General features: G+C 46.4%; 1 protein-coding gene across 1 annotated transcript; it reads left to right on the top strand.

The window, feature by feature from the left end:
• The first annotated feature begins 14,431 nt into the window (after positions 1-14,431).
• Positions 14,432-54,149, top strand: LOC142796386 (uncharacterized). Its single transcript, XM_075886858.1, has 2 exons — positions 14,432-14,624; positions 49,972-54,149. The coding sequence occupies exons 1-2, from the start codon at positions 14,461-14,463 to the stop codon at positions 50,342-50,344; spliced, it is 537 nt and encodes a 178-aa protein (XP_075742973.1). The 5' UTR covers positions 14,432-14,460; the 3' UTR covers positions 50,345-54,149.
• The last annotated feature ends 17,940 nt before the right edge of the window (positions 54,150-72,089 follow it).

The raw sequence follows: 72,089 nt of genomic DNA, 5'->3' as shown, positions 1-72,089 counted from the left end.
GACAACACCTAAATGCAGAACATTTCATTTTGAGCGTATCTATCTATCTATCTATCTATATATCTATCTATCTATCTATCTATCTATCTATCTATCTATCTATCTATCTATCTATCTATCTATCTATCTATCTATCTATCTATCTATCTATCTATCTATCTATCTATCTATCTATCTATCTATCTATCTATCTATCTATCTATCTATCTATCTATCTATCTATCTATCTATCTATCTATCTATCTATCTATCTATCTATCTATCTATCTATCTATCTATCTATCTATCTATCTATCTATCTATCTATCTATCTATCTATCTATCTATCTATCTATCTATCTATCCGCCTACGACTTTTAGCTCTCCTGGTCGTTTGCATAATGGTAGCGATACCAAACTTAATATGATATTACATGACTGTATGCGAACATAACTGACTTGTCATAACATGAAAATCATGACATGCATGCCATAAATGTCATGATTTACATATCATAGTCTTGCTGCTCTTGCGGTGGTTTCATTCACATGATATGTCACAAAACTGGTATGGTATGACATGACTGCATGGCGAACACAGGCGACAGGCCATAACATCAAATTCATGACATGCGTGTCATGTAACAACATGAATACATGCCACACTAATGACGCACTCGTGGCCGTTTCGCTACCTTCACATTGCCAAAATTTGGTATCACGTCACGTGAATAGATGACGAAGGTATGTGACTGGTGCAAACATTATAATCATGGGATGCGTGCCATGTAAAAACATGACTGTCTACATGCTACGCTCATGATGCGCTCGCGGCCGTTTCGCTAGCTTCACATGTACCGAATTCGGTATAACACGACGCGAATGGAGGATATAGGTAAATGACACGTCCAAACATGATGATCATGATATGTCTGTCATGTAACATGACTACGTCCGCACTCATGATGCGCTCGCGGCCATTTCGCTACCTTCACATATGCCGAAATTTGGTATCAAGTGACGTGATTGGATGAAGAAGGTATGTGACTGGTGCAAACATGATAATCATGAGATGCGTGTCATGTGAGAACATGACTACATGCCGCAGTCTAGGCACTAATACATATCGACGTGACGCGGTGCCCGTGCCCGCCGGCGTTCATTTCGTCTGCGTTCAGCTTTCGAATTTTCGCCGGCGTTCAGCTTCGTATGCTTGAAAGGGCGTTGCACACCTGCGGTTCAGCCGCGTCGACTGCTAGCTGGTCGGTATGGCCTAAATATGAAAACCTGAACTCCGGTGCTGGGTCTTTCTCAGAGAGGCTAAGATTGGCTGAAATGCGGTCAATTATTACTCTATCCGATCGTATCAACAGCTCATCCATGGTGCGGCATGGTTGTTTAGGATGAAGGATGACGGTGCGCTGAAAAAAAAAAAACGCAGGGCCCCGGAGCTCCGCGCCACCGTGACCACCGCACGGTTCTGTTGTTTTTGGTGATAGCCGACTGGTATCCAACCATCTTCTTCGTTTTGGTAATGAACGGAAGGAAGCAGCGTGTGACATGCACTCCTCACGTGGGCATGCTAGTGTGCTGTCGTTCGGGCGTCGGTGAAAGTGAAACTGCCTCACGTTTCTCTCCATTCAGTGCGGTAGAAATTATGCGAGCTTGATGAAAAGCATTGCCAGACTTGCTTTCAATGATACTCTGTTCCTCGAGCTTCCGAAGTGGGGTGAAAACGTTAGTGTCTGGAAGCAGTTGCACCCTTGAAGGAATGATAACGGCAGCCGAATCATTTATTGAAGTCGGAGGGATCACCGAGGCAGCCAGGTCGTGTGAAGCCTGTAGGTTCATAACCTCAGGTAGTGAAACGTCGGTTAGTAGCACGCAGGCCTTCGAAGAAGCCTTAAAGGCTCAAAACCTTGACCAGGGTGATACTAGCAGCAATGGCCGCCGGCAGCTAGCCGGGCGGTGGTGCCACCGACAAGCTCAGAAAACAGCTTGCCAGTATGAGCTGCAGCCGGTAGATGACGAGCGAACAAGCAGCAAGCGCAGCAACAGCTGCCGCTGTGGTTTGACAGCGAAGCGCCGGCCAAGTGTAAATTATCGTCGAAGCACGCTCGAAACACGCCCGCTCACATCGGACGCTGGCCACGAAAACCCGAGGCGGGCAAGGCAAGCCTGACTGCGTGCGGAAGTTCGAGTTACAGCCGCTTCGACGTCACCAAGCTGAAGGCGGCAGCCCCCCATTTCGGTAAGAACGAATTGAAAACTATAAAGACATATATTTAACTTCTTTTTTAAACTACCATTTCTAGCACTCTCAAATTTATCCAGTTTCACTTGGACGTACCGCAAGGAGCAAACGAGCAACATTTAAATAGCACACGAAAAAAATTGTTATTATAGAACTATTACCTGTTAGTACTCAAGCACAATGCTTCGGTTTCGTTGAGCACGATACCCGAAAAGGGCATACTTCTATAATATCCCACCGATAGCGCAGCTCGAAAACTAAAAACAAACAGCAAAAAACACGAGTACTTTACACACCAAGGAAGCGTTTTTGACGGCCAGACATTTCGTGCGGAATGCTGCATGCGAACTGTCTGGAACGGTATGCCCAGAAAACTGTCCATTAATTGCCAGTCGTCACCGTCGAGATAACACCAACACACCGCGCTCTATTATCTGTGCACTGAGGTGAACGACAGTCTCAGGGTTTGTGCACCCGTTTATTTTACCTATATTTTATGTAGAGATACGTCACTGCATACGTCTATATGGTGACTTTCGAATTCTTTAAGGTCAGTACGTCACGTGGTGTTGTTAAAGCGAACTAAACCACTGGTATCCATAAGTGATGATAATGAGTGGTGTTTTGTGGCGCAAGGGCCATTTGACGGCCAAAGAGCGCTAGGTCATGAGACGAGATGTGAACAATGAATGTGTTGGGTGGCTGTATAAGGTCCTTAAAATTTCTCGAGCTAAGGCGGGTAAAATATAGAAGTAATAAAATCATGACAGTTACGTGAAATATATAGTGAGAATGAATGCCAAAAGGTTCTGTAATAAAGCACGGTGGAGGTATTTGGCACTAGAACAAGTACCTCATCAGCGCCCTTGTGTCCAAGGGCCGCGAGGCAAGTGCTTTTCAATGTAGCCACCGCAGCAGCTACTTCTCTTGAGAGGTCGCGCTACGTGATGCCTTGGCATATTACATTAAAAGTGCGGACATCTCTTCAAGAAGTCAACAGAGATTTATGAGTGAAAAGTGGTTCCCTAAAGACGAACATTGCAGGGTGTCATGGTATATGTTGTCGGTAAGGTAATGGAAAGTGTTGTAGTCTTAAAAGCCCCGTGTACATGGACGCGACGGGGGCGGGCTGAGTTGAGTGGCGGGTTCAGCTTACCTCGACGCGCCCGAGTTTATATGAACTCGCACGGACGAGTTGAGGTGAGCGGTGATCGCAGCGACGCTTTGCGTCGAGGCGAGCCGAAAGCCCGTCTTCCGGCACCGGTTTCCGCTCCTCCAAGCCTGCGCTCTCGCCGCTGTGGGCTGCGGTTGTTTACGCAGTTGTCGCTCCGCCACCGCGATGGCTGTCTTGGTATTTTTTCTCAGTTTGCACCAGCTGTACTTTATGGTTGTGTTGGTGTCTTGGCTCATTTTGTCAAACCACTTCCACTTTGACGGCTCCCCGCCACTTTTGCATAGGAGCAGGTAGGTGTTCCTGCGAATGCCAAAAAAGTCTTCAGAAATTAAAGCGCCTGAAAACTTTTCGAATCAAAGTGAACAGGGAGGTACTTACAGCCGTGAAGCGTTTCTTCAAATTCTTCCAACAGGTCCTTATTTGCTCCCACGTCCACGTCAGACCCTGTTCCTTCAAACATCTTTCCAGGTCCATGAATATGTCCTTATTTTTTTTGCCGCTTGCTATCGAGCTATTCACTCAGTTTTTTCTGTTTGACTAAAGCTTGATTGATTGATTGATTGATTTGTGGGGTTTAACGTCCCAAAACCACCATATGATTATGAGAGACGCCGTAGTGAAGGGCTCCGGAAATTTTGACCACCTGGGGTTCTTTAACGTGCACCCAAATCTGAGCACATGGGCCTCGACATTTCCGCCTCCATCGGAAATGCAGCCACCGCAGCCGGGATTTGAACCCGCGACCTGCGGGTCAGCAGCCGAGTACCTTAGCCACTAGACCACCGCGGCGGGGCTCGTTGACTAAAGCTAGCAACGTCGTTATTTCATCATCTGTCCACATGGTGCGTGGAGCCTACGAGGATGTCATCGTGCCTAGCGCGCGCGTACCGGCCGACAGAGAAAGAGCAACGTCGGAGTGATGGGGACAGGGGAAGGGGAGACCGCGACGGGCGGGAGAGGTCACGAGCCGTCAACTCAGCGCGACCGGTTATACATGCCCTTTCTGAGCGCGGCGAGTTCGGTGAACCTACCCCCTGTCTCCGGGTCGACGGGACTCGCCGCGACGACTCTCCACCCCGACTCGTCCGCTTATACATGGGGAGGGCGAGTCCAGAAAACCTGTTTATTTTGACTCAACGCGCCCTCGTCGGGTCAATGTAAACGGGCCTAAAGTGTTTAGTTGTTCACACTCAATTAAAATATGAAGAACTGTTAGTGCTTCACCTTTTCTGTCACACCATGGTGCATCGCCACCAGACAAAAGAAATGAGTGTGTTGTGTATGTGTGTCCTATCCTGAGCCTTGTTAGTGTTACCTCTGTGCGACGTGATTTTGATACTGGCGGGCAATGATCAAGGCAAGGTGTGGCTTAATAACGTGTAGTTAGTTTTGTGTGTGTCTATCCCACTTGCTCTGCCAGTAGTCCCTGAGCTTTCGTTTGAGAGACGGTTTTAAATCAAGGGTGGGAATTGATACGGGTGTAGTGGCAGTGCTTTCGTGGACGGATGCAGCAAGCAGATCCGCCATCACGTTTCCTTGGATATCATGGTTCCCTGGTACCCAGCACACTACAACATGTTGTTTGAATGTGTTGAGTGTGCATAAAATATAGTAAAGTGAGATACACGTTTTTTTGTTTTTTAAGAGTTTGCAGAGCTGTTACCACACTAGGGGAGTCCGTAGAAACTACTGCTTTTTGTAGTTATAATTGTTTGATGTGTTTAGCGGCCACAAGTATCGCGTAAGCTTCCGCTGTGAAGATACTTGTGTCATCATGTAGAGGGCCAGCATCCGAAAAGGATGGGATGACAGCAGCGTAGGACACAGAGGAGTTAGACTTAGAGACATCTGTAAAGAACTCAGAACGTGTGTCACATCACACTCTATAGTCTGCCACTGCCACGGTGGCGGGTATTCTGCAGGAGCCATTAAACTGTGTTGACACAAAAGTGACACAATAGTTTCCTCAGCTAGACCCTTCAGGTGATCTGAGTAGGGCTGCCTCATCGAAGGCATGTTTTGAAACAGAATAGAGCTCAACAAATCATCAATAGTGAAGCATGAGGGGTGTACATTGCCTGCTTTCACTTAAAGGAAATATACAAAGGACATGTAAGTTCTCTTCAAATGAAGCGACCATTCATTTGACTCAACGTAGAGGCTTTCTACGGGGCTAGTGGGAAAAGCACCCGCCTTTCTACGGATGCTTTTCTCACCAGCCCCGTAGAAAGCCTGATGCCCAAATTGTGCGCGGTGTCCAGCATCTTCAAAGCACTTTGAGTCGCAGACTGATAAACAATGGTCCCATAATCTAAGCGGGTGCTAGTGAGGCTTCTATACAAATTCATGAGACATTGCCTGTCACTAACTCACGTAGTACGCGACAACACATTTAGAAACATTCATGGCTTTTAGACATTTTGTTTTTAAATACTTGATGTGCGGTATGAAGTTTAGCTTGTGGTCCTAGATTAGGCCTAAGAATCTATGCTCCGCATTAACAGACAGACGTTGACCATTCAGTTGAACGTTAGGTTTTGAGTGCATGCCTCGCTTTGGGGAGAACAAGACACATGTGCTTTATTGTGGGTCCAGCCGGAATCCGTTTTCCTCTGCCCATTCGGAGACCTTGTTTAAACATATCTGAACCTGCCGCTCACATATTTCCAGGTTGCATGGCTTAAAGCCAAGCTGGACGTCATCGACATATCTACAATAGAACATATTGCGGGGGATGTACAGATGCAAGGAATTCATTTTGATAATAAAAAGTGTATAACTAAGTACACCGCCTTGCGGTACTTCCGTTTCTTGGACAAATGTTTGGAAGAGAACACTGCCCACACGGACACAGAATGTCCAACTGGACAAGTACCGCTCGATTATGGAAAGCATCACCACACACATCCATGTGAGACAAGTCTCTCAATATGCCAAAACGCTATGTTGTGTCGTAAGCCTTCTCGATATCGAGGAACACAGAGAAAAAGTATTGTTTGTGGACGAAAACGTCTCGGATCTCTGCCTCGATACGCACCAGATGGTCGGTGGTGAATCTACCCTCTCGAAACCCACACTGGAGTCGGTCGGATAGATTCTTTGTTTCAAGTAAATGTAAAAGTCGGTGGTTTATCACCTTTTCAAAAAGTTTACAAAGGAAGCTTGTAAGTGCAATGGGCCTATAACTCGGAACTGAGGAAGGGTCCTTGCCCTGTTTCAAAATAGGGATAACAATGCCTCTTTCCAGGAAGCAGGGATGGTACCAGAAAGCCACATAGCATTGTATAGGGAAAGTAAACGTTTTCGCGTTTTGAGCGGCAGGTTTTTCAACATTTCATTCATGACACGGTCGTAGCCTGGGGCAGCATGACTGCAGGAGTGTAGTGATGTTTGTAGCTCACCTAAGTTGAAAGGTTGGTTGTATGCCTCGTATTTTGTACACTTGTGTTCTAGTTTCTGCTTCTCTATTCTTGCTTTATATCTTTGAAAAGCTTCAGTATAGTGTGACGAGCTAGATACCTGCTCGTAGTGTGTACCGAGTAGTTCGCTTGATCTTCCAGGCTGTCACCTTGTGTGTTTACGAGTGGGAATGAATGTACTTGTCGTCCTGCTACACTACCAACCATGTTACAGACTTTAGCCTCTTGTGTATATGAATTTATTCCTGATAAAAACTTGTGCGAGCTTTCTCTTCTGGCCTACCGATGCGTTCTGCTGCCTTGACACTTTACATTCTTAAAGCTGTCAAGATGCCCCGCCGCGGTGGTCTAGTGGCTAAGGTACTCGGCTGCTGACCCGCAGGTCGCGGGATCGAATCACGGCTGCGGTGGCTGCATTTCCGATGGAGGCGGAAATGTTGTAGGCCCGTGTGCTCAGATTTAGGCGCATGTTAAAGAACACCAGGTGGTCGAAATTTTCGGAGCCCTCCACTACGGCGTCTCTCATAATCATATCGTGGTTTTGGGACGTTAAACGCCACATATCAATCAATTAAAGCTGTCAAGATTTTCGGCTGTCCGTGAGTTTCGAAGGAACATCAATGCCTTGTTCTGCTCCTTTCGCGCATTACGACACTCAGTGTTCCACCATGGGACGTGTCGCTTACCGGGCAGTCCAGATGTTTGCGGGATGCACTTGGCTGCTGCATCAATATGGAAAGCGGTGAAGTACTGCACAGCTTCATCTATGCTTAACCCACATATGTCAGTCCAACTTAAATAAGTAATGTTATGAAACTTTTCGCAATCGGCTTTTATGTCAGCCATTCGGGAACTCGTGAAGGACATTCGTGTGATGTTGGTGTAGTCAAAACGACAGGAAAATGGTCACTTCCGTAGGGATTATTTATAACTTTCTATTGGAGTAATGGTACAAGTGAAGGACATGCGATACTGAGGTCTATGGAGGAGTAAGTTTTGTTGCCAAGGTTATATTATGTTGCCCCTTTCCTATTTAACAGACAGGCACCGGAAGAGAAAATAAACTGTTCAATAAGACGACTTCGTGCATCACAGCCAGAATCACCCCACAGACTGCTATGAGCATTCAGGTCACCAAGGACCACTTAAGGCTCAGGTAGTTCATTAAAGACTGGAATTCTCATTTTTCAAGACGGTGGTGTGGGGATATGTACAGAGAGCAAGCAGATGGTGACAAGTTTGTTGAAAAAAGCTGCTCGAACAGCCACTGCCTCTAGAGTTGTTTGTAGTAGTAAATGTGTGCATGCTACTGTTTGATTAACAATAATGGCTACACCACCAGAAGATGCCGCACCATCATCTCTGTCCTTTCACAATAGTTATGGGCAGAAACAGCGCACAAACTCACGGGACGAAGAGAAGAGACACAAACAAGCGCTGACTCTCAACTGAAGAATTTATTGAAATGTACAAGTTATCTGAACACATAAGTTGAAAACGCACAGAACATGCGCAGAGGACCGGTGAAGGATCATGTCAACGTCATTAAGAATTTTGTGCTACGGGCAACTGCGCAGGCGCGGCATGTTCCATTCAAACAAACATGCTACTGATTAGATTTCTTCTTTTTCATGTAAAGATATTGATGTCTGACTGACACAGGACTCTCCTTCTTTTTTGATGAAGAATGCTTCCACTAGTTCCCTTGTGATCTGATCGCCATGTTTGAAGAGCATTGTCACTTCATTGAACAGGGGCCTGCATCCACACGTGTGGCAGTGCGAAGGTAAATTCGCGTACGTGATGATCTTGAAGGTTCCGGAGTGTTCTTTTAATCGTACATAGAGACAACGCCCTGTTTGCCGAATATAAACCTTTCCGCATGTTAAGGGAATTCTGTACACCACCCCTAATACACAGAGTAGTGAGGCGTCGCTGTGTTTAACACCGCATTTATATTGGCTAGAGCTCTTTTTATCACGCTTTTTGTTCACCATAGGGCACAATTTTCCTAGTTTGGTTTTTGCTGAACCCGTTACATGGATGATTACTTAATAGCAGTGCCCAAAAAGGAGGAGCAAAAAAGTTTTTGCAGATCTTTCAAGAAACAGGGATGGGGCTGAAATTCACCAGCGAAATGCCTTCACAGCATGCCTTACAGTTCCTAGACATAAAGATGACTTTTGTCAACCACCACCCTAGTTGGGCGTATAACCCAAAATCTGTGAAACCTTTGCTTAATTACAAGTCCGGTCATTCAAAATTAGTGAAGAAGGGCATCGCTACGTCTAGCCTCGGGGCTGCGATCCTGAAGTCGTGTTGGCACCAGGCGGAACAAAGCTTCCACGAACAGGTGTGTCGCCTTCAGGTAGCCGGCTTCGCGACGTCCGTTATTACTTTTGTTTGCAGTGGTCTGATACGTCAGATAAAGAAGGGTGAAAGAAGTGTTAAAGAACAAGAGAGGTCAAAGAATTGTGCCACCATGCCCTACAAGCATAGATTAGCCCAAGGACTAAAAAATGTGGCATCGCGATACGATGTACACGTTCTATTCTCAGCAAAATCCAAACTAAAATAATTGTGCCCTATGTTGAACAAAAAGCATGATAAAAGAGCTATAGCCAATATAAATGCGGTGTTAAACACAGGGACGCCTCACTACTCTGTGCACTAGGGGTGGTGCACAGAATTCCCTTAACATGCGGAAGGGTTTATATTGGGCAAAGTGGGCGTTGTCTCTATGTATGATTAAAAGAACACTCCGGAACCTTCAAGACCATCACGTACGTGAATTTACCTTCGCACTGCCACACGTGTGGATGCAGGCCCTTGTTCAATGAAACGACAGTGCTCTTCAAACATGGCGATCATATCACAAGGGAACTAGTGGAAGCATTCTTCATCAAAAAAGGAGAGTCCTATGTCAGTCAGACATCAATATCTTTACATGAAAAAGAAGAAATCTAATCAGAAGCATGTTTGTTTGAATGGAACATGCCGCGCCTGCGCAGTTACCCGTAGCACAAAATTGTTAATGACGTCGACACGATCCTTCGCCGGCCCTCTGCGCATGTTCTGTGCGTTTTTATCTTATGTGTTCAGATAACTTGTACATTTCAATAAATTCTTCAGTTGAGAGTCAGCGCTTGTTTGTGTCTCTTCTGTTTGTCCCGTGAGTTTGTGCGCTGTTTGTGCCTATAACGTGTCACCAACTAGCCCAACTTTCAGTCTGGCTTCATTTCCTTTCAGAATAGAACATACTGATGCAATAAATTGGTGTTTTTGAATTTTAAATGTGTTCCCTGTACACACAGCAGTTTTGGTGAATGATTGTATAAGAGCTCTTGCACATCGTCGAGGTTTCTAAGCGGTCCTCTGACGTTCCAATGTATTATTTGCGTTGCCTTATTAGGGGTAATTTAGTGCTGTGTGTGCGAAATGGGCGTGTCTACTCTGTAAGCTGGACGCTAAGACTCAAGTAACAGGGCAGTCATTGGGCCCCGTTATCGGCTTTTTGTTGCTCTTGGCCCGCTCCAGGGAGCTACGCCGATCTTATGGCACAAGGGGTACTATGGTGTCCGTAGCCTCCTCAGAGGCACTGCGTGCCGGCATTTGCGAACTGGTGTTTCGAGCTTGGGGCCTCGCCTGGTGAGACGAGGCCTTTATATCGGCCGACCCTGGGGTCTCCTTCACCTTGGGAGGCAAAACCTTTGGTCCTGTCGGGCTGGAGGTCGAGGGGACCTCCTTTGCTACTGGGTTACCCTGGTTGCTGCAAGAGCTTGCAGCGGCCGCGGGTGTGGCCGTGGGGACGAGTGGCAGGGCAGCCTTGGCTTTCCCACCGTGGGTAAGGGCTCCGCCTGGGCACACTGTGCCTGACATGGGCAGTTGCCGCAGGCCGTTGTAGTGCTGCCCCGTTTCACTACATTGGCAAACGATGGTTTCTTTGTGAATCTAGATATATGTTGTCGGGCTTCTCGGAAAGTTAGGTTTTGTGTAATTTTGATTATGATTTCCTTTTCTTTTTTCCATGTTGGACACGTTCGGGCGTATGCGGAGTGGGCACCACGGCAGTTTGCGCAGTAGGCCCCAGCCTCCACCTTGCAATTATCTGTGGTGTGTCCTGTAGTGGCGCACTTTGCAAAGGTGAGGTGGCTGCAGCAACTCTGATACCTGGCGTTTACCAAAACACCGGAAGTTAAAGTAACGTCGTGGATTGGGGATGTAGGGTCGCGCATTCAACTTCATGTATCCTGTTTTGAGATGTTCAGGAAGGATACTGGTGCGAAACGTCACAATTATATGTTTTGTTGGGACTTCCTTCTTATCCCGCCTGATTTTCATTCTTTGTACTTGTGTCACCTGCTGGTCCTTCTAACCCTCAAGGAGCTCACCTTCAGTCAGGCTAAGCAAGTATTGATCGGACACAATGCCTCGAGAAATGTTGAGGGAACGGTGTGGTGTGATTGAGATAAGGATATTTCCAAACGATTCTAGTTTCGAGAGGTTCACATACTGTGCCTGACTTTTTACTTCGAAAAGGAGATCCCCACTGGCCATCCTTGTAGCCTGGTAACCTGTACCAAGTGCAGTGGTGAGACATTTGGAGACAAAAAAAGGCGGGATCGTTCTGGCGTTCTCTTCTGCAGTTTCGCAGTGAATTACATGGTAGTGGGGAAACGTTTCTTTTGATTTTTTGAAATAATTGGAAATGTCTTCGGGGCGCCCTCTCTTCGAGAGAGGACAATCGTGCAGTGAAGGAAAAGAAGTAATATTGATAAAATAGGTGTATATTCGGCAGCCATGCCAGCCGCCCACCATGGAGCTTAACACAGGGACGTGACCGGCCCTAAAATTGTGAGGCATGTCACCGTCAGCTGTACACAGCCGCTATAACCAAATATATTGTGCCCAAGACAGACAACATACACAAGGTTAACCCTTGCCATCAGGAAAGATCGGAAGTAAATAGAAGAGAGAAGGTGACAGGACAGATAAAATGTGAGAGATAAAGACGAAGATGTAGGGAGGGAGAGATAGGAAAAGGCGACTGCCAATTTTCCCTGGGTGGGTGAGCCCAGGGGTGCAGTCTACGAGAAGCCGGGGTCAAAGGGGTGTGTTGCCGCCTCTGGGGGGCCTTAAAGGTCCAATCACCAAGCGTTGGCTCAACCCCTAGGATCCCATTTTCCCCGGACACGCCAAAGCCACGCACGGCTAAGTGTGGGAAAAAGTCAACCCCCCCCCCCCCCCCGTTAGCTCGGGTCCATGGTATCGCCACACACCAAACGCCTGCTTGTGCAGACGCCCCTCCGGGGTGGTATCCAGAAGAAACTGGCTATAAGTTGTTGATTGATTAATATGTGTGGTTTAACGTCCCAAAACCACCATATGATTATGAGAGACGCCGTACTGGAGGGCTCCGATAATTTCGACCACCTGGGGTTCTTTAACGTGCTCCAAAATCTGAGCACACGGCATACAACATTTCCGCCTCCATTGGAAATTTAGCCACCGCAGCCGGGATTTGATCCCGTGGCCTGCGGGTCAGCAGCCGAGTACCTTAGTCACTAGACCACCGCGGCGGGGCTGGCTATAAGTTGTGTGATCATAATTGTTTAGTGGGGAGCATCTGTTATCCACTATATATGCTATTATTGCTCACTGTTTGGAGATGCGTGGTACGTGTTACACACTTGTAAAACAATATGTGCCCATTCTTGATGCCGTGGCTGACGACGACGAAGAATCATTCCCGAGGCTTTTGTAATGGTTTAAAGCAGTCAAGACCTAGTTTATAGGCTATTCGCATTATGTGACGCATGGTCCTTAAATCGCTGTTGTACAGCGCTGTTGCATGCTATATTACACTTGTTAGAGCGATTCCTTATTTTATATGAAGTCTGCATCGAGTCAGTATGTAACGGAGTTTCAAGCAACAGCTCAATGGTGCACAATGAGGGCCCTGTGCGCCACCCTTTGGCTGTGTCACTCCACCACGATGTGACGTCACGGTATGTGGAGCCATGGTAATATTGTAGATTTGGACTCTCTGTGACATCGTGATGACATTATTTACCGACTTCATTCTCATGATGGGGATTTTACCGTGAAGGCTGTCTGAGATCCTGTGGCGCAAATGCAGAAAAATCACAACGATGCATCAGACAATGGCGGCCATTTTGTTTTTTACATACGGGTTAATATTTTTATTTGCATAACAAGTAGACCACCCTCAAAAATAATAAAGAAAACCTAAAACGAACATGGGGTCCCACGTCATGCATTCAGAATGTTCAAGTGAGTCTTCTTTGAACCGGTTGAGTGGTTTTGCGATTTTTATAGTCTGATACAGATGAAAGGTATCAAACACAGGTACACATAAAAAAATCAGCCTTTAAAAAAAACTTCAGTGCGCTTTATTGAAGTCTACTATATGTTATAAAGCTAAATCACAAGTATGGAGGGGGGAGGGGCATTTGCCTCCGAACCTTAGTACAAGGGGGGTGAGCACCTCCTTCTGATCCCCTCCCCCTTTCCAATCGATCACGACAATGATGAGATGACGTCAAGCGCACCGTAATTGTCAGCCACCGGAGACCGCTATTGCTATCATGGAAAATTACAAAAAAATGAAATGAGAAAAAAATCTGCGATAGAACTGCGTTTGAACTTTTGTTGTGGAAGCCCAGTGTCCTTCCACAGAGCCCAGCTGATGCTCAAAAATACTGCGCACAGGAAACTTATGCAAGCGCTATGTCGGGAAACAGCCGCGTTAACATGCATAGCCTAAGCGTGATAGAAGAGTGAAATAGCCCCGCCGTGGTGGTCTAGTGGCTAAGGTACTCGGCTGCCGACCCACAGGTCGCGGGATCGAATCCCGGCTGTGGCGGCTGCATTTACGACGAAGGCGGAAATGTAGGCCCGTGTGCTCAGATTTGTGTGCACGTTAAGAAATGACGTAATATTCCGGATATTATTCCTTTCCCAATGATTTAGCTGAACGTCATCCGCCTCTACAACAGCCGGCCATGAGGGAATGCACACGCACGTGATGCTCACCCAAGTTAGACGTCGTGAAGAAATTGTGCGGAACGTAAACGCGACGACCCGACACTTTTGTTGCTTCGCGACCGAGATGACGGCGTTCCTTTCGGCGATGGACGTCGCCAACGAAAGACGTAATTGCTCTGTACACGGTGCCTCAACGCGTGAACTTGGAGTTGCGTGAAGCGAGAAGAGGACGTTCTAAACTGTGACTTCATCCCGTCGTGAATCCAGACAGAGGTGAGACCGTTTCGTTGTGTCTGCACCGTTCATTGCCCACAACGCTTAATCCTTCCTCCCCGTTCTGCGAGAGGCCGTATAACCTCTTTTGTCCGAAATTTTGGTCCGGCGCACTTTTCGAGGACGCCGCGACTGCGGGCGGGCACGCGTGCCAGCGTGTACTCGGCGACCGTTTAATGTCGCCAAAGGCTCTCGAATGAGGAAAAGTCGCAGGAGGAGGGTCTTCGTTTCTCCCGTTGGACGGCCGACCGCCGCTGCTGTTTTTGAGTTTGTTGCATCGTGTGATAGCCGCAGTGCGGTGGGGAGGGTGTGTGGAGAAAAAAAGTACGCCAAAAGTGGGTTAGGGCCGAGAGATGAAAGGCAAGCGGAGCGTTGGCCGAGCATTGCGTGCCTCGACAGCGAGAGTGGCTGGCTGCCCGGGTATACGATCGCAAACCGGCGGCCGAGGGGGCAACGACTCGGACCTCGCGGGAAACCGCGTCGCGGACCAGCAGAGAGACCCTTCACCTTTCTTCAAGTAAGTGGTCCCGGTCCTCATCGCCATGTAAACTCGGAACGCGCAGTCTTGTGCATCAGTGAAAAGCTAGAGTAGATAGATGTCTCACACCTAGTCATAACGGCTTGGAGCCAATAGTTCGTGGCCGCTTCATGCCCTGGGTTTATGCATAGACCATAATTATACACTTTCGCGGCAGTTGTAGCACCGAAATACGTAACCTTGACCGGTCTAAGCGGCCGGCACAGGAAGTGTGGGTTCGGTTGCATCACAGCTGATTACGACCGAAGGCTGGCTCCAAGCACGAGGCAAAGACAGATGGTATCGTATTCGCACGTTTCGCACTACCAGCAGTGCCTGGCAAAAGATGGCTGCTTCGTACAAGCAATGGAAATTACGGCACATAAACATCGAAGAATATTCCTAGTTATTGGTGAATTACAGCTTGCCCATAGTCTGCCGCGGTGGTATAGGGGCTATGGTGCTCGGTTACTTACGTGAAATTCCCCGGTTCGACCCGGGCCGCGGTGGTCGCATTTCAATAAGGTGGAACGACAGAGGTCAGCGGCGTACTTTGATATATCAGTGTACTGTAAAGAATACCCGATGGTCGTAGATTTCTGGAACCCTCTAGTGAGATGTGCCTCATAGTCATATCGTGGTTTAGGCACGTGGAACTGCAGAAAGTATTATTCATATTTAAAATGTGTCCGTGAACGCTATCAGCGGATCAAAAGAGCACTAGCCATCACAAAGTAAACGCCGCTTTTCGCTCGTTCGCTCGATGTCATTTGAGCTCATTATCACCTCCAAAGCCAGTCCTGAAACAGAATACTGCTAATGAAACATCGCAAGCGAATTGATAAAAAAGATGGATAATATTGAGAAAGGGGTAGATGATAGAGCGAGCGAAAAAGGCAGAAATGTAGTATCAGGGTCTTGTTTCCAAATACGCTTTTGTGCCGAATCATGGTTACAGTTTTCTGCTTCATTAAACTTCACCTTCTCCATCTCCGCGGTACTTACACTTTCTAACTGGACCATCACTGGACGAAAAGAGTTACCCAGAAACCAATGTCCCTTCCTCATCCCCCCCCCCCCTACCCCCAAAAGAACCTTTTGAGCACCATACAGCATGATCAACTCCTTAATGTACTATACACCGAGAGAACTCCACTCCACGGTCGACCGGAAATGAACTCGTCCCGTCTTATACGTTAGAAATGCGAGTTAGATTACGCTTGTCAAGCTTAAAAATCATGTGTCAGATCATAACGTTTAATCTAACGCACCTTTATTGTGTGAATAGACCCGTGCTATAAAAAAATAATAAAAAACGGTGCATGGGAAGACCCCGACGCTTCACGCAGGGCAACCTCAAGCCACACCACTCAAATTTCTAGTCCTCGATCAATAAAGATTATTCCTCCTTCTAGTGCTCCAGCAGCAATGACGACGTTACATAAATTTTTTACATGGTAATATTATAGAAAACAAATAACCGGAGAAATATTAAAAAGTTCATACTCTCCCGCAGGCCATATTTCCAGAGGGATAGAAAAGCTAATCGTATCCTTTGTAGTGGAGAACGCTGTTAAACTCGTTGCCATCAATAATGCATAGAATTGAACGTTTCCAGCGGTTCGTGAAAGTTGCATTTTGTTCGCATTGTGTGACACGACAGTGTCCAAAACTCCTATCGGCTGTTCTAGATTTTTTTTTTTCAAGAAACACCGGACTAAATACTAAGCTGTAGAGCAAACGCTGTGTTAAGTGGATTCTGCACATACTCACCACTTGTCCCCATCATCATGCTTCATCCCTCTTTCTTTTTTCCATTTCACTTAACCCCTCTGTAGCGTAGCAGGATAGAGCGCATTAGCTGAGGCTCACCTCTGCTTTCTAACAAATTTACTCTCTATTTGAAAGTTTCGAGGAACGTGTTGTGGCAGCGACGTACGTAACCACCTTGATTTTAACAGCGTAATGGGGAACGGGGACTAGAAGAAAAGTAAGGTCACAACGTGGGTGCTAACTCACAACTAATTTTTATTAGTAAAGAGCATGCCATTATAATGGTAACGAAACATTGAACAGAAAACAGATGATCATTGATATCAACATGTGCAGGTATCAACATGTGCTTAGGTATTAGAATTCCGCATGAGTTGGTGCGATGGAAAGTACACTGATACAATTATCCTCTTTCCTCAGGATGTGGAACGCTTCGATAATTTCTCTTGCTAACTGTTGATTATGACATGACACCATTTTAGGGTCGGTAAAGAATGGAATGCAATCGCACTGTTTACAATGGGCGGCGAGAGAAAATGGTTTGGTGTCTGTTAGTGATCGTTCATGCTCCCTAAGATGAATATTGATTCATCTCCCGCTCTGTTCAATGTATGATTTACCGCATGAAAGCGGGATCAGATAGCTGATGGTGATCGTGCATTTAATATACTGATAAGCGGGCTTGATGCTGCAAATGCGGTAAACGTTCCCATTTCTTCTGATTTGTGTGTCAATGCTTTTCTTCACTTCCGCGCACACAATGCAGCTTTTGTGGGGAGGAAAAAAACTAACTTTTCTTTTAGTCCGTATTTCGGAGTGCACTGTTAAAATCAAAATGAATCCGTACCAACTCGCTCAAGTTGCTATTCTCATGCACCTAACTTTCGCGCTTCACAAAAGAAAACTGTTTGCAAGAAAAGTATCAAGAAATGATATAATATCTGGGGCTTTATGCATGCCAGAACCACGATTTGATTACGTGGCATGACTTAGTGTAGGGCTCCAGAAACTAGACCATCTGATGTTATTTAGCATGCAGTGACATTGCACAGGACACGGGCCTCTCACATTTCACTCGAACCCGCTGCCTTTGGGTCAGCAGTCGAGCACTGTGACCACTGTCCAATGGAGGCGGATAAGAAGTGTGAACGAATGGTACGTGCACATAAACGTGGACCACCTCGAAGCTTGTGTACACTACAGCTGATATCAAAACACGTGTACTGTGCGATACCAGATTAGATGGTTTAAGAGTTCTGCAGCCCAACGGTACGGAGTAGTATTTCCACTAGCTAATTTTGGATAACTATGCCACATGTCTAAGCGCCCACACGGGAATCCGAGTGGTGCCGTTTATTGCTCGTACATAGGTAACCATACACTTGATGCGTTAAAAGCACCCCGCACGTGGCTGCGTATTATCAAGACGTTTCCTTGAGCGCACCCGAGTGCAGGTATACCACTATTGGGTACGCGAGGACATCACGCAATGCCTATAGCAGTGAGACGCACTGGAGTATACGACCGCACCTGCCTCGGGGGCCATCACCGAACAGTGGCCGAAAGTGGGGCGAGCTTATTCCCGAGCGTGCATTTTATCGAGCAATCCAAGCACTCGCGAACCACAGCTTCTTCTGCACTTACAAGTAGACTCAGATTCAGGAGCTGTGCCCGCGATGCCAGCGATTCCAGCATGATACATGATCACGCAGCCTCGGATTCGCTGGACGCACGAGCAGTCAACGATGCGAGATGAAGTTTGCGTCACGCAGCCGTATCGGCGCTCGCGTGGAAGAGGGGCTCCGGTGCCGTGGGTAAAGGCAGAAGCCACTCCGTCGATCTGGTTTCCCGTAATGCATTCACCGCGAAGGTGCGACGAAGCACGACGCATCCCTGGCCGCCTTCGAGCCTGTGAAACTGCGTACACCTGTTCAGGGCTGCGTGCTCTCGCACTTCGCGGAAGCGACCTGCATCTGACCTCTTCCGCCTGCAAAGCCATTTGCAGATTGTGACGCTTGCTCAAACGGGCTGCTGGGGAAACTGTTGCGTAAGAGGCTTTTAAAGATTTAGGAAAGCAACAGAAATAACGATGGCTATGTGAGAAGTAGGAAGGCTGATTCATTGAGACCAGTCTTGTGTCTGCGTTATAAGGGGGTGCCAACTCCCTATGCCTCCCATGTATTCGCCAGCGGCAGTGCCGCTTTTGCGGCTGGTGGTTACCGGGCGTCCTTGTAGAAATAAATCACGAACAGAAAATTTCTCTGTTTCATAATGCCACTGGTGACTTCCTGACATGGAGCTAATAGGCAAAAAATTGAGAAGAGAAGGGTAGCCGCGAAAGCCCTCCTTTCTCACTTCGCATGCAAGCGCAAATCGCTCGTGCCTTCTTTGAGGTCCGCTGGTCGCTTGGGCGATGCGGCCATTCGTAAAATTTATTATTATTTTTTCCTGAAAATTTATTCTAGTTTTCTGAAGAGGCAGAAATTAAGCTGACTGATTTCACAGTAAGACATAACTGGTTCGGCCCAAACAAAAACAACGCTTTCAAAGCAAGTTTTGTATAAAAAGAACATGCAAGTAGTGCTAAAGTGTCAATCTATAAAAGCAATTTTACCTTACAACTGAAATACGGACACAATGAGAAAAATTTGAACCCAGAATATGCAAACCAATGCAATAATTATCAAGAATCACGACTAGGACTCGTTCTTCACTCAATAATGTTTGTTATGACGGCGGGCAGACTTTTCCTTCATATATTTTGTGCCAAACAAGACTGAAGGTCAGAGGCACGGAGCGGCTTGAAGCGACCAGTATTTTTTCGACAAAGAAGGTCATTGGAAACAGTGTTCCAGCAAGTTGACTTGTCTTCGTCAGGACAACAGCGTTGCCTTGACGAAGAAAAATTCACTTGTCAAAATTTTTCCTCCGTCGGCATTCTCTGTAATAATTTTTAGAAGCATTTAGTCCATCACGTGTACCTAAGTGACATCATTAGAAGTGAAGACTGACAAATTTTAAATCATGGCTACAGAAATTTTATGAGCCGGAAGCAGCCTATAATTAATTGACATCATTTGAACTATGCGCTGAAAGTTAAAGAAAATAAAAGTATGTAGCCGAGCTCGAATAAGAGCCTTTCAATAAATGCATTTTCTGGACAGCAGCCTGGCTGCCGTCTTCAGCAATTAGTCAAACGGCACTGCACTTCTACCTGTTCAGTCAGGCTTTAGAGAACTGCGTTTACTCTTATGTATTCATACAAAACCAAAACATGCTAAAATGATTGGTCCAAATTTTTGTGCTACCCATTGCCTTTAGAAAACCGTAAAGAACCTTCGCAAAACTAGGAACCCCTGGGTTAGCACACCGCAGAGTCGCGGAAAATATGTGTTGCCCAATTAGGACATCTTCGACGAAAGCATGGTTGCCTTCTTCAGAGTATCTCACTGCGGCTTCCGTTCTCTGCCCACCACAACTTGCGTTTTTTTTTCTTTCCCGTAGTTGACACGCCAACCGAGCGAGATAACTGAGCGCGATCCAAGTTCTGATATCGCTGAGCGAGAGGCGAGAAGGAGCGGAGGCAACATCTACGAACGCAGGTGAAACTTCCCGCGCTTCGCCTGATTCAAAATTCACAAAATAAGAAATAAGCAAAGGTATATAAACAAAATAGATGTTCTTTGCAGGACTATTGAAGTTTTCGTATTGGTAAAAACGTGTGAAAGCCAATAAATGCGAGCATTCACATCAAGCTCACTCCGTTCAACCGGATCTCAGAATGCCGGGCTACCACTACGAGCGCGCACAATCCTTGAAACCGAAACCAGCATTGAATTTCTGGGGCCTGTCTGCGTGGCTGAGCGAGATGAAGTGGCCAAGACGTTATAGGCATGCCTGGACGAATCCGAGCAGTACGTTTATCTGTCAGGTGCTGAGCGACCGTCATAGCGGACACGTTGCTTTATCAGGTGATATATGCGCACCAAATCCCCCTGAAAAATAGATTCTCGCACTGTCGCATGTTTTGCAGAAAATCTTCGTACAGCCACGTTCTGGTGGATTGCGTCCGTGTACAGAGTGCGCGTAGAACATCAATTCTTGGCGAACCAATTGACTCGACCGACCGAGCGTTCCTGCGTCGGAAAAAAGGACACGGCATAAAGGCAAACCTAAAGGTGTAATATTTACCGACTGGATTTCTAGAGAAGGCAAGCGTGTGAGGGAGAGAAAGGAAGTTACGTGGGCAGATCAGATTAAGAAGTTTGCAGGAGTAATGAGGCAGCAGCAAGCAAAGAGTGGAATTGTCTTGCAGAGGGAGTATAGCCTGGCTGATGGTGATGACTATGTTGATTATTACGATTTAGCCTACATAACAGAATGATGAAAACAATCCTACCATATTGACAACAGTCCCTGTTAAAAAAGAAAATCAGGCAGTTTTCGCACTTTTGAACAACGTGGTACTACAACTTTATTTCAAGGCCACCTTTAGCAATGTTGATGAGACAGTATGCGTCATGCGTAAGAAGACCTTTGAGTGAATATTTCTTCATTCGTTGAGTATATTCATTACTGATAATACCTACATTCACAATACCACGCCGACCATTGTCACAGCTTTACTGGCTTCCATCTTTGCAGTAGCAGGAGTGCTTCAAGTTTTTTGTATGAAACATCGAGAATACTTGATGTCACAAGGTGCTCCTCCAGGTATCTGACGCCTAAAACTGCCGGCACAATATTCTAATCTAATATTCGACTTGAAGGTCTTTCCTCCACTCCACAAAGAGATGAAAAAATGAAAACGAGGCCCTATTGTCTTTAGAAGAACTTTTTTTGGTACATGCCTACGCAGTGACCACGCACCTCGGTTATTGTGAGGCGCGTTCATCCACATTATCGAGACGAGTCGAAATTGAATACTGAATGCAGAAGTGCTATAAGATAGGAGAGTTCATTTTCCGAGGATAAGACAATTTATACGACAAGGAGATTTAAAGATGAGAACAACGAATGATTGTGGATAGTAGTGGCGTATAACTTAGCAAGTGGTCGCCGAGCGTTTCCCTTTCACCGGTGTGTGTCACCAGACGTACGGCAAGCCGGTGCCTTGTAGAAATTGTAGAAGATGCGCTATATCCATGACTGTCAACAAAATGAGGGGGTCAGCTTTCTTATATAGTCACTAATTTCACAAATATATGTGTCCTCATCAGGACGTCCTACTTTGCAAAACTTTGTTCTGTGGTTATAAGGTAATAACTATACGCTATTGTGGCATCAGAAAATGTAATGTCAGATGGTCACGTCACTACGCGACATCACCGCCTGCTCCAAAGCAAGATGATCCCAGAGGCAATACCTACCCACATATGCGCAGAAAGCTTCCAACGCCTCCGATTTCAGAGGCAGTGCAAAATACGGAACCTCGATAGGTATATAGAGAGCTTTCGGAACGGGGAGAGGGATGAATAAAATCGACCGAGAAGATAAAAGGACAGCAAGAAGAAGACGACTTTCACCTTTGCGTCTTTTTAGGTGGATGCATGACGGACCGTGCAATTTTTTATCGCGTCATTACAGATTGATTTCGAGTAGACCTATCCCTGAGCGCGCACATGACGTGCCACTATCTCCATGTCGCTTAGAAAGCCCTTCTTGCCAAAGAGGCCCATCTCAGAGTGGCGAGGACACGCCTGAAGAATCCATGATGCGTGTAGAAGTGCGTCGTGCCTCTTATCATTTCTTTTGCCAATACACGTGATCAGATGCTCTAGTTACATTCCCAAACTTCGCGATAACCCTCCAATTGTGAATTTACAGGGCAAAAACTTCTTTTCATCCACCGATGCTCGAGTGTGCTTAGGAAGGACCGCAATGCTGACGACACTAAAACGAGGCTTGATTCTATCTACCGGGTCATCAAGGAACCTCTGTACTATTTGTTTGTCCCAGAAGTGTGCTGCTTATTTTTGGCATATTTCTGTTGTATAACAACGTAAACGTAGCGCGAAAAATACGAAGAAAGGGTACACCACAAGCGCTTACTCACAACTGAAAGCTTTAAAGCTTGAACCGAAAATATATAACACTTACTCTTGGTGCTCAACAAAATCCCGCGCATGCGCATCGCGGGCAAAACAAAATGCACTAATACAAACCAAGAACACACCTCCTGCAACCGCTCCCCACCGGTCCATTTCCTTTCCATGAGTAGCGTGACTTCCTTTTCCGATAAGGCCAAAGAAGGATTGCTAACGCACATGGAAGCCCTGGTGTAGTGGTTAAGGGACGTTCGTCACTATGTTTGTTGATAGCGGACGAGAAAGCATCAACATGAACTTTTTATTTTATGGCATGGGTGGAATGGCTGACGGCGCACGGATACGCTACCGTGTGCAGCGCCGTTGAGTCGAACGTCGCGGCCAACCCAGCAGTCAGGGTCGCAACTCCGGAGGTCCAGGATCAGGCCATGGCTCCCGAGGACCACGCCCAGTAGGCTTCGCCCACGAACCTGCTCCCGGCCACTGCACCCAGGCAGGAGCCGTTCAGCAGGCCCTGTCCTTGGACCTTGTACAGGCCGACGGACTCGACCTCGACCGGACACACCAGAGCTCGACCTGGCCGACACGTACGGGTCCCACGTCCGGCTCAGGAACGCTCCCAGGAACTCGTCCTCTCGAGCGGCGCACTGCTTCGTCTGCCTTCGTGGCCTCAGCTCTCGAGCAGCGGTGGCGGAGATGCCTGGACCAGCGTGACCTCGGACCTCGTTTCCAAGCTTTTGATCACCTTCCGGGCGTAGCGGTTCCACGTGCGGGTTCTGGCCAGCACAGCACCGTCTGTGCCGTGCTGAAATGCTGCTCGCTACAGCTGCGGTGCGGCAGCTCACTCACCGGCGTTCGTCGCCTTGGCCAGGGCACAGCCAGGTACCCTCGGGTGCGCACCTCGTGAGCTCGCGGCCCACTTCCGAGGCTGGTGCGTCGCTCGGTACGGCTCGGCGCCACTCGGCGATCCTTGATTCAGGCAGCAACTCCCCTGGCATCTGAATCCTCGGCCACCCTGAACCTCGCCCGGCTCCATGGTCCTCCGTACACACGCCCGCGTCTCGCCCGGCAGAAGATCTCGCTCGTCCCTTGCCGAAGTGCGACGCTCTGGTGACACTGGCGCTTGATGGCATGGGTGCGGCTACGGAGCAGTTAACCCGCATCGGAGACGCGATGCTCCATGCGGGGAATGGCCAGCCCGTCCAGCGAACAGCTTGCGTCGAGACGCGATGCTCGGCGCAACCGCGACCATTAGCCAGGCCACGTTCATCGCTGTGCCGAACGGCTGACTGTGGAGACGCCTCGCCGAGATCCGCGATGCCCTCGGCAAGGAAGAGAACAGCAGGCCAGGCCGCGCCTCGAGATGCAGTACTCGTGCCGGCAATGTCGCCTCAGCTGGTAGTTGGACGGCAGCAGCGTGGACGGCCGCGTTCCCTGGCCGGAACCTGGATCGCCTGCGTCCGACGCTTCGGCCCGCTGTCTTCCGTCTCTCACTTTCAATGCTTTAACTTTCACTCACTTTCGGCACAGCACTGTCTGTGCCATGCTGAAATGCTGCTCGCCACAGCTGCGGTGCGGCAGCTCAGTCACCGGCGTTCCTCGCCTTGGCCAGGGCACCGCCAGGTACCCTCGGGTGCACAGCTCATGAGCTCGCGGCCCACGTCCGAGTCTGGCGCATCACTCGGAACCGCTCGGCGATCCTAGATTCAGCCAGCAACTTCCCTGGCACCTGGATCCTCGGCCACCCTGGACCTCGCCCGGTTCCGTGCTCCTCTGTGCGCACTCCCGCGTCTCGCCCGGCAGAACATCTCGCTCGTCTCTTGCCGAAGTGCGACGCTCTGGTGACACCGGCGCTTGATGGCGTGGCTGCGGCCACGGAGCAGTCAACCCGCATCGGAGACGCGATGCTCCATGCGGGGCATGGCCAGCCCGTCCAGCGAAGAGCGTGCGCCGAGACGCGATGCTCGACGCAACCGTGACCGTTAGCCAGGCCACGTTCATCGCTGTGTTGAACGGCTGACCGTGGAGACGCCTCGCCGAGATCCGCGATGCCCTCGGCAAGGAAGAGAACAGCAGGCCAGGCCGCGCCCCGAGATGCAGTACTCGTGCCGGCAATGCCGCCCCAGCTGGTAGTTGGATGGCAGCAGCGTGGACGGCCGCGTTCCCTGGCCGGAACCTGGATTGCCTGCGTCCGACGCTTCGGCCCGCTGTCTCCCGTCTGCCGCTGCTCCGGCTCGTCCCCAGCCACAAAGCCTACTGCCACGTAATGGTCGCACGTGGCCCAATCGTGGCACGCCACCTCTATGGGCCACCACTGGTCATGAGCTGATTGGCGCACAGTTGACTCGTAATCGCACGTGCCTTCTTCTCTTCTTCATTTCTTGTTGTCGCCTTCGTGCCACCTGCTCACCGCTCGTCTTCTTCAGTTCTGGTTTGATGCTCCTCGGCGTCTTCAAGTCCTTTCCTTACAATATCCCCCTGCTCAAGAAAGTTGTTTAGGGGGAAAACAACTTTTCTCACACAACAATGAACAGACGTCGCTCTTCGAGGAGGAGCCTTTCAGCCTCCATGCGAGCTATTTCACGCTCATGCTCCGCCTGTGCTGCTAGACGTGCCTCCTCTCGATCTTTCGCTATCTGGTTCCTCATTTCTTTTGTTCTCAGCGCTCACCCATGCCAGTAAAGCCTCTCCACTCAGTTCCATCTCCTTCCCTAGCTCAACTAGCTTTCTCTTGTCGTCCATTCTCGTCCACCACACACAAACAACGTGAGGCTCTCAGAGGTAACGCGAGAGCTTGATCCTGGCAGGCTCGCCATTTATTGTAGTGGTTAAGGGACGTTCGTCACTATGTTTGTTGATAGCGGACGAGAAAGCATTAACATGAACTTTTTATTTTATGGCATGGGTGGAATGGCTGACGGCGCACGGATACGCTACCGTGTGCAGCGCCGTTGAGTCGGACGTCGCGGCCAACCCAGCAGTCAGGGTCGCAACTCCGGAGGTCCAGGATCAGGCCACGGCTCCCGAGGACCACGCCCAGTAGGCTTCGCCCACGAACCTGCTCCCGGCCACTGCACCCAGGCAGGAGCCGTTCAGCAGGCCCTGTCCTTGGACCTTGTACAGGCCGACGGACTCGACCTCGACCGGACACACCAGAGCTCGACCTGGCCGACACGTACGGGTCCCACGTCCGGCTCAGGAACGCTCCCAGGAACTCGTCCTCTCGAGCGGCGCACTGCTTCGTCTGCCTTCGTGGCCTCAGCTCTCGAGCTGCGGTGGCGGAGATGCCTGGACCAGCGTGACCTCGGACCTCGTTTCCAAGCTTTTGATCACCTTCCGGGCGTAGCGGTTCCACGTGCGGGTTCTGGCCAGCACAGCACCGTCTGTGCCGTGCTGAAATGCTGCTCGCTACAGCTGCGGTGCGGCAGCTCACTCACCGGCGTTCGTCGCCTTGGCCAGGGCACAGCCAGGTACCCTCGGGTGCGCACCTCGTGAGCTCGCGGCCCACTTCCGAGGCTGGTGCGTCACTCGGTACGGCTCGGCGCCACTCGGCGATCCTTGATTCAGGCAGCAACTCCCCTGGCATCTGAATCCTCGGCCACCCTGAACCTCGCCCGGCTCCATGGTCCTCCGTACACACGCCCGCGTCTCGCCCGGCAGAACATCTCGCTCGTCCCTTGCCGAAGTGCGACGCTCTGGTGACACTGGCGCTTGATGGCATGGGTGTGGCTACGGAGCAGTTAACCCGCATCGGAGACGCGATGCTCCATGCGGGGAATGGCCAGCCCGTCCAGCGAACAGCTTGCGTCGAGACGCGATGCTCGGCGCAACCGCGACCATTAGCCAGGCCACGTTCATCGCTGTGCCGAACGGCTGACTGTGGAGACGCCTCGCCGAGATCCGCGATGCCCTCGGCAAGGAAGAGAACAGCAGGCCAGGCCGCGCCTCGAGATGCAGTACTCGTGCCGGCAATGTCGCCTCAGCTGGTAGTTGGACGGCAGCAGCGTGGACGGCCGCGTTCCCTGGCCGGAACCTGGATCGCCGGCGTCCGACGCTTCGGCCCGCTGTCTTCCGTCTCTCACTTTCAATGCTTTAACTTTCACTCACTTTCAGCACAGCACTGTCTGTGCCATGCTGAAATGCTGCTCGCCACAGCTGCGGTGCGGCAGCTCAGTCACCGGCGTTCCTCGCCTTGGCCAGGGCACCGCCAGGTACCCTCGGGTGCACAGCTCATGAGCTCGCGGCCCACGTCCGAGTCTGGCGCATCACTCGGCACCGCTCGGCGATCCTAGATTCAGCCAGCAACTTCCCTGGCACCTGGATCCTCGGCCACCCTGGACCTCGCCCGGTTCCGTGCTCCTCTGTGCGCACTCCCGCGTCTCGCCCGGCAGAACATCTCGCTCGTCTCTTGCCTAAGTGCGACGCTCTGGTGACACCGGCGCTTGATGGCGTGGCTGCGGCCACGGAGCAGTCAACCCGCATCGGAGACGCGATGCTCCATGCGGGGCATAGCCAGCCCGTCCAGCGAAGAGCGTGCGCCGAGACGCGATGCTCGACGCAACCGTGACCATTAGCCAGGCCACGTTCATCGCTGTGTTGAACGGCTGACCGTGGAGACGCCTCGCCGAGATCCGCGATGCCCTCGGCAAGGAAGAGAACAGCAGGCCAGGCCGCGCCCCGAGATGCAGTACTCGTGCCGGCAATGCCGCCCCAGCTGGTAGTTGGATGGCAGCAGCGTGGACGGCCGCGTTCCCTGGCCGGAACCTGGATTGCCTGCGTCCGACGCTTCGGCCCGCTGTCTCCCGTCTGCCGCTGCTCCGGCTCGTCCCCAGCCACAAAGCCTACTGCCACGTAATGGTCGCACGTGGCCCAATCGTGGCACGCCACCTCTATGGGCCACCACTGGTCATGAGCTGATTGGCGCACAGTTGACTCGTAATCGCACGTGCCTTCTTCTTCTCTTCTTCATTTCTTGTTGTCGCCTTCGTGCCACCTGCTCTCCGCTCGTCTTCTTCAGTTCTGGTTTGATGCTCCTCGGCGTCTTCAAGTCCTTTCCTTACACCTGGCTTTAATAGGCCTATCTGTTTTCCTTCCTGTTGTATTTTCATGTTATTTTATGTATATATCCTTATTCACTTTGAATATTTGAAACAATGTTAGGGTGTTTGATTAATATAGAATCTCGATATCATGTTGATGTCCTTCTTAACCTGCAATGGAAGCTTAGCACATAAGAAGCAGGCTACCAAGTTCGAGGGCGTGGGTTCGAATTCCGGCAATGGCGGTCGCATTTTGATGGGGGCGAAATGCATTGATTGATTTGTGGGGTTTAACATCCAAAACCACCATATGATTATGAGAGACGCCGTAGTGGAAGGCTCGAGAAATTTTGACCACCTGGGGTTCTTTAACGTGCACCCAAATCTGAGCACACGGGCCTACAACATTTCCGCCTCCATCGGAAATGCAGCCGCCACAGCCGGGATTCGAACCCGCGATCTGCGGGTCAGCAGCCGAGGGGCGAAATGCAGAGTGCAACCGCGTGCGTAGACCTAGGTGCAGGTTAAAAAACCAAGGATGATGGAAATTAGTCTAAAATGCACCACCGAGGCGTGCCTCATAATCACATCTTTGTTTTGTCACGTAAAAACTCCACAATTGCTGATGAAGTTTCTCTTGCGCTCACTGTACATCGCTGTTTTAAATGCAAAGCATTTCTTAGCGAACTTCGGCGAGTTTGCGCGTATCTGTCTATCTAGCCGCCTACGACTTTTAGCTCTCCTGGCCGTTTGGATAATTGTATCAATGCCAAACTTGGTATGGCATAACATGACTATATGACGAGCACATTTCACTAGTCATAACATAAAAATGATGATATGTATGTCATGAAGGTCATGATTTATATTTCATGATATTGCTGCTCTTGCGGTGGTTTTGTTTACATGACATGTTGGAAAACTCGTATGGTATGACATGATTACATGGCGAACACAAGCGACAGACCCTAACATGAAAATATTGACATGCGTGTCATGTAACAACATGACTACATGCCACGCTCATGATGCGCTCTGGGCCGTTTCGCTAGCGTCACATATACCAAATTTGGTATCACGGTACGTGAATGAATGCCGAAGGTATGTGACTGCTGAAAACATAATAATCATCAGTGTAGGTGCGTGTCATGCAACAACATGACTACATTCCAGGCCCATGATGCGCTCGCAGCCGTTTCACTAGCTTCACATATGCCAAATTTGGCATCACGTGACGTGAATAGATGACGAAGGTAAACGACACATCCAAAAAAGATGATCACGACACAGAAGTCGTGAACAGCATAATTTACCTCCACCGCATAACGTTGTGATGATTTGGAAATGGCACACCAACCTTCCTCATTCGTGCTTCGCATATCATCGATTCCCACAGTACGTGGGATCTGCCAATTTTTTCCTTTCCAACCAGTGCTTCGTTCTCACAAAATGTTTCATTGGCCTTGTGCTTTCGAACATTTTTTTCAATGTTACTATAAAAACTGTCTGCAGTTTCCGACTACTCATATGTGGTCGCTTAGCGCTAATAGACTCGAAATACATGTCAGCGCACTCTTTGGATTTGCCTTTGTGGCAGTTTAAGTGCGGTGTGAATAAAAGGGGCCGATTAGGTATAGTCCTTATCGGCAACATGATGATGCTACACCATGAAAGTCGCTCTTGTTGAGCATGACGACCCGTATTCTGTTTGCTATACAACGTTATTGATGTGAGTTACTGCCGGCTATCATGGACAAAATTGTCATTTATTGTTGCTGTTGGATCCACTTGCGCAATTACGTAGGCGTACCACACCATTGGTCCCGCTACTAGCCAGCTATAGGCTACGGAACCAAACACGCATTTGCGAATTTTCAGCTACGTGCATAGCAAAGTTAAAATATAAAAAACTGCACCCAAGCTTGTGGGCTATATAGAAACAGAGAACCACCGCACAAGGAACGTAAGATAGACAAAGGTCTTCGATAGCAAACCTTTTGGGGCATACACCATATAGCTAAAGAACCTTGTGGGTATGAACCCAATATGTAGGGAGAGTACTTAGGAATTACTCATTGGATTTGCAAAGGGGTGTATGTTCTGATAGCCGCAGTGTCGGCATTTTTTTACATAAATCAAAGCCCATGTTGGAAGACCCACGGTGATCAGGAACTCCCTGTGCTACCGCGCCGTTTGCAGTTCATGCGCAACATTTGCGGCAAGGTTTTGTCTCTCACTATTTTAAGATATTTCAGGAAGCCGGTCAGTAGTGGTTTTACTGGCGAAAGAGGCTAAAGTCAACAGTGGTTCGAAGAAGAGTTTTCGAGTGCACACACGAATGGAGGTTTACGATTGCAGGACTATAAGACACACATAAGTGCGCTATGATGCAAAAGTAAACAGGAATAGAACAATAGTATGGTTGCGCATGACTGGTCGAGCATCACTGGCGTTTGAGAAGTTGGCACGAATTCCCGATACGGCTCTGTCCACGTTTCGTTTGCACTGGCCATCATGACCATTTCCCAAGTCGCTGAACTAGCTACTCCCTTCCCCGCTCCCCGCCACACACACACACACAAACACACACACACACACACACACACACACACACACACACACACACACACACACACACACACACACACACACACACACACACACACACACACACACACACACACACACACACACACACACACACACACACACACACACACACACACACACACACACACACACACACACACTTTTATTGACTTCTATAGGAGCGTCCACAACGCTTGCCAGGAGAGAAGCACAATCTGCGACAGAGCCAGGAACAACTCTGGTTGGCTGACCCACACAAAGGAAAGGTGATGAAGAATGAAAGAGGGGAGTACGTAGCGACCTTACAAAGTGACTGTCTAAAACCGCTGTGTAAGACAAGTCGTAACTCGTCATTTAGTTCGGTTTGCTGAAGAAACCGCAGCAATGACCTCATAGCCACTGGCGCTGAAGACTGGGTATGTCAGTGCCCTAAGAATCCGTCCTCTGAGAGAGATGAGTAAATGATGGCCACGATGAAAACTCACGCGTAAGAGGAGTGCGTCGAAGCATGTTTTGAAATCGCCACTTGCGGAAAGCTGAGCTTCAGAATCACGTCGCTTTGTACCAGGTCGCCAGCAGCGTATAGACTTTCTTCAGCGCGCACAAAGCGGGTCATTACGCCGAGGTACGAAGGTAGAATAGCAACAAGATAGGACGACCAAACTAGAGGCGCGCCTCCTGGTGTGCCGCGTAAAATACTGAATCTTTGGTAAGGCGTCCAGAGAGAAAGAGAAAGAGAGAGAGAGAGAACTACATAGCTGCCTCCTTTGCGCTTGAATGCACCTCCGTCAGCTGCATACCCTCTCGGGTCTGCCCTGTATCGCCTTGTTGTCGGTCGACACACCGAAAGTTTTCTCGGCCATGCGTGCAGCTCGATGACTTCGAGGACCCGCTCAACGCGAGAGTGTAGGGAAAAGAGAGCACGGTTGCTTCTCTCACTTTATTCCGGCTGAACGACGGGTGCATTATTTCCTTCTGCTCATCGAACGACAAAGTTAGTGCACGCGCACAGGTCTCGCAACGGTGTCGAGGATGATTGCGGCGTGACTCTGTAGCAAACGTCGCTGATGGTGTTCGTGACGATGCTCTCCGCTGTTCTCCACATTAGTGAATAATTGTCGCCTTAACCAAAATTGAAGTGGGCGAAGCAGTGAGCTCCAAGTCTTGGTTTGCCAGAAAAGCCTCGCATGCATTAAATTATCCGATGGCTGTTGTACTTGCAGTCAAAATTTGAATCCTACGTGATTGGCTACTTTTGTTGCCATTAGCCTAATAATAATAATAATAATAATAATAATAATAATAATAATAATAATAATAATAATAATAATAATAATAATAATAATAATAATAATAATCTATGTACGCAGATGAATAAATGCATCTCCGACTTGCCTTCGCAATGCTCGATTTTATTTCATGTTATGCCTGCAAATTTTTTTCATTTCATCGCTCAACCTAACTCTATGTCATCGTTGGCATTCGCACTTTTCATCTTTTGGTATCCCCTCCGTCGCTCTAGGTCATCATCGGCTGTCTGCCCATCTCATGACGTCACCTTCAGATGTTCAGTTTTCCCCTTATTATAACCTAGAATGTCGGCTATCTCTGTTTGCTACCTTGTTTCTGCGGTCGTCCCATCTCTCTGTGTTATGAGCATCATCTTTCGCTCCGTTGTATGTTGGGCCTTTTTTACCTTCTCTTCAAGCTTTTTGTTATTATTTGTCAAGTTTCTGCTCCATATGTTTGAGTAGTTTCTGCTCTATTGTGTCAATATGCAAGGGCTGTAGACTATCTGCTCTAGTGGCAGTTGTAAATTATCGATCATAAGTTTGATGTCTATTACATACACATCAGCTTATCTTTGTCCCCCGGTCAGCTTTAAGCTTCGCTACTTCTACAAATTCTAAGATGACCAATTCTAGCTCTGTCACCGGACCACTTGGCATTATGTATTTTCGTTTCAGTATTTATCTTGAACCCGATTTAAAATTTGTCCTGTAGCAAAAGATGCCAGTGGCCTCAGTGAAACTTTTTTGCATCTTTTGTAGTCTATTTCATAAGTCCCACGATCGTGCGCAACAGAGTTCCATGAATATATGTTCCCTTACCCTAGTATCCTCCTCAGTACTGCTTCTTCCGTTATGAGTGTTATTCGAGGAATGGTGTGAAACCTGGTAGTATTTCTGATAATTATAGAAATGCTGTAAGTTGTGTGCAGGGTTGTAAGCTGCCGCCACCTAGCCCTGACTTTTGGAATGAGAGAATTCCTCGCTCGTAATTAGCACGCCTAATCGCCACAATAAGTGTTATTTCTTCTTACAATCACTACATGTCGACGACGGCCAGTGAAATACTGCTTGTTGCATCACGCGGGCCTCATGCAGTGGCAGGCTGATCATCAGTGACGGTTGATGCACGGGAACAACTAGTATGGCTGAACCCACGGGAGCGCGACGTACAGCGTGATCCGCATGCAGTTTCTAACAGACACCGTAACGACTTGTAAATCAGTAGAGTAAGGATATAATAATGGGCGTGAAGGGCAAGTAATGGTTACGCTATGTTCCATATTTACTCATCTTGTGCAACCTATATATTCCGAACAAAGTGACACACTCTTGTGTCACTAGTGAACTCGTCATCATTCAGCCAACATGCTGGTTCATGTTGGCTGAATGATGACGGTTGTCCACTAGTGTCAGGTAGTGTTAACTAACCTATGTTAAAGCTGGCTATATAATGTGGATTTATTTAGGCTATTTGCCACTTTCTCTTCACTAAATATCAGTAAAATAACAATCTCGCACAGAAATATTCAAAAGACCCACGTTCCGTAATACATTCTCTGAAGACTAATATTGAAGGTGAACGCCACCTGGATTTAGGGGTAAAGTTTCTTAAGGTCGAGGCTTGTCCGTCGATGGCATTGGCGTTCACCGTAGCCGATCACATGCAGGGTGAGTGAGTAAGTGAGTGAGTGAGTGAGAACAACTTTATTATGGTCCAGTGCAGACGCTGAGGTTGCCACGCGTCACCCGGCTACTCCCACGTGCGGATCGGCAGGTCAAGCCTGACGGCCCTGTCGCTAGCACACTGGACGGCCAGGATTTGGTCCTGAAGTTCTAGGCTGTGCAGAAGCGCATCCCACTCGGGTTTGCTATAAGTCGGCCCAAGCGACCCGCACTCCTAGAGCATGTGTGCTAATGTAGGGGTCTGCCTGCAAGCGGTGCAGGCGGCATCGGGGAATTTGTAGGATAAATTGCGTTTAGGTATGCTAACGACGGGTACGAATGGGTTTGAAGTAAGCGCAACGAGACGGCCTGTGCTCTATTGAGTTTTGAATGTGGCATTGGGAATGCCCGCCTCGTTATGTAATGATACCTCGTAATCTCGTTGTGTGTAGTAGGTGTGTCTTTATGTCCCACGTCGTCGGCACTGGAGCCGTCGCCCAGGTCGAGAGCAGCGCGGTCAGTGAGCGCGGCCGCTGCTGTGTGGGTCGACTCGTTCGGGTTCCGTGCAACGCCGTTTACGGAGCCGACATGCGCGGGGAACCAATGTATGGTGTGAGGGACAATCGTATCGCTGGTGGAGCTGTTCAAGATACTGGCTGCCCGTGTTGATATGCGGCCCTTTTGAAAGGCTCTGACTGCGGATTTGGAGTCGCTGTACACCTCTTGGCACCGACTATTTAGCGGAGCGAGTGCGATGGCCACTTGTTCGGCCACCTGGGGGTTCATGGTGCGTACCGTGGCGCTGTCCGTAGTCGAGCCCATCTGGTCCACGACCACCGCTGCGAACTTTTTGCCGTCTCGATATGCTGCAGCGTCAACAAAACTCGCATTTACGCCACCTTTTCCCTGTTGCTTCAGCAGAGCCGTCGCCCTTGCCCGACGACGTCCCTTGTTGTGTACAGGGTAAGTGTTGCGGGGTATTGGGGCAACAATGACGTTTTCCTGTATATGTTTTGATATACGCACGCTATTTGTTTCCAGCTCCATAGGGTTAAAACCTAGCTCACCAAGGATGCGCCGACCAGCCGTCATAGTGGACAAGCGAGGCAGCTGCGAGCGTTGCTGCGTTTCCGCTATCTCGGCAGCAGAGTTGTGCACACCGAGCGCGAGCAAGTTCTCGGTGTGTGTGCGTACGGGAAGCCCCAGTGCTTTCTTGACTATTTTTCTGATAATCACGTCGAGCTTGTCCCACTCCGACCTAAGCCAGTTGTGCATGGCAACGCTGTAGGTAAAGTGGCAGAGCACAAACGCATTCATGAGCCTTAGCAAATTGTCTTCCTTAAGGCCTCTACGTCTCCCGGAGACTCTTTTGACGAGCCGAGAAGCGTTGTCAGTCTTCGCGACAATCTTCCGCAGAGCGGTGCCATTGCCACCCTTCGCTGCAATAAACATGCCGAGGATCCGGATGGTGTCTACCCTCGGGATTTCCTCCCAGTCACTCGTGTAAATGTGTATATCGCTTTCTTCGACGGGTTTACATCCCTTAGGCCGGCCACCTTGTTCTTTTCTATAGAGCAGGAGCTCCGAATTGGCGGGGGAGCATCTGAGTCCCGTTTGGCGCAAGTACGATTCCACCTCGGTGACTGCTTCTTGAAGGGCATCTTGCACTCGGCCTTCGATGCCGCCAAGGCACCAGATTGTGACGTCATCAGCGTAGATGGTATGCTTGATGGCGTCCACGCTAGCCAGTCTTTTCGACAGTCCGAACATGTAGAGATTGAAAAGCACCGGAGAAATCATAGACCCCTAGGGCGTGCCTCTATGTCCGAGTGGTACGTCTTCAGAGAAGAAGTTCCCGATGCGCAGCATCGCTTTTCTTCCAGACAAGAAGGACTTGATGTAGTTGTACAGCCTGGGCCCAAGCTCCAGTTTCGCCACAGTCTCCAAGATGAATTCGTGCTTGATGTTGACAAAGGCCTTCTCTAGGTCTAGGCCAAGAAGAGCCTTGGTATCTCTAGAGTATCCATCAAGAACTTGGTGCTTAATGAGCAGCATTGCATCCTGCGTTGAAAGGCCGGTACGAAACCCGATCACAGTGTGCGTATAAATCTCATTTCCCTCCAGGTAGTCGTTAAGTCTGTTGAGAATCGCGTGCTCTACCACCTTATTCACGCAAGACGTGAGGGAGACGGGGCGAAGATTCTCAACGCGAGGAGACTTACCTGACTTGGGAATCAGTAGGGTGTCAGCTAGCTTCCATTCTTCAGGAACCCTTCCCGTTTACCATGCTTCATTGATGAAACCAGTTGGACTTTCTATGGATGCGTCGTCGAGGTTTCTGTGGGCTTTGTTAGTGATCCCGTCTGGCCCTGGTGCCGACTTGCGATTGAGCATTTGTATCACTCTCCTGATTTCAGCCTCTGAAAAGTCTTCGTCTATTTAAGGTAGAGGAGGGCCGCGATACTCTGGGAACACGCCGTCTTCGCCCTCTATTTCGACCGGCAGGTTCTTGGAAACTAATCAGGTAACAATTTCGTCAACCCCCTGTTCTTTGGTGCCTTCGTGAAGGGCATGGGCTAAAGTGTGATTCTGGTTGGCTCTAGTGCTGTGCTCGTCCAAGAGGTGCTTCAGAAGGTGCCAGGACTTGCCATTTCTGATTTGACCGTCGACGGACTCGCGCAGCTCATCCCACTGCTGTTTGCACAGTGTGTCGCAATGTTGTTCGATTTCTTTGTTCCACTTTGATATTCTTTGCCGCAGCCTACAGTTGTGCCTCTGCTTCTTTCATCGAGAAAATAGAGCTGTCTTGGCTTCGAGCAGGTGGGCAATCTCTCCACATTTAAATCTGTCTTTATCTTCTTGGTGGCAGCGGTGGTATTTCTGCGAATGCCCTCACACCATTCCTCGAAATTGTCAGGAGCACTGGCCCTTGTACCGCGAATGCTGCGAAAAAGATCTCAGTCAACCACCGTGAACTCTCGGACTCTGCTGCGGTTCACTATAATAGAACTTTGCAGAACGTAGTGGTCGCTCCCAAAATCCATGGCGGTGTTGGCTCATGTACTCTTTTCGACATTCTTGATAAAAGCGAGGTCTGGCGTCGTGTCTCTGGTCGCAGAGTTGCCTATCCACGTAGGAAAAGCCTTATCAGTAATTAAGGCAAGGTCTAGTTCGGTGGCGTCCTGCCAGAGGTCGCGACCTTTTCTCGTCTCATACACGTATCCCCATAAGCCATGTGGGGCATTGAAGTCACCGGCCAATTCAACTGCCCTCTCGAGCAACGTCTTGAACTGCTGGTGCCTGTGCCTAGGGTTACTGTAGACATTCAATACAAAAACACTGTTTTTCCGCTGATTGCGCCGTGTTGTGTCAAGTAGAATCTCTACCATTACATATTCGATATTGCATCTGGCCATCTTCAAGTTGTGGGTGACGTGTGTCAGCTTTTTACTAATTAGTGTGCAGACACCGCGTCCTCCTCACTGGCCAGGGACTGCCCGGTAACCAGAAAGGGACGCTGGAGAGGCTAAGGTCTCTTGAAGGGCTATAATTTGAGGTTTCTTCGTTATTGTTCTAAAGTACTGCTGCAGGATTGCTCTTTTACCAGCGTACCCCCTGCAGTTCCATTGCAAAATATAGACAGTGTCTTTATTGTTATCCATTGTGGATTCTACTTTGATCTCCGCCCTGGGGGGTCAGGGTGGCTCGAAAAATCTGTTCCTCCTCATAATTAACTCCTAGGCTATTGACGCGTACGGGAATGGCCACTTCCACGTTGCCAGGTGACGCACCCTGTGGCGCAGATTTAGGCAGTTTAGCGTAATTTTCTAGTGCAATGATGCGCTAGTTTATTGCACTAAGCCCCTCTACTGGGTCACTGAGTGCAGCCTGCATCTGCCTAACACTCTCCGTGAGGCTAGCTACACTCCCTGCCACCATCTTAATGTTCTCTGTATTTGTAACCAGCATTTGCTTAATCTCCTCGACTTGAGACTCTGTGTTCTTAAGCTTGCTTACTACCGCTCTGAGTTTGGTTGCCATGGGCCCATCTCCAATAAGGGCTGGAACCAGCATATCTGTGGTTTCGCCTTCAGTATTGCTGGGCATCGTGCTCAGCATTTTTTTAAACTCCGCCATTTCATTTGCCAATTTAGTAAGCGTATCTTTAAGCTGGGCGTTTCCCTTTTTCAATCGTAGTATCTCCGTGTCTCTAGCATGCTCTGGGGACGGGTCGCATTGCATGGGTTGCTTGCCGTCATTACTACGAACCCTGTCAGCCCAGGTTAGGTTTGACTTGCCCCTGCTCTGGTCCTCGATGTCATGGACTACCCCGGACAGCTGGACACCCCGTATGTGTGCGCAGTGTGCCCTGGGCGAGGGGTCCGGTCTGGTGCTCGGTGCGTCAGTCTTTCCCTGGCTAGGTCCGATACTGGATCCGAAACGGGCACCGGAGCTGGGACGTGGTCTGGTGCCACCCCTGGATTGAGACCGCGTCCTGGACATAGAACGGGCCCTGGATCTCGAACGGGATCCGAGATGCAACCTGGACGTGGAACGACTCCTGCAACTGCCTCTGATTCTGGATCTCCCTCGTGATTTGAATCGGCCTCCATGAGCCGATGGTTCGGGCTGGCCCTGCTGACGACAGTCGTTGAGCTCGAGGACGCCATCGACATTGACGGATGGAGACCTCTCCCGAAGGGCGCGGACCCTCAGGCCTCGCCTGCGCCTGACGATATAGGGTATCTGATACCGGCGCTGGCATTCTCTGGATGCGGTGAGGTGCTTTGCGCCACACAAACTGCATATTGGTTCACAAACATGATCCTCTTCTTGCTGGATAGCTTGTCTGCAAGCCTTGCAGACTGAAGCGTCGGGCGTCGGGCAGACGTCACAGCGGTGTCCTAGTCGGCTGCAGGCATAGTAAACATCAACTTGCTTCCTGTATAAAGTGCACTTGATGAGGGTGCCGCCATAGGAAACATAATTGGGAACCTTGTACACGTCAAACAGCACTATGATGACGCCAGTATTCTTGATTCTTTTTTTCTCCGAGGGCTAGTGGATTTCTTGCGTTGACAATCTTTCGGTCGATGGCTCCTGGATCATCACTAAGAGAGATCCAATGGATGACTCCCTTGCAGGTGGCATGCGGAGCAGGCACATATGCACTGACTTCGTGGCGCTCTCCGGCTACCGTAATTGCTTCAACGTTAACGTAGCGCTTAACATTCTCTTGGCTCAAAGTACTGACAACCATACTATTTTGCAGGTGATTAAGACACATTGTTTCCGTGTTTCTCTCTTCCGGACCGAGCCCCGCCGCACTCCATATGGCCTCTGCCACGACCGACGCGCCAGAATTGCTAATACACAGACCGCCTCTCGGCCTCACGATGACCTTAGTTTTTTCACATGGCAGTGGTGGCATCTTGCTTCGCTTTATAAGGTTTTTCTTGACATCTCTGAAGCTGTGACGGCCGGGTGTAGGTTCTTGAGCATTCGTCTTAGACGCTGGCGTTCCGGAGCCAGCAGCTCTACTGGCTTTCTTCACTTCCGATCGTCTTTTAGTGACCGTAATCCATCTGGAATCCTTGTTATTCTCTTCAGCGTCCCCCTAGGTCTTCGATGATTCATCTTCTATCTCTTAATGTGGTGAGAACAAGTACTTGTCTGTTTGAGACGTGGTGCTTGTGCACCACGCAGACAGTGGCACGGCCTGGCCGAACGATGGCGTCTGTAGCTGCACACTCAGCGTCGTCGTCACGAAAGTCACTTATTAATGTACAAATAGTCCACCCACCGGTGCGATTCTTGTGTCCAGAGCGTCCCGATGACCTTAGAAGTGCGCTGCGACCCGATTTCTGGTGAATGCGGCCTCACATAACACCAAAAAGCGAATAAATCACTGGAGCCGATCGCAACGCGTTCGACCTGCACGGCGCCATCACCAAGCTCCCCACATGCAGGGTATACCCACTGTACTTCATGACGATGACGCTGATGGCGATGAAGATGATGACGTTGATCATCACGAACAACGACTGGCTTGTGCAGTAGATGCTGTCTCGGTACACCCTGCGATGCATTTCGTATGACTAGAAACAACCAAGAACCACCAGGGAGACATGCACAAACGCAGTCTTTGCCAACATCAGGCTAGATCCGGTGACGCGAACAGTAAAAATGAAGGCGAAACGAAATACAGAACTCAACACAACACACCACCAGTTATGACCAATAAACATTGTAAATAATTGTATGCCGCTTTCTCACTCATCTACATGCGCGAGTGGTCAATGTCACGGGTGACTGACCAAACGATCCCACTGCTTCGCCCACTCCTCATCATTCGCTTCGTGGGTGTCCCGTGATAGCTCAGTTTATTTTCAGTGAACTGCGTTGATCCTCCACCCCCGATTCTTCTTTTAAACCAATCTATGCTCCGCAGGGGCGTTTGGTGTGTAGCGTCACCCCCGACCCGAGCTAACTCCCTCCCACGCCTAGCCGTGCGTGGCTGAGCCACGTCCGGAAAAAAGGGGATCCTGGGCGTTGAGCCGACGCTGGGTAATTGGACCATTAAGGCCCCCCGGCCGAGACAACACACCCCTTTGGCCCCGGATTCACGTAGACGGCACCTCTGGGTTGACCCACCCAGGGAAAATTGGCAGTCGCCTTTTCCTATCTCTCCCTCCCTACATCTTCGTCTTTTCTCCTCTTTAAAGCTATACTGTCTTCTTCTCTCTTCAGTTTACTTCATTGCTTCCTGGCGGCAAGGGTTAACCTCGTGTAAGTATCCAACCTTGGGTGTGCTATATCTGGTTATATAGTGATAGCGTACAGCTGGCGTTGTGCAGACTTCTTTCAAGTCTTGCCGTGTCCCCTTGTTGGGCTCCATGGGTGGTGGTTGGCGCTGTTACTAAACACACGCACTACTCCGATGGCTAAACAAGCTACTTTTCTCCTTGATTACCCTAAAGAAGAGGGTGCACCGAAGCACCCTTCCATTTTTTCTGAAAAGTAATGGTATATTTCACAAATATCTTGTCATCCATGGTGAGCACAACCTAACTGCTCCCAAAATGTCTCGTTTCCTGGTGACTAAATACCTCGGAAACACTATTCGAACAGGCTACAAGGCCACGAAAATCACTAACGGTGATTTTCTACTTGAACTTAAGGACAAAGATTAATTTGAGAAAATGAATGAGTTGAAATGCATTGGTAACGTACCGGTCACAGTGTCTGCACATAGAACAATGAACATGAGCCGTGGTGTAATATCAGAAAATGACTTCTTGCACCTTAGTGATGAACAACTTCTTGATGGGTTCCATAATGAAAATGTTATAAAGGTTGAAAGAACCTTGATTCGCCGGAAGAAAAGAGCAGATCCGCACTAAGCACATAATACTAACCTTTGACAGCTGTGTGCTTCCTACCACACTAGATGCAGGCTACATCAAAGTACGCGTGAGGCCGTACATCCCGAACCTCAGCGGTGCTATAAGTGCTAGCGGTATAGGCACGGATTGCAGACATGGCGGGCAAAGCAGACATGTGCCAAATGCAGCTCCAATGAACACAAGTCCGACGATTGCGAATCATCTCCACATTGGGTGAACTGTGATGGAAGTCATCCAGCCTACTCTAGAACATGTCCTAAATGGAAGATCGAAAAAGAGATAATCTCACTAAAAGTAAAGGAGAACATGATATTTTGTGAAGTAAGGAACCGTCTTTCATACCTTGATCACACCAGCTTTCCCGAGGTGGTGCTACGGGGGGTGGAGCCACGAGTGCCTAGACAGTCTACTGCGGTCACCAACAGTGGCCCAGTAGTCATTTCGTGCACCCCCATGTGGCTGCTGCTATTGCCGCGCCACCAAAATGAAAGGTGGGTCTGCAGGCTTCAGCTCAACAGGCCCCGAAGTTGAATAAAACTACAGAGACCTGCCCTATCAGAAAAATTGCCATGGTGGATACTGGAAAACATGGTGGGCGTAGTGCAAATAATCGTGGGCATGGTGGAAACTATGATAGATATGGTGGGACGTAGTGGAGATTATGGTGGATATGCCGGGACATACTGGGTGTTATGGTGTACAGAAGATGGGTAAAGTGGAAATGATGGTGGAAAATAGAGGCTAGATAGTGGGCAATCATGGGACACTCGGCCCACCATTGCGATAATGCTGGGAAGCCCTAAGCATATGGTGCGTGGTGCTTATTATGGTGGGCCACATGGTGTACCAAGCTGAGAAACTCTTCCCACCATCGAGATAATGCTGGGAAGCACTAAGCAGATGATGGGTGCTGCTTATTATGGATGGCCACATAGTGTACCAAGCTGAGAAGCTCTGCCCACCATCGCGATAATGCAGGGAACCAGAAAGCAGATGATGGGTGGGCTCATAATGGCGAGCAACTTATATAGTGTACCAAGCTGGGATCTTTACACTACATCTTCTACCACCATGATTTCCACCAAAGGTTAGGCCTACCGACCAAGCCCGTGCAATTGTGTTATCCGTGCTTCTGTGTTTCAGAATACACAACTTCTACGAATAATAATGACAATACAGCACAGCCATGGCACCAATTAACCTAAATGAAGCATTTTTATTGTGTATGGTGTCCGCGCAAGAAGCAACAAACATCGATGCGACGCAATTCAAGCACTCCCAGAGAACGTACTTCTCTCCTCACCGACAGCCGCTGGTCGCACTCGCCGGCACTTCTCTGGCTTTTATGCGAGAACTCAGACGTGGTAATTCGTATGCTTGGGGAACCAATATGATAGCATAATGTTTACGGCACACTGCATTTGTTTTGGCCAAGCTGTTATGAAGTTGTTGCTATTGCAAAAGAGCTACAGCATTGCGCTGGCACGACTGCCCTCTACGTTGCGTGAAAAGCATCCCAATACTCAATAAATAAATTAGATGGGCGTATCTATGGAATGAGCCTAGAAGCGTCATAAAGCGTGAGCGGATGTCGCCCCTTGGAACGAGCGCGAAACAGATATTAAACTTGGCAGACCCCGCCGGTAAACTGTAGCTGCTCCCCAGTCCACTTGGTTTTTTTTCTTGCAGTTGTGAATTATAAAAAATAGCACTTGTGCCATTAACACAGTGGCAATCGTTACAGGCAGCAGTTGCTTGTGTTTAATAAATGTGCAAATTTTAGTAGCAGGTGCATATCTTGTCTATGTCGAGTACACGACAAACATAACTGTTGAACCTTAAGTTTGTATGTCAACTAACTCTTTAACACACTACCAACCTCATGTTAGTATGGCGCAGTGGTTAGTGTCTGCGAATGGGAATCCACATGTTGCACGTTCGATCCTCCGTGGCACCTTGTTTTTTTTTACGGGACGAGCGTTTTTTACATCGTTTCTTATACAATTATTTTTTTTTATTTTTTGTGGCAGCTCGTCACGGTTATTTTGACGCTATTTCGCGCTGAAGCGTTGCCGGCACTCCAGCACCCACCATATCTCACCATGTGCCATGGTGGACGTTTCCCAGCATTCACCCACTACACTAATCCACTATAATGGTGGGTGGTTGTTGACACCATGCCTACCATTCGTTTTTTCCAATAGGGTGGTCGTCGACCTTTCAGTGCCTCGAGAAGAGAACACAACTTTATTGATTTCAGTGCCTCGAAGAAGGCAAGGGAAATTGATGGACGAACACAAGCGTCGTCGTCACCCAAAGATCAGCGCTTTTTGGAGCGCAATAAGAAAAGGAAACATCCCGTAACCGCTCCACCAAAGGGGTCGGTAACCTGAAGGGTAGCCTCCCTTTAACACATCTTTAGCACATTCATCTGAACACTGGACACATACATTTCTTCTCCATATCACCACACAAATACTACAGTGGAATACCAGAGGCCTATTTAATAGCCTAGATTATATCAAAGACTTGAGCCAAAAGTGGTCTGTGTTCAAAAAACTCATTTAAAGTCAAATCATGTGAATGTCTTAATGAATATGCGGTTTTTCGTAAAGATCGAAATGGTGACTATTACTCGTCTGCACGTGTGGCCATCATCGCAAAAAAGAATCGTAGCATGCCAGCACTTGTGCTACAAAGCTCTCTTGAAGTTGTGGCTGTTCACCCTATTATATTCAACCATCTTATAGCTATCTGCTCCATCCACATACGCCCTCACAAACTATCCAATAACACAGAGTTCGAAAAGCCTATTGATTAGCTTCCAGAACAATAAGTGTTAATTGGAGATTTTATTGCTCACAGTTTGCTCTGGGTGATACCAGATGTGATGTGAGAGGTCGTGTAATAGAAAACTTTCTTCTCACACCTGGAGCCTGTCTGCTCACTAAGGCAGAGCCAACATACTTCAATACCACACACAATTTATATTCATGCATAGATTTAGCCATTGGGTCACCGTAACTCCTACTTTACTTAGATTGGGAAGTTATTGGTAATTCATATGAAAGTGACAATTTTCTGACTCTTTTAGTAACAAGACAACGGGATGACCAACCATCTTATCCTAAAGAGTGGAACTTTCATGGTGCAAACTGGGTGAAATTTAGAGAGCTATGTAAACTACGCCTCGAAGAGGTAGACCACTTGGAAGTAGAAGAGATGGCCAACTGTATCTCCGAATATGTTCTTACTTGTGTGAAAAAGTGCGTACAGCAGTCCAACAATCATGAAGTTAACACAAAGCCATGGTGGAGTCGTGAGTGCGAACTTGCAAGAAAACAGAAAAACATAGTGTGGAGCACTTTTTCTCGCTACTCAACAATAGAAAACTTGACAAACTTCAGAAGTTGCAAAGCGAATGGCAGGCGTATTTGCCGTATAGCCAAGCGGGAAAGCTAGACACACTACATATCCTCAATAAACTCCCGCACAGACAACAGCAAGGTGTATAGTAGTGTGCACAAACTTTAAGAACAAGGCCCAAATCTCTCCCCTTTGGTCAATGACTGCGCTGATACAATAGAAGAACAGGCAAACGCTCTTGGTGAACACTTCGAGAAAATATCAAGCTCAGAAAATTATACTGCTAAGTTCTTACACCACAAAAGCATAGCGGAAAGTGAACCTTTGTGCCCGAACAAGCCTATATCAGGATACAATAAACCACTAACACTACATGAGCTGAAGCTTGCCCTTGGTTCCGGTGGAAGTTCTGCCCCTGGTTTTGATACAATTACCTATGGAATGATCAGAAATCTCCCTGATGAAACCCTGGACTGCCTTTTAGCACTTTACTAGAAGATTTTCAATGCCGGCAAAATACCCTCTGCTTGAAAAGAAGCAATAGTACTACTAATTCTTAAGCAGGGCAAAGATCCCTTTTTGGTAAATAGTTACAGGACAATCGCCCTCTCAAGCTACCTACTCAAAGTGTTTAAAAAATGATTAACTGCCGCTTAGAATACAACGGCATATTAAAACGGTATCGTATTACTTAGAATACAACGGTATATTGGAACCGTGCCAGGCTGGCTTCCGTACAGCTAGATCCACAACTGACAGTCTTGTCCTCCTCGAGTCATATATACGTGACGCGTTTGTACACAATCAATACTGTCTGTCTGTCTGTTATCTTCGATCTCGAGAAGGCATATGATCCTGCCTGGTGATACGGAATTCTGTAAAACTTATGATCTTTCAGAATATGTGGCAGGTTGATTACCATCTTAAGAGATTACCTGTCTCAAAGGAAGTTTCCTGTAAGAATAGGCACTGTGTTATCGCACACATTTCTTTAAGAAAATGAAATGCCACAGGGAGGAGTATCAAGGTGAACACTGTTTATAGTTAACATGAACTCTCTTCGCTCTGTTATTCCACCTGTAATATTGTACTCCGTATATGTATATGTGGACGACATCCAAATCAGTTTCAAGTCGTGTAACTTGACTCTATGCGAACGCCATATACAGTTAGGTGCTAATCGTCTTGCGAAACGGGCTGATGAGAATATCTTTAACACTGACAAGACTACTAGCGTGCTTTTTTCCGGATGAAGAGGTGTACATCATGACCCTTGCATACTAATGAATGGACAAAGATTAGTCATCGTGAAAGAACAAAAATTTCTCGGAGTAATTTTTATGCTAAAATCAACTTCATCCAGCATATAAAACAGCTGAAGCTAAAATGTCTCAACACCATGAAACTTTTACAGATTTTGTCGCATCAGTCGTGGGGAACAGACAGGCACTGTCTCATATCTCTGTTTAGAAGCCTGGTTTTGTCACGCATAGACAATGGATGCGTAGTATATCAGTCAGCTTTAAGGACAGCACTCAAACTATCGGACCCTCTATACCACTTAGGCAGCCGGCTGGCACTTGGTGTCTTTCGTAACAGCCCTATCCACAGCCTTTATGCAGAGTCAGATCAGTGGCCACTGGAACATCAGCGCATGTATCTAGGAGTCAACTATGCAGTTAGAATTATGTCTCTGAAGCAGCACCCATGCATAACACTTATGATTGATGTGTCCACTAGTGAATTGTACCTTAACCGTCCTTCTATCGCCCCACCATTTACACTGGCAATAAGACCTGCAACAGAAATACTTGAAATATTTTTCAATGAATTAGACGAAAGTGACCAGGCCAAGCACATCCCTCCCTGGCAGCAGTGTACAGTCACTTGTGACTGGTCTTTCAAAGACCTCATAAAGAAAAATTGTCGAAGTGCACTCATTCAGCTACATTTCTTGGCCCATTGAACACAAATATTGTTTATCTGCATCCTTCTATGATGGCTCAAACATCTGTATCTTGTGCAGCCTACGCGCAAAATTTCTCCAACACCAGAACCATGCATACACATACCAGCATTTTCACGGCAGAAGCCCATGGTATCCTGCTTTTTATACAACACATATACAAAAGTTCATAGTGTACACATATTCTTAAAGTGTTGTCACGGCCCTGTTTTGTGGCAAGTACAGCAAGAACCCCACTTTTAAGAATCTCCTTAATGAAATCTATGCAGCCTATAATCTAAAACTTTCTATTATTTGCTGGATTCAAGGTCATTCTGGGATTGCGGGCAATAAAATAATTGACAAAAGGGCACGAGAAGCTGCTGGTCGGCAAACTATAGATATAACCTCTGTTCAGGGTGTAGATCCAAAACCTGTGGTACGTAGAGGTCTACGCAACCACTCGCAAGCTGAACGAGACAAACAAGTCGGCAACAAACTCTACCTTTAAAAACCCCAACTAAGAGAAGTTATCCCATAAAAACTCAACAGATTCGCCAAAGTCACTCACTCTAACATGGCTCAAATCATCATCATCATCATCATCATCATCATCATCATCATCATCATCATCATCATCATCATCATCATCATCATCATCATCATCATCATCATCATCATCATCATCATCATCATCATCAGCCTGACTACGTCCACTGCAGGACAAAAGCCTCTCTCCCATGTTCCGCCAGTTAACTCGGTCCTGTGCTTGCTTCTCCCAATTCATACCAGCAAACTTCTTAATCTCGTCTGCCCACCTAACCTTCTGTCTCCCCCTAACCCGCTTGCTTTCTCTGGGAATCCAGTCAGTTATCCTTAATGACCAGCGGTTATCCTGTCTACGCGCGACATGCCCGGCTCATGTCAATTTCCTCTTCTTGATTTCAACTACGATATCCTTAACCCCCGTTTGTTCCCTAATCCACTCTGCTCTCTTCTTGTCTCTTAAAATTACACTTACCATTTTTCTTATTGCTCGCTGCGTAATCCTTAATTTAAGCTGAACTCTCTTTGTAAGTTTCCATGTTTCTGCTCCGTAGCTAAGTACCGGTAAGATACAGCTGTTATATACATTCCTCTTGAGGGATAGTGGCAATCTACCTGTCATAATTTGAGAGTGCTTGCCAAATGAGCTTCACCCCATTCTTATTCTTCTAGTTACTTCAATCTCATGGTTCGGGTCCGCGGTTGTTACCTGCCCTAAGTAGACATAGTCTTTTACAACTTGAAGTGCACTATTAACTATGTCGAAGCGCTGCTCTCTTCCGAAGTTGTTGTACATTACTTTCGTTTTCTGCAGATTAATTTCAAGACCCACCTTTCTGCTCTCTTTGTCTCTAACTCCCTAATCATGAGTTGTAATTCGTCCCCTGAGTTACTCAGCAATGCAATGTCATCGGTGAAGCGCAGGTTACTAAGGTACTCTCCATTAACTCTTATCCCTAACTGTTCCCATTCTAGGCTTCTGAAAACCTCCTGTAAGCCCACGGTAAATAGCAATGGGGAGATTGTGTCCCCCGTGCCTTACACCCTTCTTGATTGGTATTGTGTTGCTTTTTTTATGAAGTACTATGGTAGCAGTTGATACCCTGTAGATTTCTTTCAGGATGTTTATATATGCTTTATCGACGCCCTGATTCCGCATTGTCTGCATGACTGCTGATATTTCTACTGAATCAAACGCCTTCTCGTAATCAATGAAGGCTATGTATAGTGGCTGGCTATATTCCGAGCATTTCTCTATTACCTGATTGATAGTATGAATGTGGTCGATTGTTGAGTAGCCTGTTCGAAATCCTGCTTGTTCCTTTGGTTGATTGAATTCTAATGTTTTCTTTACTCTGTTAGAAATTAACTTTGTAGATAGCTTGTATACTACAGAGAGCAAGCTGATCGGCCTGTAATTCTTGAAGTCCTTGTCATCTCCTTTCTTATGTATTAAGATGATGCTAGCATTCTTCTAAGACTCTGGTACTCTTCCCGTCAGGAGACACCTCGTAAACAGGGTGGCTAGTTTTTCTAACACAATCTGTCCTCCATCTTTCAGCAGATCTGATGTTACCTGGTCCTCACCAGCAGTTTTGCCTCTTTGCATGCTCTCCAAAGCTTTTCTGACTTCTTCTATCATTACTGGTGGGGTGTTATCGGGGTTACTGCTAGTTCTTATAGTATTAAGGTCGTGGTTGTCCCGGCTACTGTACAGATCTCTGTAAAACTCCTCCGCTATTTTAACTATCCTATCCATATTGGTAGTTATTTGGCCTTCTTTGTCCTTCAGTGCATACATCTGATTGTTGCCTATCCCAAGTTTCATCTTCACTGATATGACACTCTCTCCGCTTTTCAGAGCGTGTTCAATTCTCTCCATGTTATACCTTCTTACATCGGATACCTTACGCCTATTATTCAACTTCGAAAGCTCTGCCAGTTCTATTTTGTCTGCTGAACTTGAGACTTTCACGATTTGACGCTTCTTATTGAGATCACTCGTTTCCTCGGAAAGCTTGCCAGTACCCTGTCTAACTACGCTGCCTCCAACTTCCACTGCACACTCCGTAATAATACTCGTCAGATTGTCATTCATTGTATCTACGCTAAGGTTGGTTTCCTCACTAAGAGCAGAATACCTGTTCTGAAGCGAGACTCTGATTTTCTTTACTTTCACTCTCAGTGCTAGCTCACTGATTGGCTGCTTGCGTATCAGTTTCTGTCATTCCTTCTTCAAGTCCAGCCGAATTCGAGACCGTATGGCTCAGAATAGGTTACACTTATGCCACACATAAACGCTTTTTGGCAGGCACTGATCCACCTACCTGGATACACTGTGGGGAGAGTCTAGCCGTTTCGCGTGTCCTCATTTAATCTCCTGTGGTTCACCAAGCAAGACTGACCCATTTCAGGGAGCTCTACCAGTATCATATCCCACTTGATCTCGCGCTGTTTTTATCAACAAGTACTGCTGACGGGACGAGTTGGTGCATGATAAAATCATATTGCTTTAGTGCAGCTCAGTTTTAACGTGAAGGAAAGATACTATGCAGTCAAGAAGGGGAAAAAACTGACGACAGTGGCAGCGCTAACTTCCAACTTTTGTTTATTGCGTACCCTTACAACACATTATATAGCTCATTCCACGTGACGCCACACACATGACAAAACCGCACACGTGTGGCACAGCACACTATCAAGCAAACCTAGTTGTGACCTGATTACAAATTATCAATTCTGTGCTAATGCTTCACAGCACGCGCTCCAGAAAATTGAGCTCTTTTTGTAATAAGGCCACAGACGGCGTACTCACACACAGCTTCGCACATTTTTCGATAGCGTTCGCCTCAATAATTTTTTTGTCAACTGGTCACGATTGCGGCCCAAGATGACGCACTTATCAAAGAATGGAGTGCATCTACACGTCTTACTATGCGTAGTCTCGATGCATATACTCGATGCAATGTTTGACCTTAAGAGACTTATTTATTATCTTGCGGAAGTAAAATTTTTAACACTGATATCCCATCCTAGATACCAGGCCGGGCCTCACGTGTGAGGTACCACCTGGTGCAAAAAACACAAGTATGTCTGAGCCTTCGGAGTTCTTGGTCGAACAAGTACTTCAGCCGTGGTTGTCTCGGGCCTTGCTGACTCATTTATCATCAGACTCCAGCCTGTGCAATGAAGGCCTCTAACGAAGTGACATTCATTTTAAACGCACTGTGTTTTAAATATACCATATACATTCCATACACACCTTTTTTTTAAATAAACAACGTTTGTAGTGGCGCTCTTTGGTCTTAGATGCCCTTGCGCCATTAAAAAAAATCAATTTATGCCTAATGTAGTTCGCATTGCCCCCGGAATCGAAAGCTTTGGAAGCTTTTCGTACCTCACGTAGCTTTGTACTGCTTCCATGATGGGGGCAACTATGGACAAGCGACAATGCCATGTGATGACGTCATCGCGTGACGCCACGTTATCTGACGTCACCATCACAATAAAAATCTTGTTGATGTTTGTTAATTGTCATGATGAGCTTATATGATGAGGCTATCAGCGGTAAATACTTGAGGCCACTCCTTTTGACTCCGACGGTCTTTTCTTGAGTTTGATGAGGCATCCAAGAAACCCGAACTGGTTCATTCTGAATTTCCCCCCTCCCCCTTTTTTTCAGGGATATGTTCCGCTTCCTCCACCGCTTCGGCCGTATCGTGCCTGTCTTGCTGCTGCCAGTAGTGTTGGTGCTGATGCTGGCGATGTTGCCTGCGCGGAGGAGCACTGCCTGCGCCCACGTGTGGGCGTCCACACCATGGCCGCCGTATGGCATGCCACACCGACCCCTGCGGTGGGGCTACTTGGCCTACGGTTCGACGATGCTGCCCTGTGACAACTGGCTTGCACGTTACTATGCGCGACGAGACAAGATTAGGGAGTACCCATACTGCATGTACGGAGCCAGAGGACTGTACAACGTGAGGCCCAAGCCTTCGCTGCACGACATCATATACGGGAGCCACAAGGGACCGGCGACGGATAACGACCATTGAGATGAACCGCTTGAACTGAAGTGAAATGTTAAATAGCTTTAGACAGATAAGTTATTTCTTTCAAAACTCTAGTGTCATTATTATCGCCTTCAAAGGTTAATTATCACAAGAGAAATTGAGTTTGAATGATTAATTTTTGAAGCTTAAGGTGGTTGTACACTGGGTTAGTTGGTGCAGCATACAGTTGACTGCAAAGCAGCGAACAAACGCCAGGAACGAAAAAATAATGACAGGACGTACGAGCACTTGCAAAGTTACATATAGAACACTTCTCCTGTCAACTTTTTTTCTTCCGTTCCTGCTGTTTGTCCGTTCATACAATTTACAACATTCCATTTCTTAGTTTCGCGCCAAAGCTTCAGCACGAACATCTGTGTGACATGTAGAATTTCAAAGTTTTCACATATTTTTGTCAGAAAGGTTCAATGATATTTTCAGAAAATTTTCTGGAACTTGTTATGATAAGACAATGTGTCTCTCATAACGGAAGGTAAACCAAAACCACTAGTATCGATAAACAATGACGTAGGCCCGAGCACGTGCCGTCACATTCTGTGGCGTCACGTCAAGTTAGCGCGAAAATTTTAAGGTGGCGTCGCCTCCTGTATTTTACTTTCGCGCTTTCTCTCGCTTACCGAGGAGTCTTCTCGCGGGGAGAGATGTGCTTTTGGCATTGCAAGATGGTGATTCCCCATTACGAAACAATAGCATTTTTCATTAGTGCTTCTTTAAAGCGACAATAAGTACAATAACAAGCATCAGAAAAGTAGTATTCCATAATACAAACAAAAAGACATAAACCTTTCTCTAAGAGAAGGCATTCAGTAAGCCATCGAGATAGATAACCCACGGGATGTAGGGAAGTCAATTGCAAACCCTGCTTGATGATATGCACAGGCTAAACGAGGCGGAGGGATGCAAAGCGATAAAATGAAAGAGAAAGACACGGAACGAGAAAGTCAGAGAGCACTAGTAGAGCAAACATCTAAATGCACAAACCGAATCAGAGATAAAACGAATGAAACACACAGCTGGTGAAACCATTTGATTACCTGGAGCAGTTGAGGTATCTTTACATTGTTTGCTAGGGCTTAGTGTGTCAAAACTAAATAGCGTACTTGGGGCCTTTTGCCGTCTGTCAACAACGATTGTCATTGGTCCTGTGTGCCTTCGGTTGCATTACTTACACGCGCTTGTTACGTGAAGATCCTTATCGGCGTAAGCACTTTCAGTGTGGAATAGCACTTCTGACAGGAAAATGGCGAGTGCCAAGTTTTGAAGAAAGTGCAAGCAAACTAGCGAGAGAGAGAGAGAGAGAGTTGTTTATTTAGAGCAAGGTAGGTAGGTCGGCCTGAGCGATGGTATGATCTAGCCTCCTACTGTGCACTAGGGGAGAGAAGGGCGAAGAAAAAAAGTAATGAATGATGATGGCGAAATAAGGAGGTGTGTATGTACAGTACCGTCTGGTTGGAGCCGCGCTTGCTGCCTATTATTGCATAGGACACTCTAAGCAGCCAATCGTTTTCAGAGATTGTTCATGAATCGATTAGTACTTAAAATAAACTTCATATCGGTTTCAAAGATTGATGCCAAGTTCTGGATATTTGGGCTTTGAAAAGAGGCCGAAATTTGAATGAAATACTTTGAATTTTATGACGTCTCAATGATATACTGGCATTTTGTGCGAGGTGCGAAATTCAGAAGATGACATTTTGTTTCTTTTTGTTTGTGGCAGTTGAACGACTACCGCGCAACTGGTGACGATATCCTAAAATGCTCCTGTTTTTCTTTAAACTCATTTAGCGTTTCTCTTAGGTGTACCTTAACCGCAAAGTTCACGCCCACACAATTTTTGCGCATCCATTGCTCTTCGGGAGTCGTTTTTCATGGGTGCAGCCGGGGCCTTCGAAGTTGGCAGCAACTATCGGAGCTAATCATGGAGACCACGGAGTAGCATACAAAGCAGCTGAGAAATAGACAGACTCTAACTGGAGCAGGTCGTCAAGTTGGAGACACACCCTTGGGAAAAAGAGGTGATCTGTCCTCCTGTGGTACTTGCAGCTGTGTAAATATTTTTGTCTAATGATGGTTTGTTTGGTAGCTGATTTATTATGCAAAGAATAGCTGAGGGGAAGGAGGGGCGAAAAGTTTGTAATAAAGTTAGTGCTTCTTTCGAACGTTACTCTTTTCTTTGGGCAATTCCCTGCCAAGGTGAGTGCCAATGAATGGGAACGTTAAACACAGATAAGCTGAATCAACAAGACAAGATGCTTATGAAAAGCTGGCCATCGTTTTGGTAAATTGGTATATTTCTACCAAAAAGACCATTTGACAAAGATACATGCCCCTTTCGAAACACTCGTTAATTTTTTGTATGTTTATTCAATGTATCTGCACTTTCCTTGAGCAGTTCATACACATCTCTGAAAGCGCACCGACGCTCGTGCTTACGAAGGTCTCCTTCTCCGTTATTTTTTAGTGTGATGCAATGTGGTTGATCGCAGGATATTGACGCCGTTGTCCCGTCGTCATGATTTCAACACGCATACGCCACTTGAGCGCCGTGGTTGGTGAGAAGACCTCCCGAGCCGTGAAGCGAACTTGGATACGCAAGCCAGGTAGCTTCAAGTGAACACAATAAAACGCTAGGTTGCTTCGGATGTGCCGCAGGTGAAGCAGGGGCGGAAACTCCCCATACCTCCCATGTATTCACTCTCGCATGCCGATACGCAGCAGCAGCGCCACTTTTACCACCCTACCGGAAATAAATCAAGAACAGACAATTTCTTTTATTACCCGAAACAGAAAGAAAGGACGAAATATTGAGAAGAGGAGGGCTGACGCGGAAGCCCTCCTTTCGCACTTCGTATGCAAGCGAAATGCACTCGAACGTTTTTTGTAGGTCCATTGGCCGTTTGGGTGATGGGGACATCCGTCAAATTTGGTTAATTATTTTTGTTCAAGTTTTGTTCGTGTGTTCTGAAGAGGCGAAAGTTAAGCTGACTGATTTTTAAGTATAGCAAAAAGCTCACTCAGTACAAATAAAATGAAATTTGTTTTACACGTTTCGTATAACAAAAACACATGCATGTAGAGTGAAAGCGTTAGTCTATGAAATTAGCTTGAACATACAACTGACATACGGACATAATCAGCAAACATTGAACTCAGAATATCCAACCCAATGCGAAAATTGACAATCGCGAGTTGGACACGTCGTATTTTACTCAATCATGTTTGTTTTGACGGCGCACATAGTTTTCTTACAGAACATGGGTACCAATTGAAGATGAAGTTCAGAGGCACGGAGTGGCTTGAAGTGATCGATATTGTTTCGAGAGAAAACGTCACTCGAAACAGTGTTCGGGCAAGTTGACTTGTCCTTGTCAGGGCAACAGCGTTGCCATGATGAAGAAAAGTTAACTTGTCGAAACATTGGCTTCACCGAAACTCCATGTATTAATATTTAGAGACATTTAGTGCACCACGTGTATTTGAGTGACACTGTTAGAAGACTCACAAATTATCAAAGAGCTGCTACAAGACCTTCATGAGCAGGAAGCAGCGTATAATTACTTGCCATCATTTGAACTATACACGCCAAAAGTATAAGAAGCTAAAACTATGTAGGTGAGCCAACTTGGATTGAAGTCTTTCAATAAAGACATTTTGCCGACAGGAGCTTAGCTGCCATCTTCACCAATCAAACAAGTGACACCGCACTTCTTTCAGTTCAGTCAGGCTTGCAGAGAACTGCGTTTAGTCACATGTACTCATGCAAAATAAATACCTGTTCAAATAATGAGTCCAAGTTCTTGTGTTCACTCGTTGCTTTTAGGAAACGCTGGAGAACCTTCGCGGAACTAGAAATCCCCGGGTTAGCACACCGCACCACGGAAAACCGGTGGGGCCCGCTTAAGCCATCTTCGACGAATGCATAGTTGACTTATTCGGCGTCTCTCACTGCGGCTTCCATTCTCTCCCCGCCTAAACTCGCGGTCTTCATTTTTCCCGCAGTTGACATGCCAACCGAGCAAGATAACTCAGCTTGATATCACTTCAAATATCACTGAGCGAGAGTCGAGAAGGAGAGCAGGCAAGTGCTACGAACTCAAGTCAATCACTTCCTGCACTTCGCTTGATTTAAAATTAACAAATTAAGGAGTAAGAAAATACATTCAAACAAAAGTTCTTTACGGGAGTATTGAACTTTTTTCATTTTTAAAAATCTTTTGAAAGCCCATAAATGCAAACATTCAAATCAACCTCACTCTGTTCAACCGGATCTTGGGATGCCCGGCAACCGCTACGAGCTTGCATGTTCCTTGAAACTGAAACTAGTACCGAGTTTCCGGGGCCTCCTGTAGCTGCATACACAGGCAAAACTGGCAACCGAACGAGGTTAATAATAGAACATCAAAGCGACGTGGACAATAACAAGAAGAGTCGAACGCCCAGCAGAAGCACGCCGATAATCATTCCATCGATTGTGCATGATAACGGTGCTGTAATAGTCAAAGAAAAGAATTCAACCTCGTCACTAACCTTTTGGAATCTGCATTCATTTACACGATGGAACACGTCATCCACACGACCGATGGTGGTCTTATTGCAACTTATGCATGCTTCACCCATTAATTACGCAATATTTTGGAATAAAAAGTGGCTTACGCCCCTTGCCAACTTTGTGTGATGAAGGAAATTGTACAGGTGTCGAAATGTCTGTGTGTTTCCACCATAACTCAGACAGTGAGCACATTTTTAACCTCATAATAATTTCACCACACGTGACACAATTTTTGTTTTGTCTTTAGGCTGAGTAATAAATGGTGTTTTGTGCCTATAAGACATGAAGTAATCCCGTTATACGGTTGTCAATTCCTAGTTCTGAACCGCTGAATAACTCTTTATTTAACACTCAACGCCCGAACGGGCCACTTAAAAAAAAAGAACCCTGAAAGTGTTTTGGCAATTTTGTAAAAACACATTAGACTGGAGGTCCAAGTTCCCAGGACCATTTAGGGATAAATTTGAGCCCTCTACGTAAACGTTGTAATTTACTAAAACTCTTTGAAGATGCGACCCGTGCAGATTGGTGCAGATCACTGCAGCTCGGGCAAACACGTTTTCAACCTCCTATTCACAAAGCGACATGCTCTGGCCCCTCGAAGTCACATGGCTGCTGATATGAATGGTGGTCATGGGCTGTAGAGTACGCGAAAGTGAGATCGGCTGGTAGGGTGGTGGCACTTGTCGGAGCAGATATGAACAACTTCGCGATCTTCGTTTCTGTTGCCAGACGGCGTACGTTCGGCCGGGCACACTGTGTGAAGGCCTCCGAAGCTGCGTTCAACTTGTCGGCGTGCGATCTCGGAGATCTAGAAAGGCAAAAGCTCAAAATCGCCGAGCACGCTCATGAGAGCTCTGCGATCGCCAGCGATGCCAGCGCGCCTCACGAGTTCAGGCGGCCAGGTCGAGGTGAAAAGGGGTGTATGAATTGTCCGTAGCGACCTTGGAACACAGCGTGCCACTGAATTTTTGGTGCGAATGGTTTGATGATGCTCTAGCCTAAACGCTAACAAAACTACAAAAAAGCGCTTTGTAAAACTCAGGTAGCTCCGCAGTAATGTTGCCAAGCCTGAAGAAAGTGCGGAGCTGGGCCGGCTTTTCTATGGTTGTACTCTTCCTTCCTTCCTCTTTTAATTCTCTCCGTTTTTAAGTCTTCTCTGCTCTGTTCATTTCTTTTTGCTTCACTCTCTCTTCCTGTGTCTCTTTTATTTTTCGTGCTTGTTTTATCTTTCTATCGCTTTCCCTTACCCTCCCTACGATTCTCTTGCATTTTTTTATTATTTCTCTTTCTGCATTTCTTTATCTCAATTTCTCTCTCTCTCTCATTATGTTTATACTTTGTCTTACTCTCTGCCCTCCACCTGTCGGTCCTCCTTATCTTCTGATCTGTACTCCTCGCCCTCACTTTCCTTTCCCACTCCTTACTATGTCATAGCATACAAAGCTATGCCATGCTCTGCTATAGCTTGCCTGTATACTCGAGTGATTGAAATGCTCGCCTTGGGATCCTGGGCACGCGGGTGCGAGTCCAGCCTCACCAAAAAACCTAGTGGTTCAGCTTGGCTATGCCAGAATATACGTAGCGTCCGCTACGTATGATGAGATGAATGGGTGGACACATGGAAGCATGGACGCACTTATGCCCAAACGGAGTCCAAACGGAGTCCGCGTATGCCCAAACGGAGTCACGCGAGTCCAGCTCCAGTCCGCTAGTTCCACGTCACTTTAGGAGCTTCCAAACCTTCGCCGGTGCGCCGTGTAACGTCACTGCTCTTCGGGCATGCGCAACCAGGCTTTTAATAGGCCCCGTGAGGCTTCTCAACCTCAACTTGTGTACGTTGCGCTTTAAAAAAGTTTATTTGCCCAGCAGTACCTCTATTTCCACGTATATTTCTTTCGATCTTTTTCTCTATGTTGTTATGAATTCGCTCTGTCGCGATGGTAGCGGTGGCGAAGAGCGGCAAGCCGTCGAGCGGACTTCGCTGAAGCCCCAGCCCGAAGGCGAAACAGGGAGGCAATCCGTTTTGAAAACAGCAACAAAAGTAGCGTTTATTGTTGCAGGCTGTCGCTTGTACAGAGCCGGCCAGCACGACAACGTCGTCTGGGGCAAAATCCCTCTAACATGGGGCCGGCACGGCCTTAAATAGCGTTTTGGGACTCTTCTGCGAGACCAGTTCCCCGGAACGGCACAGTGGTTCGGCTGAGGATACACAGCCCTACCGGGAACTGCAAAGTGGTTCGGCGGAGGAAGCGACGTTATCCCCGGAACTGCACGGTTCTTCTGCACGGAAAGCGGCGCTGGGAGGGGGGGAGACAGTTCGTCGGAACAGGGCTCGATCTCGTGAGACGTGCTCCCGAACGAGGAACATGTCTGTGGCACAACAATGTGAACTCGTTCTCTCTCTCATTAGACTTGTTGGATTCCACGCTAGACAAATCGGTGCACGTTCTTTGAGAGCGAAGCAGAAGAGTAAGATTACGAAGAGAGCGCCTCATTAGTTTAAAAAACCTGAGTTAACAAATCAAAAGTGTTTCGTCAGAACTACCAGAAGCCGAATTCATCAAGCTTTCTCTTGGCTACGCATTTTCTTAGCCAAGAATCCTCTTATCTGAAGAGCCTAGGGATTACTTTAGCGCGGGTACAAATGTAAGTTATTCGGCACTTAAGAGGGCGAGGAGGGCACGCGATAGCCGATGAAACGACAAGGAAAGAAAGAAGTGTGTGCCGATAATATCAAGGTAGCATGCAAAGCGTCTGGCATTGAGAGTATCCGATGATAGCCAATGATTTGCTGCATCTAAGTTTCAGTTCCGCGAGCGTCTGCTACAACGCTTACGGGATGCCGCGTACGTTGTAATAGAGGTTTTGGTGTGCTGTGCGAAGCCAAGCACTCGCCTTTCATCAACGACTGTAACTAAAAAATAAATTGCTCGATGACCTTAAGCTATTGAGCAATCCATGCACTATCTCGCCAAGTACAAGTGAACAACACTCCAGGTACACCACATCAATGAAACCACGCATTAATCAGTGCATGCAATGTATGAAAGTATGCCTCAAATGTCTTCCCCTGTTTAACGCGACCAGTTACCTTACATTTTAATGAAGCTGCGCTGCTACTCAACCAATCCGGTGTAATATAGCACGATATAGTGGTGAACGTAAAGAGTGTTTTGTACCTAGACGTAAAAGGTTGCCTTTCTTACAATATTCTTATTACAACAGACACCGGAAGCTAGTGTTATGGCCGCGGACGAATTGTGCAGAAATAGAGAACAGCAGTAATCAAATAAAATTGTGAGCGGAATTTCGCTGGTTCCATGCACCGCAGAATTTTTATAAAGCCGGAATGCGAGAACGTGCATGCGCTTACACTTAGGTATGTGTCTACGCAAAACGAGGGAGACTCCTTGGGAGGTGTTTCAGTGCTAATGCTTTTCACAAAACACGGTGCAAATATTTCGTGCAGCGTTGTTTGAGTGAACAAACAAAGCAAGGGACGTGTATACGAGTCTTGAAGTCGAAAGACGTTATCACACGTGCAAAAAGGACGAAAATTGAGAGAGAGAGCGAGCGAGAGAGAGAGAGAGAAATAGAGAGAAAGAGAGAGAGGCCCTCGTCTCGTCTCCGCGAAAGCTTGAAATTGATAGATAATAAAGAGAATTATCTGGCCGTGCAGACGTCAGGGAAAGTTTTCGCAAAGCAGCGTCGGATGCTTGGAGAGCATAAAAAAGTGGAGTACGCGTTTTATGGGAGCGACAGCCGCACAGAAAGCGAGATGAAGTGTGACTGTCTTTAGATGTGAGAATCAATGCTAATTAGGCGAGTTGTGAGTTAATGACACAAATCTTCCTTAAATAACTATAATGGAAACAAACTGAGTATTCATCGAGTGAAAGTGACACTAGTTACAGTGAATTCATAATAGTTGATTAGCGTTGTCACAGGCCGATATATATTTTTATTTTTTAATTTATATTTGGCAAACTATGAGAAGGTAGCGTACGTTAGCGCAGGCTATCCCAACATTATGACAGTAACGTACAAGATAAATAGTGCACGGTTATACAGCCATACGTGGGGGTTTCTATCTTCTAGTGACTTTGGGCAAACGCGTTCTAACTATTTTTTATATTTTTGAGCAAGTTTCACCGGACGTTTTTGCATTTGGCGTCACTCGAAGCATTGACGATATATCAGCAATAGGGTGAATGCAAGCACTGCTGCAGTGGATGATCAGTTACAGCGCTACAATCTACGAGGTACTGGGTTCGATCTGCAGTGTCACCGAGCACTTTTTTTTAAGAGGTTGCCCGGCCTGAGATTATGCGTGGCGGCGGGTACTAACTTTTTGAGAAGGTGGCTTTCGCACTCTCTTCTTTTACTCCACTTTTGACCCAAAAGCACTGTGCCGTGCTCCTTCATAAATTACATAATTCAGGGTTCATAACTTGCCCCTCCATCCTCTCTTTTCGCAAAAGTGCCCAGTGCTGAAATACCAATAACATACCTGGCATATTACTTTTTACGTGTTTAGATATTCGACCAGTGATCAGTCGTCACGGTGTTTTGAAGAAAATCTAGAGGTGCACTGAGCTTATTGCTTGCGACCAAGTTGACTGCCTTTGTAGGGACACGCTTTCGTGCTAATTTGGTGGGCATCATCACATGCAGCAAGACCAAAGAGCACGGACAGTTAGAGCTGACGCAAACAGAGTGATGAGTTTGTGTGTTCTCTCCCGCTATTTGTCATGCTGCACGCTTCAGTGTAATGTTGCTGTCCATGGTTAAAATGAACTATACCAGTTAATCGAGTTCTGCTGAGAGGGTCCCCTATTGTCCAGAATGGAAGAAAACTATGGCAGTTTGATTTGTGTGATAAAGAGATACCCTGCTTTTGGTTACTAGAATAAATTTCTAAACTGAAGTATATTTTTTATTAACAACAGTTCGAGTGCAGATGAAAGGTGCATGGACAAAATTCATGTATTCAGCTTGACTAGGTTTGTGACCTTAATAGTAATTGCCGACCGGTATTACAATATGCAGAAATATCACGCACATATACAACCACCGGTGATAGCTTGTTTATTCTGATTAACATTGATATAATCGATATATTCAACCAACGCAATGTGTACAAGATATGCCATGTAGAGTAGCTATGCTCTAAACTAATCTTCGCTGGTTGGTTTTAATTTACCCAATTTCTTGCTCATGACTGTACGTTGGCAAATGAAACAACTTCTTCAAATGCACATATTTTGTGTGAGGTTACATTCATTTTTATGCAGTAAAAAACAAAATGAAATGCACAATGACTCAGAATAAAAAAGAACTAGAAACAAATTCAGCTAAATCCTTACCAAACTTACTCATCAATGACAAATGGATTCTTATTCAAAAGATACATACATACATACATACATACATACATACATACATACATACATACATACATACATACATACATACATACATACATACATACATACATACATACATACATACATACATACACACACACACAGACTGAGGTACATGAATAATACAATTCTAAGCTACTAAGCTCCTTGGTGCAAACAGTGTTTATATTGACAGCTATAGACTCTATTTTGTTTCCCTAAAACACTCCTCAAAACGACTTCAAAGTTTGCACATCAACACAGTTCCCATACAGCTGTAGTCTGTTTGAAAAAAATTCAGTTCACGGGTGGGCAAAGAATGTACACTAATTATCTGAGGTGTGATCCAGTTCACTGCATGTATGTCTTGCTGCTGGCCTCAACTGCGATGTTGCTTAGTACATATGTGTAAAATCACAATCAATACTATGCCACTGCAAAAGTAATTATGTGTCATTTGCATAAAACAGGGACCTCAATAAAAGAACATAAGAACATTTACCTTCACACAGTTAAAAAAATCTAAATACATTTCCATAGAGTTTGCACAGCTCATCTGAGAATAGTAATAATGGTTATAAACACATTGTTACTTCCACTAACAAACTATTTTAAGATGCCAGCTTCAACATTAGAGTATACGAGTACCTTTGTAGGGCTAAAAAATGTACAGACATCTAGAAAAAGATAAGTAGATGCATGCTATAGCTACATACAAATTAAAGTAGATGCTTTTATTTCTAGTCTGCGTAAAGCTGCATAGATGATAAGTCACTTGCATAGTACACAATTACATTATGAACAAACCTATCCAAGCAAAGTATACATTAAAAAAGTTACACTTACACAGTAGAAACAGAGAAGTAGATTGTTGTTGAAGTTAAAGTAGATACTTTTATTTCTAGTCTGCGTAAAGCTGCATAGATGATAAGTCACTTGCATAGTACACAATTACATTATGAACAAACCTATCCAAGCAAAGTATACATTAAAAAAGTTACACTTACACAGTAGAAACAGAGAAGTAGATTGTTGAAGGACGGACAGGCAGTAGAATAACAATACACAAGCACTAAAATTTACTGTTAGATATACTAGGAGTAGTGATGATGCTCTTCCTTCCAAATAAAATAATCCACATAGATTCACTTGCCAGAGGTTGTACACACATGGCATCATCGGTACTTTACAAATGGGTGTATACTGAAGGATTATATCGACTAACTACAAGATTACCGCATCCATTGCTTTACTTCTTGTACTACAAAGAATGCAAACACAGTTACTATTGCCGACCATGGATGCTGTAATTTATGGCAGCTAAATGCAGAGACACGCAGGTACTTTGATTAACATGCATGTTAAAAACTACAGCTCAAAATTATTTGCTCACTAACACTACAGCAACCTTTAAATTAGTGTCATAGTTTGGTATCTTCCATGCAAAATTTAAATAATTTGGAATGCAAGCAAAAGAACTGCTGAATAATGCACTGAAAAGTTGAACTGCAGCTGCACAGAATGTCACTACGTATTGAAACTGCTCCTGTCATCACAATGTCCTCTTTCTGCTGTCGTAAACTTTGAGCAGGAGAACAGTCACTGGCAGTCCGTTTCTATTTGTTGGTCTTCTGTGCTCTGTTCTTGATACAATGTACATGACCGCGGAGCACCGGATCCCTTGTTACTGCTGGAATTTAGAGAAATACAGAACATTGGTACAACCATGATACATGCAAAAGTGTACAGTTGTTAAATATGTGCTCATATTTACAGATGTATTTTCAGAAGCCGATGACAAGCCTCAACACACACACAAACAGTTAAGACTGAAAATACATTTTATTATGATACAAGAGCAATACTACAATGTTATAGATGAAGGCATGAAACTTCTGCCAGGCATAATAAGCCAATAAAATTTCTTCTGTTTCGACTTTAAACTAGGTGCGAGAAGCAGACCACAAAAAAGTTCACTAAGAAACACAAGTTACACTGCATTACAACACAACAGCTATTGTTCATAAATTTAGGGCTGTCTAACGTAGCCAGCTCACCATACCAAGTATAGGAGCAAATGGGCAGTATAGAAGGCACAAAGCACTTGTAGATTAAGAGTGTGCTTGTTGCTGACATCTATTATTCCCAACGAAGAAAACCTTTCAAAAATGCACTTCATCAGGGGAAACAATCATACGCAACAAACAAAACGGGCTTCTACAGGTGCCACCAATACTAACCATTATTGTTGATATCAGCGTCTTGGCGGATGGATATGCTGTGTCCTGCACAGAACACCAAAGGAGTGCTCCATGACTTGGCTTGCATGTGTGCTGGCTGCATCGCACTGCTGCTGAAGTAGACTAGGCAAAGACAGAGAGATGAGGAGCCATGGCTTTGAAACACACTGAACGTAACCTTTAGAGATCAACAATGCATACTTAGGTCAGGTGCATATTGTAGAAAAAAATATATCACTATGTGATGAACACGTTCGACTGAAACACAACGAGCCACAGCACTGAGAAAGAAAAAGCTACATCAAGTAAAAGATGCAGTTACTAGCCCTATGACGTCTGAGACTTGTTCAATAGGTCTTTCTCTTTGCAAGTTGTGAACAGCCAGGCGATTTTCACCCACTAGCTATTTACGTTCAGATCACTTGATCCACAGAGTGAGTCACAAGCTCGAGAGCTCAATAAGGAATCAAAGTATTTGTGCTCGTTCAAAAGCACGAGCTTTTTAGCCTCAAGTGATTGGAGTTTCATTCATAAGCGGCAGGCTTTCAACTTTCAACATTATCAATTATCTCGCAATTTAGTTTTAATAATGTTCAGTAAGCATTATGTCTGAGAATAATACAGGTATCCACTGCAAGCAACCATGCTTGGGTTCTCAATTTGTGCACAGTAAGTGGTGTTCACTTAATCATATGTATTAATATAAAAACTAACCTAGCAGCCAGCCGTTAGGCAGTTTTGTGCCCTCAAGGCTCGCAAGCAGATTGCAGTCCTTCCAAATGAGGCTGCCAGGTATGCTTCCAAGCCACATCCAGGTTCGCTGAATGATAACAGTCCCAGCAGTGACATAGACTTGCACAGTTAGGAAGCACATGTCCGTCCTATTTTTGTACAGGTTCTCCAAGTCATGATGAGGCTTAATGCGTCAGTGTGTGCAACCGATGCATCATAGCACCTTAACAAACTAATCTGTGCGATCTGTGAAAAGCCAAAAACAAGATATTTAGAAAAAATCATTAAGAGCACTCACTGCTCATACTTATTTGATGAAGATATCACTTCGTCAAAGTGACCAAATCTGCTATATTCACTTTGAAACAAACTGAAGCCTCATGCGAAATTTACGTACTGCAATATATATGTCCTAGTGAAGTATAATGCTACCGCAGTGGTAATCGTCTATAGAACTAATTTTTCAAAATAACATAAATTCCTCAAGTGCAACTTGGCTCCTGGAAAATAAATTCACATTAACTTTCCAACTATCAAACGTAGTAAATCAACAGGTCCATCCTAATAATCAAGCAAGAGCTCACTTATATCAAATCACAAAAAACTTCTGATGTATTTGCCCACCTCTCCTTAATATATGTATGTATATAACAGTATTAGTAATGTTTTCATGCTTGAACTTAACATAGGGAAACATTACATCTGATGGGCTTAAAAACTTCCACAAGTTATAGTACTGCGTGAATAGCAACACATTTAGTTCTGCAAGGTCAACTCACCGATGGCAGCATTTAGTAGCCATCAGTGTCATGAGGAAGCAGGTGTGCTCTAGGGCCATCAGGCAAAGGACATCTGCAGACTGGAAGCTGCCGATGACAGCAATGAAGGGCTGGCCCGGCGTGCACGTCTATTGATATAGTGTAAGAGCTGGCCATGACCGGCTGTTGCCAAGGTTCTAGTGCCGTGCAAAACGATGGCCAGAAGAACTCGGAAACCTGTAGTTAGCCGGTACTGGCCGACAACTTCATCCAAAGCAAGGCACCGGTGAAATCTTTGCTCTTTCTGGGGGCCAGAGGAGAGCTTCGCGTTCATGGACTCTCGCTGCCACATAGGAGTTCTTACCGAAGAATAGTCTAGGCACACTGCCAAAGTAAGACGATCCACAACTGAATGTAGCATCTCGCAGCTTCGGTTTATCATATCACAGCGCTACCCAGAAACACAAGAAAAGCTAAAAAAACTTCTAGTAAATGTCCAAAAAGGATAGTCCAAAAGTACATGAGAAGTCTTGTTGAGATGTTATTTAAACCTAAGCAGCTTGAAAACCTCCTGTAGCTGTGCTAATGCCACGTTATTATACGGCGAGAAAACTTCTAGCAAGAATTCTAAAAAAACGTCTTTCTAGACTTTTTAAAGAACGTTTGTAAACATTTACTATACTTATATTATTATAAGCCTAGTAAACGTCTTGTCAAGATTCTAAAAAGGCTTTTGCTAGATTTTTTAACCCTTTTTTAGACATTTATTTTTCATACAAACCAGCTTGTTGAGTGTTCCCCATGGTTAATTTGTTGCATCATGTCATCATTTTACAATCTGCGCATTTAGCTGTTAACTGTTGAGAGTGACAATTAGAGACAGCAACATAATTTGGCATCAAATAATTGCTGGCACTACTCTAATCAGCAAAATTGGTGCCATATTTGTTGAAAAAATTAACTAGTGACTGCCGTCTATCATTACAATAATCTGTTTTGCTTGGAGACAAGACGGGCTTTAAACGTCTACTCATTTATGTTTCTGGTGTTACCTGGACTGCATCATACTGCACATCTAAAAGTAAATGCAAATTTTTAACAAATTTTGTTGCATACTTGTGAGCTTTATAATACATAACAATGCCTGCACACTTTGTCCCAAAACTTGCATGCTTTATAGTAACTATAATTATACAAAGCAATTGAGGGGCTGGCCAGATACTTTGTCCTGAAACCTGCACACATACAAAAGGCACTAACTGTTCTTTTCGAGTAGACTTCTATCAGTGCAACAAAATTCAGCAGGCAAGCCTGGCAATCACATTGGCCTAGTAGCAAATATATGAAGATAGAAAATTTGTTACTGTAAAAAAGCAGCAGTCGAACAATTGAATTTTTTCTCAACCAGTGCGCTTGAATTCAGGTATGTTAGAACCATGAATAGTTGAAATTAATGGGTTTCACCACAATTCTTTGTTTAACAATCAAATCATAGTTTTGGCAACGCCCCGAATTCTAATTCCATCCCATAATACTCGCACAAAAGACACAGTGAAGTAAAAAACGCTACAGTATTTCAGACTGTCTTCTGTCAGTCATCATTAACAATGTTAAACATGATTAGGTATCACTGTAATATATCACACATGGTTAGGTATTGGCAAAGTTAGGTATAAATAAGTACAACAGTAGAAAATCACTTGATTGCACTTATGGCATTAAATTCGAGAAGACAATGAAATAAGGTTACAAAAACATTAAAACAAAATATTCCGTCATTGACACAGTGAAAATAAAAGCATTGATCTGCTACAGTTTTATTGCAATGCAGAAAGTTCAATTTTAAGTGACTAACTGCAGATTACACAAAATAACACACAAAATTACACAAAATTACACATAAAACCTTAGAAAGCAGCACTGACACATTCAGAGACGTGCTTTGTGCTTGTAATAAAATTCAGCCCTGAGAACAGAAAAACCGCCTCTGCAGATAAGTTATGTGTCCAGGGGGACACAAAGTAAGTCAATATTGCTGTCAGCTACCAAATAAACCGAGAATACCGAAATTTCGGTGCCTACAATAAGTGGTTATGTTTGCATAGAACAGTTTGTGGCAGTCGTGCTTTACGCACTCCCACTGGGAAAAATTCTTCAAACATGTCTATGCTCTGAGATATTCCTCTCGGAAGTTTATTGTGATTTTCACGATTACGCATGAAAGGATCAGCGAAACGTTACTCCAGGGTGGGACGAGGAGTCAGTGCTTGCTATCACCAGCCGGTAGTAAAAAGCTAACCATAATAATTCTTGTCTATGGCTTTGACCCAACGTCAGATTATAGGCAGCACCTCAAGGAGTAGTAGCTGTGTGCTAGTGCTCAATGTCCGGCATGCATAATGATACAAGCCACAACTTAACTTTCCAGTGGGATATCTGAGCACATGCTGCTATGCCTGCGAGTCCGCAGCGAACGTCCATGCCTCGGAAAAAAGGAAATCTGTGTCAAGGCCAGCACGCGAGCCCGCCTGACGCGATCAACAACTCAACGGCGTCATCACGCGACGGCGCCTTTCTGGCGCGCACGTGCAGTGAGTCATCTCAGCCCGCGAGCCCGTCGAGTAAACAACCGGCGCCTTCCTGTCTGGCGGGTCTGACGCAATGCCTGGCGACGTCACTCGTCCTTGGGTGCAGCCACCTGCAGCGCAGCCTCTCCATATTCGATGAGAAAGAATGACGCGGCCCAGCGGCGACCCCGTTGGAGGATTCTGACCTCATGACCAGCGGCGCTTCTGGTTGGACATTTTGTTATTCAAAGAATCCACCCGGTGCATATAAAAGAAGCCCGGCGGCGCGTCGCGAGTAGCAGTCCTATGTGAGAGCAGACATATGTGTCGCAGTTGAGCTATGTGTTAGCAGACATGTGTGTCAGAGAAGAGAGCTATGTGATAGAGAGTTGAGCTATGTGTTAGCAGACCTGTTTGAGAGCAGACCTGTTGGAGAGCAGACATGTGTGTCGCAGTTGAGCTATGTGAGAGCAGACATGTGTATCAGAGAAGAGAGCTATGTGATAGAGTTGAGCTGTGTGTGAGAGAAGAGAGCTATGTGATAGAGAGTTGAGCTATGTGTTAGCAGACCCATTTGAGAGCAGACCTATGTGTTAGAGAGGAGAGCTCGGCTCTATACATGCTGTACATAAACCTTGTTTAAATCACCGTCATCTCGTCCGCTAGTCTATCAGCTCTGCGCAGAAGCAGTCGCGAGCTGAGAAACCTACGCTACCAAACGGCTGGTGACCTTCCTGGCGGAGTTCGAAGCAGTGGCGCTTTTGGGACCGTGTTGGCGTCGCCGTCTTTCGAAACAGTGGTTGCAGCGGTGAAATTTCGAGGCGCTCTTCGTAACGTCGTCGGAGGTGCGCGTCGTAACAATGCATGCCAGAATCCTTTGGATCTATGTAGAAATGTGACTGGCTCAAACTTTTAATACATGCATGGCCGCAGGCTGCAGTCACTGATAAGTTCATTATTAAATCTCATTCAAGGGCATGGCTGACAGTGATAATTATTGTTGCACATTGTGTTCCCCTGAACACTTAGCTACCTGCAAAGGTGGCTTTCACACACACAGCTTACACTCTGACTTTTCAAAGAAAAACAAAAGGCTTAATATTGAACACCCCGAACAAGCGAGCTACTTGAATACAGCAACCAGGTGGCTCAGTGAATTTCCCTTTCTATAGGAAGCAGAAGCCATGCGCAGCTGCTGTGCATTCAGTAGCCAACTTTTCCAAAAGCCACTATTGATGACAGGCTTGTCCGGAATTCTTTCATACTCAGTTCGTACAAAGTGCATGCATAGGCTGCGATTGAAACACCGAAAAAACAATTTGGCGACATGAGCGACATGTGTCTCTCAGAAAAACTGAATTTGTCAGTATATTTAAAATGATTTGGAACAATGTGTCTTAAAACAAGCAGGATGTACACAAGCTAGAGATATTACAAGCAAAACTTTCTTTATGTTCTTGGCGAACACAGTTGCAACCTTACGAAAGAAAATGCAATTTTCACATTGCAGGTGTGTCAAAACCATGCTTGAATTGCGCTCGTGCATAGTGCATTGAAAGAAAACTCAATGTTACCACAACACATACATGAAGGTATGCACTTTCATCAAGTATGCATTGCAGGTAACCTATATTATTGAACATGACTTTGATTTCAAATACAACTAATGTAGCTTTTTTCAGGCTGCTCACACTGGGACAATTATACCTATAATGTCAGAAATTGGTGTCACTAAATTACTATTGTGTGCTGCCAAATTATGGTCATCAGTTTCAATGATTCTGGTTGGCTGAAATTGCAGTACCCCTCACTCAAGCATCACAGGCTGTCTGATTAAAAAAATAAAAATAACGAGACACCCACCTTGAACCACACACCATTCTAATGAAGCATGGAAGCTTCTGCAATGATCTCCGGGAACCAGAATCTTGGAAGCTATTGACCGTGATTTAGCAATAAGGTTTGATGAAAGTTATTTTCGAATTTGGATAATTTCTTCAGTGCCAATAGCTTGAAAACTTGCAGTCTATTTCTAATATGCTCAAAAACAAATGTGGTGTCCATTTTACATTTTAACAGCAATACGTGCATGATTTCTGCATGCTTATTATGATTTATAACATTATCGCGAGTTTTGAGCGATAAATAAAATATTCATTCTGCACATACCGCAGATTCTGTCAACATTTGTAGCGCATTACTAGAAAGTATACTTTATCCAATATACTGTTAAGCTTGTCATTATTCAGAAAATTTCATTAGAGGTGGTGCTACAAACTATTCCTAATGTTCGTACACGTAAAAGTGTTTAGCAAAGTTTAAACACCAAAGTTTGGCGAGGTGCATAAAATATTTAATAAACCAAAACAAAATGCAAACACAGTGGAAACAAGCAGAGTAAAATAGATGGTGCTCGAACGCGTGGACTAATGACTGAATTAGGGCTCGCACAGCAAAATACAGCAATTTGGCCACATTTAGCCATGAAATGTTTGTTCTAAAATACAATTCAGGATAAACTAATGGCTTAAAATGCACGGATTCAGGCCGCATGAGGCAACCAATGTTGCTGGTGTATACCGAAATTTGGAATTTTACGAAACGAGCTGCATGAACACTTAGGTGTAAGTGCAACCTTTGTGAGTCCTACGAAAGACGATGCAACACGCTGCACACAAACGCGCACCAACTAGACTATCGCGGTAGTTTATGAAGACGCGTGCCGGCGCGGATGCACACACCGGCACACATTCGGCCACTCGCAAGGAAAAAAAAAACTTTTCTAATAGTAGTCATAACGTAAAACGATACTGTACCTGCTTAAAATGGAACGTACATCCGATAAAACTGCCTCAGGCACGTTCACTTCAACAGTGTACAATATGAACAGGCATCAACGCCTACAGCTAACAAGCGCCCCAGAGTTATTAAACAAAAGTTTGGCCCCGTATCTGCATGTAATCTGCAAATGTCGTCGAAAGACGATAGTCTTGCGTATGGAGAGAGTGAAGAAAACATTTATTTGATGTTCTGCGCAAGAAAATCGGCGAATGGCATTCCGGAGGCGCTGCGTTAGAGTGCCTCGAGCGTGCAGTGGAGGCGAACGAGCGCATCAAGTCACGTCACACGTGAGACATGAGCGCCATCTGGCAGTTTTTTTTTTTGGAAAACAAAGCGCGTGGCCGTGCGCGCCCATCTCAGAGGTGATAAGGTGTAGAACGCGAGGCGACGGGTAGGTGGCACCACCATCTCGTCTTAGCAAAGCATTTGAAACACTCCCCGTTCCGTGCAAGCGTTGCATGGTAAGCGCTGCGTGATAAACGCTACGGTCCTTAAAATTACTTATATATGCGTTTTCTAGTAAGAGATGGATATGCAGAATATATGCGTGTTGTTATGGTGCCCCAGACATGCGCAATATTTGCTTTTTATTGACAATTGCACAAGCATGAACGCTCAACCTTGAGCAACATTGGTGGTCGCTGCGGATGGGGTCGGCCGTTTCAAGTACCCGATGCCGGTAAGAGTGGACAAACAGACAATTGTACAGACGGAGAGAACAAAATTTTTGCGTCGAAGGTCGTCAAGATATCGTCTTTAAAATAGTGGTCACTCGCGAGCAGGCCCCCCCTCCAACACCACTGCCAACAGAGGCGGACAGCCGCCACAGCTCTGCTCGAGTCTGCCGCCAAATTCGCGCTACGCGTGCATGCTTCACACTCCACACAAAAGAAAAAAAAAACTTGTCCGCGCAAACAAAAGCTCGCTCATCGTGCACATGGTCGGGAAAACGTGGTGAACGCAGTGATAACAAAGCACCGACAGCAGCAGTGTGGTACATACCTAGGCAAGTGTTCCACGATACGAACGCACACGTCTTCGCTTGAGTATAGCGCATCTTTGTAATCAGCAGCACTGGCAGAAAAGCAGAACACGAAACACGAACACAAAGTGCAAGCACACTTTTATAACACTAGAGAAATCGACTCAAATCCGCTTCTTCGAGAGGCAAATGAGCGGCGGGTTAACACGTCCAGACAAGTAAAAGTGTTCTAGCCGCGCAGGCGCACACCGCATTTGCGCATCTTAGTGCTGACTAGAGAGCTCAATTATTACATTAAAATAGTAAAAAACTATTTAAATATATATACTGCGCAAACAAGTAAAGCGAGTATTATTTTGATTTAAAAAAAACGTAGAAAACACCCTGCGTATATTGCATGGACAATCAAGACTTCATCCGCCAATTCTACGAAAAGTTCTAGAAAATAACATTTAGTAAACGTTTTGAAAAAGACTTCTTGTAAAGAACGTTTTCTCATCATCTTCTAAAAAAACTTCCTTTGAATAACGTTTATTCAACGTCAAATATTATACCTAGATGTCCGCATACCTTTCTAGTCGTTTCGAGAAGTTTATACGACGTTTCGTGTTTTTTGGGTAGGACTATGGTTATCACAAAAAGGAGAAGTGACGAGTTAAGAAACAAAAGCGCCAAGCTCCACCACCGCAACTTCGCAGGGCAAAACAGTTATCAATGCAGTTTTTCAATTTTTGGTCACAGGAGCACAGCTTCTTCACAAGTCTTGGAAACGTCAACAGAGCACCACTGTTCACAACGAACATCGTTTCACTCCTCAACACTAGATTGCTCACAAGAAAATAGAAGCGTACGGGCTAACCAGTGGCGAAGCAAGAACCGAACACAGCGCGTAGTTCACACGTTTCCGTATGTACTTGGGGTCACTCAAGTAACGTGCCAAAACGCTTTCAATCCGAAATGTCGCACAGCACCCAACAGAGAGAGACTGGAAAGTCAAGCGAACGAACTATTACCTGCACACAAACACACACTGCAGGCTTGTCGAGTGCTAGTTGCCGTCGATAGACCGGCGCCGATCCCCGCTTGATGAACACACCAACGCCCAGGCTTCGCTGCACTTCACCGTACACCATTGCACTGCCGCAGCTTTCCGCACTGCTTACACGCACCGAAAGAGCTGCCGTAATTACAACGCATCCGGCCGAACACTGAAGTAACTTTGTGAGAAGCGTTTGCTAAAATTTGCACCGACCGATATGCTGTTTACGACGCCACGTTGTTTTCGACAACTGCGCCGCACGTAAGAGAGCTCTTACAAAGTACTTGCGCATTTTTCACGGCGTGGCAAAATTTACTCTTATATGTGAGCGGGGTGATATGACGAATACGACAGGCGTGCCAGATGAAAGAAGTGTTCTGGCAACGTCACGGAGGGAGCTGATGTTGAGGGTATTGCTTCATAACCAATCACAAGCCGTGCCTGTTGGCCAAGCCGTCGTCTGCTTGCGTTTGTCGTCTACATGCGTGTCGTCTGCATCAGAGCATGCGACGGGGGATTCGCCTTCGCAACGGAATTATTTCCAGGTCAAGTAGTCGCAGCGTCGCACAAAATACATGTCAGTGGCTCGCTCTACCTTTGAATGATGTTCG

This window comes from Rhipicephalus microplus, chromosome 2, assembly GCF_043290135.1.
Source record: "Rhipicephalus microplus isolate Deutch F79 chromosome 2, USDA_Rmic, whole genome shotgun sequence".
NCBI classification, from domain to species: Eukaryota; Metazoa; Arthropoda; class Arachnida; order Ixodida; family Ixodidae; genus Rhipicephalus; species Rhipicephalus microplus.
This window is presented reverse-complemented; position numbering and strand designations above follow the sequence as displayed.

Bases quoted from the DNA above. Each gene is read 5' to 3' on its own strand.
- LOC142796386 (XM_075886858.1), top strand. From the start codon at position 14,461: ATGAAAGGCAAGCGGAGCGTTGGCCGAGCATTGCGTGCCTCGACAGCG. The intron at 14,625-49,971 runs GTAAGTGGTCCC...CCTTTTTTTCAG, and splicing joins GACCCTTCACCTTTCTTCAA to GGATATGTTCCGCTTCCTCC.